General features: G+C 44.8%; 1 protein-coding gene and 2 pseudogenes across 2 annotated transcripts; all 3 read right to left on the reverse strand.

The window, feature by feature from the left end:
• Nucleotides 1–353: 353 nt before the first annotated feature.
• On the reverse strand, nucleotides 354–1,615 carry LOC118903650 (annotated as a pseudogene).
• Nucleotides 1,616–4,278: 2,663 nt separating this feature from the next.
• On the reverse strand, nucleotides 4,279–27,266 carry TRIM26 (tripartite motif containing 26). 2 transcript variants are annotated; one of them, XM_036868894.1, is made up of 8 exons: nucleotides 26,749–27,263; nucleotides 13,907–14,394; nucleotides 13,647–13,742; nucleotides 12,107–12,337; nucleotides 7,870–7,892; nucleotides 7,263–7,378; nucleotides 6,988–7,020; nucleotides 4,279–6,470 (listed from the first exon to the last, which is right to left on the reverse strand). In XM_036868894.1, exons 2-8 carry the CDS (start codon nucleotides 14,342–14,344, stop codon nucleotides 5,785–5,787), a joined length of 1,623 nt encoding a protein of 540 aa, XP_036724789.1. In that variant the 5' UTR covers nucleotides 14,345–14,394; nucleotides 26,749–27,263; the 3' UTR covers nucleotides 4,279–5,784. The 2 variants fall into 2 exon arrangements, with proteins under 2 accessions (XP_036724789.1, XP_036724790.1); XM_036868895.1 differs by lacking the exon at nucleotides 13,647–13,742 and having other exon boundaries at nucleotides 26,749–27,266.
• Nucleotides 27,267–62,299: 35,033 nt separating this feature from the next.
• Nucleotides 62,300–64,402, reverse strand: LOC118903549 (annotated as a pseudogene).
• Between the last annotated feature and the right edge of the window lie 7,468 nt (nucleotides 64,403–71,870).

Raw genomic sequence — 71,870 nt, forward strand, 5'->3', positions numbered from 1 at the left:
TCAAGAAACACAGGCACTGAACAGGATAAATAATGACAAACCTACCCCTAGACACAGAAACTGAACAAAAGAAAGACAGAAAAATCTGAAAAGTAGCAAGAAGGAGAAGACGTCCCAAGGAGCATGTCAACCGTCAGCAGACTTCTCAACAGCAACAACGGAGGCCATGGAATAGACCCTCGACCTTCTTCTTTTTTTTTTACAGTGCAAATGCATTGGATTTTAATCTTTAATATCTAACATTGCTTTAGGACATGTTTTCTATGAACCAGAAACAGAATGCTAATTGCATAAAAATATACACATAGAAAAAGTAGTTCTCCATTTTCCCGGGGAAAAAACAGTAACTTCTAGAATACTCAAGTGTTTTGTTTTAATTATAAAGCCTTGGTCATCTCATTTATTAGCTCTGTAACATGCATATTTAAACATTATTAGACAAGCGTTAACAATTTATAAATGTAAGGTGCCATTACTGAGTAAGTAGATTCTCCTGTGAATGGATGTGTCCCTTCTCCCACCAACAAGGCAGCAATATGGTTAGTTTAATTTCATGAGTACATGATCCATTGCTGCAAACGTTAATTCTCTTCTCCACCCTGGGCTTATCTGTGCATGTATGTGAGCTGGTTAGATCGCATGGGCAACCTCTCTAACTTCAATAGTAAGAGGAGCTGGGCTTGGGCTTTCGATGCAGACTGACCGTGTCTGTCTGCATCAAGTGATCTGACCTATCCTTGGTAGCAAGCACTCTTTGAACTGCTTCCACAAAGGCCGCTGCGACATTCATGGCATCTTTTGCACTTGTTTCAAAGTAAGGAGAGTCGCCGTTGTCCCTGCACCAGGCTTGTGCTTCTTCTGCAGACACCTGCCGCTCTCTGATGTCAACCTTGTTACCCAAAATCACAAAAGGAAAGCTTTCGGGCTCTTTCACATCCGCATATGAATTCTTTTTTCCAGTTACTCAAGTTCTGGAAGCTTTGAGAATCATCGACGCAGGCAACAGTCAGAACCTCTGTAAAATGGCGTCCTTAGGCTTCTGAATCGCTCTTGACCGGACGTGTCCCAAATCTGCATGGTAACAAAATGTCCATCCACCTCCAAATCTTTACTTAAAAATTCCACACCTACTGTATGGAAGAGCTGGGTATCAAACTTATTAGTCACATATCTGTTCATTAGAGAACTCTTCCAACTCCATCATCTCCAAGGAGAATTACTTTAAAAAGCGATGATGTTCCTGCCATTATTAATCTCAAGATCTCTGATTTCAGAACCCTTAATTGTTCAGTTCAAACATCATCATTATCTCTAGGACTGTCTGGAAGATTCACCTGGACACGGACAACAGGGAAAGCGGTTCACCACTGTGCCGGGCTCATTATAGGAGTGCAGGGAGTTTCTCGCGGCCACAAGGAGGAAGCCTGGGAGGTCCGGTCCGGTCAAGCACCCGGCAGGCAGGACGCGTCGGTGGCACTGCTGACCCTCGAACTTCTGAAAGAATTGCCATTAAACTAAATTTCCGTTCTCAGTTAAATTCTAGCTCCAGAATGAGGAGGAAATGAAATTCACAGAGGAAAAAAAAAGGTAGTTTACCACAAGCCTTTGCTGAGAGATCTCCTTACATTTCCCTCTCAGAAACAGAGAAGTTAAACCCAGGAGGAAGGGGGGGGGCGGTGGGGGGACACAAGAGGCAGCCATAAGAAGGGACACTGATGAACATGTGAGAAGCAGAAGGAAGCATTAACTCCGTAGAACAACGATAATAGTGACTAACTGGAGGCATATTAAGACAAGGCGTGTACAAGATTGTTTTCCGACATCAAATTTTTATTTCAGACATCAAAATATGAAGGAAGGGACTTCCCTGGTGGCCCAGTGGTTAAGGATCCGCCTGCCAATGCAGGGCACACGGGTTCGAGCCCCGGTCCGGGAAGATCCCACATGCCGCGGAGCAACTAAGCCCGTGCGCCACAACTACCGAGCCTGCGCTCTAGAGCCCGTGAGCCACAACTACTGAAGCCCGCGCGCCTAGAGCCCGTGCTCTGCAGCAAGAGAAGCCACCGCAATGAGAAGGCCATGAGCCGCAACCAAAGAGTAGCCCCCGCTCGCCGCAACTAGAGAAAGCACGCGCAGCAACAAAGACCCAACACAGTCAAAAATAAATTAAAAAAAAAAAAGGAAAAAAATTTTTTAAATATGAAGGAAAACCTGTATGAGACGTAAAAGTAATCATGGTTTACCTCATGGTGTAAATCGCTTGGACATACACATGGTAATGAACATATTCAAGTACTGGGTTGGCCAAAAAGTTCGTTCAGTTAATGAATACGTTGTTCAAGAAAGTTCTTGGTGAAAATGAAAAATGTGTCTTATTTTTACTTAAAACTGAACGAACTTTTTGACCAACCCTATACTTACCCGATGTTAGGTCTACATTGAAGGGATGGGAATGCGTGGGGAGTGTGTGTGTGTGTGTGTGTGTGTGTGTGTGTGTGTGTGTGTGTGGTGAGAAACAGGGAGAACAGAGCTAAATCTTCCTTCTCCACAGTGTAAAATTAGAGGATAATGCCCCAAACTCATGTTATTTACAAAAAGTGAAGGTGAACACCAAAATAGTCTGCTAAAAAGGATGAACTAGGTGACTGGGGAGAGGAATAGGGCAGGGCACACTGTTCTTTTTTCCTCTGTAATAAGCACTGTAGATATATTTGACCATATGTGCAGGTGTAGCTCATAAAAAACAACTTAAAAATATGAATATAAAAATTTTTTAAATCTGTTGACTAAATGTTGCTGGCAACTTTCTGTACTAGGATGGCATCATATATTTTTATTATTACACATTTTTATTATTTTGCAAGGGTCTTCTATGCTGACACTTTATCTTCTACAGTTTATTTTAGAAGTATGACACTCATAAAACTCATTAAAGCAGCAATGACCTGAATGCATTAATACTTTGTTCAAATGGCAATGTTCCCATTTTAATAACTATTAGCTTTTAATTATATAATAATCACCTAAAAGTTTCAAAAATCTCTCACTGTTGTATAAAAGCTCTTTCCAAGAAAGGGTAAAAAGCAATTTGAGAATATGAAATTATTTCATAAATAAAGGTTAGTAGTGTATAATTTTAGGGGACAGTTCACATCAACCAACAAAATAAATTTAAATTTTCAAGAATATGCTAGTAATCAGATGCAGAAAGACAAACATCATATGACACCACTTATGTGTGGAATAAGATGATACAAATGAACTTATTTACAAAACGGAAACAGACTCACAGACTTCAAAAACAACCTTATGGTTATCGAAGGGGAAAGGGGCAGGGAGGGATAAATTAGGAGTTTGGGATTAATATATACACTACTATATGTAAAATAGATAAGCAACAAGGACCTACTGTATAGCACAGGAAACCTTACTCAATATTCTGTAATAACCTATACAGGAAAAGAATCTGAAAAAGAATGGATATATGTCTATGTATAACTGAATCACTTTGCTGTACACCTGAGACTAACACAACACTGTGAATCAACTATACTCCAAAATAAAACAAAAAATTTAAAAGAGATTATGCTAAGAAATATTGTCTCCCAAGATTCAAACGTGAATTAAGACATTATAATTAATTATGCATGTCTTATTTCTAATAATCGACACATTTTACATATATGTATTTAGAAAGAAAAAATAAATTTAAGAGGGAAAACATTCGTGAGTCCACAAATGAGAGCACAGGGAAGAAATATGCTCTTTGCCATCAGTATAATCTTAGAGGTACTTTCTGTAATCTTCCCTCTTCTACCTTTCAGATGGCAATTTTTAAAAACTCAAAAAGAACAGACAAAAAATGGTGAGATAGTTGAATGTTAGGAGGCAGAATTGAATCTCTGTAGGTTGTATTTCCTTTGCGGCACCGCTTATTTCCCAGGGGAGGACTGTGGGTGTGCCGTGCTGGACATTACCCTGCTCGCAGGAGCCCCATGCTCCACAGGTGCTGGATCTCAGCGCAGGGCCACCACTGCAGGAGGGGAAGAGCAAGGTGGAACCTTGGCGTTGGCTGATCTGTGTCCCATGGGGAGCTCTTCTCTGGGGAGTTCCACAAATGACAGCATGTGTGCAAGCAGAGTTGCAGAGTTCTAAAGGACCCAGAAGGGGCACAGTAGAAAAACCCTGGGCTACTGCTATCGACAGAACCTCTCTGTAGCCATAGACTGTGAAGGTCGGTAATATTTGATTTACAATAAAATATATACGAATCCGGGCTGTTCACTCACCAAGTTTTTATTGAGCACCTACTCTGTGCCCAGCACTGCACTAGGTGCCATGGAGAATACAAGAGAAGTATAAGATACAGTGTCCGCCCTCAAGGAGCTTACAAAACTAGAGGCAGAAATCAGATGTACATGTGACTCAGGCAGCATGTGATATATACAAAGAGTACAACTACAGATAATGTAGTGGCTAAGAGACGCCCGAGATCCACAGCGGCTGGAAAGAGTCTCTTAGAGCAGGGGAGGAGTTAAAACTGGCTAAGCGGGGCACTGGCAGAGTGCCTGGAATGGGCAAGGACAAAGGCTGCGAGGTAACCTAGCTGGAGCAGGAGCTTGTGCTAAACTGTGGGCACTAGCAGAGCCTGGACAGAGGCTGGGACTTGGGTTGGGCCCGTGGGCAATGAGGATACGCTTTGGTCCCTCTCTTGACATGAAGACCTGGTGGCTTGCTGGGGACCCTGCTGCCCTCCTCTCCTCTCCCGGCACAGCCCTGTCTTGCCCTCCCCAGCCCCTCTCCTAGGAAAATGGAAGCTGGATGTTGAGTAGAGCCAGTGACAGAAGTTTAATACATACCCTGCTGCAAAAACTGATCAGGGCTTCCAAGGCAGGGGAGTTTTTGCTTGACTGGATATTTGCCCTGGTGCTTTCATATGAACTGCCCAAGAGGAGGGTATTTTGGATTCTTTTAAAAACTCTCCTCAAGAGGACCAACCCAGAGATAATTCATTGATCACCAATCACAACTGTTACCCCAAAGCCACATATATCTAGATCCTTCCCCTCAGACCACAGATGGCTTCAGGGAGTCCCACCTCCTGGTAATGGAAACCTCACATGCTCAGCCCTGGTCTCAGAGAAGCATGGACTCCGCTCTGGACCTTATGAGGAGATGCTTTCCACTCGCACTCCAGGCGGCTTAAACGGCCTGGGAAGCCTCAGGGGATTTTCATTCAGTTCATTTCCAACATTTTCATCTATGTTTAACTCTGAGTTGGGGTGGCAGTAGGCGTGTTTAAAGTGCCAGGGGAGGTAGGCAGCAGAGTGGATTTGGGCAAAGGAGAAGCCATGGGATTGGAGGGCAGTAAAATGGCCTTGGGTGTAATAGTCAACTGGTCTCTCCCAAGAACAGCTGGCATGGGATGCCATACAGGGCAAGAAAGTGCTGCCTCGCCTCTTACTCAACAAGGAGAGGGCAGAGCTGGGTCAAAGGCAGTGGGCAGGAGGGAGGGAGAAGCCCTGTGGACTTCAGGGTCAGAAGTCAGCACGGGAACCCCAGGAGGCGGGAGAGGAGCCCGAGAGCAGGATGGATGGAACAGCACTGAGTGAGGTCCCAAGGGGGCCACAGCCACAAGGAGGGAGCGGCAGGGGACACGGGGTCCCCCCCCCCCTTGCCTGCAACAGGTGCTCCAGCCAGGCACCTCCTCTCCCGTCACAGAGCCCAGGAATTCCAGAGAAGTGAAGCATCGGTGGGTGTGGGGCCGGGAGCGAGAGTCGGGGCTCAGGGTCTCAGCAGGAGGCGTGTTCCCGGCCACTTGAGCCACAGGAAGGGGAGCAGGCGCCGGGTGAAGGTGGCAGTGAAGGTGTAGATGAGTTCTTGCGACTCTGCGTTGGTGAAAGTCACGGTGCCCCCTTCATAATCCAGGGCGATGCCCACTCTCCGGGGCCGCAGGGCCGGGAAGAGCTCGGCCTCGGGGCTGGTGTTGGCCCAGATGCCCGCGGAGGAGAGGCGCAGCGCCCACACGCCGTCCTCCGGCCGCAGGGAGAGGTCGCCCTTCCTCTTCACCGAGTCTCTGGCCACCCCCACCATGCAGCTTTCCAGAACTTCCTCCTCCTCCTCCTCCTCCTCTTCTTCCTCTTCATCCCCCAACGATTCCTCGTCCTCATCCGTTTCCCAATCATCATATCCGTCCCCATAGCCGGCCTCCTCTTCCTCCTCCTCCTCTTCCCCCTCTTCCTCCTCGTCCCCCTCCTCTTCATCCTCGGACCAGCCCTCCCTCTCCACCTCCACCTCCCAGTAGACCTTGCCCCAGGTGAAGCCCTTACTGCCCAGCACCCCCGGCTCACAGTCAAACTGCTGGGGGTGCAGGTACGCGCTCTGGTACAGGCCGCTGTAGGTCACGCACTTCCAGTCCTCCGACAGCTGCAGGTACCCACTGGCCGACTGTGGGTCTAGGGTGACACTCACTGTGGGGACAAAGGAAGAAGTAGCGGTGTCGCCAGCGGACCAGGAGGGGACCCCCCAGTCTCCACAGCAGGCTGCCACGCTGCACGATCCAAGGGGTGCGCTCACACCTGTGGCAGCGTGCACAGGCCCCTCAGGGGTATGTGGTGCGCGGCCTGACAGCAGGGCCAGAGGCAGCACAGCAGCGGGGCCTGGGGCAGACAGTTCGCTCCGAATACAGGAGCCACATGACAGGGCAGATGAGAAGGAACTCGGTCACAGGGAAAAGGACTGGCGGCAGGACCTCTGAGGACAGAATAACCAAACATGGGCAGGAAGGGTCAGAGGCTCCAGTGGAGGGCTCTACTGCAGACGAAGGGTAGCAGAATAGTCAGAAAATGCAAGGTGGGGACTTCAGAAGTGCAGCTGGGAAACGCTCCCTGCTGTACAAGAGAACGGGCTACCTGGGGGCAGAAGGATTCTGTGGGGAGAGTATTCTTTATTTGAGGCAAATCTAGGAACAGCCCTTTGGATACTCACCTGTCTTATATTCTAAGTCTCTCAGCAGCTTCCCTGGGGAGAAAAAAAGGACAGCAATGACCCTCAAGCCCAGCAAACCTATGAACCTGTTTCTCACTTGGACAGTATTAATTTCGTGACAAGGCTCCATCCCTGAGATCCCAAGAAGGGAAAAACAACCAGGAGACCTCAGAGGAATGAGGTCAGAGAATCCGACACGAAGGAGCCAGGTACCCTCTTCTCAAAGCGGCACCCCAGCTCCTGACTCCCACCCCAAGGCCCTCCCCAACCCCTACCTTGGAACTCTCTCAGGCCCCGCTGCAGAGACAGAAGTCTATCTGAGAATTCTCCTGTCCTTTTTTTAACCACACGAGCAATGGGTTTCCCAATCCAGAACTTCTTCCGTGGATACCTGAGAAGATGACAGACAAACCTGCTACTTAACTCTTCCTACATTTCTCTCAATCCTCATGACAATTTGTGAAGGGGGAGGGAAAGGTATGATTATCCCCAGGTAATGGAAAACCAGGGCCTCAGAGGTACTAAGTGAACTGCCCAAGGCTGAGCCAAGACTTACAACCACCAGCAGACTCAACATTCAGAGCCCTTTTGTCTACCAGCATGTGTTCTCACACCATCCTGTCCCGTCTCAGACAAGGATAGTGGACACGGGAGTGGGGATTATACAGAGAACTTGCTCCGGTGCAGAGCAAGTCTCCACCAGTTCTCAAGGATGTGTTCTTGCCTCCCAGGAGAGAAGGTTATCAGGATGAACCATGCGATGTGGGAACCTCTGGCCTCATTTCACACAGCCATTAATTCAGATGGATCATGGTCAAGGAACAGGGGAGGGGACACAGGCACAGGGGAATGAGGTGCACCATGGAAAGGAAACTCTTTTACCTGTTTAAGAAGTCTCTGGTGTCCTGGAAGGGAAGAAAGCACAAGAGTCAATGTGAATCAAAGAAGACTTCATTCATATATACCAACACTATTAGAGACCGGGACACATCAGTGAACAAAACAAATGCGGTTCTTCCTTATGGAGCTGACATTCTAGTGGCAGCAATGGATAAAACAAAAAGAAAACAAACAAAATAATCACAATGACAGAGCAAATGGCTGGGGGTGGGGGGCGGTGGGTAGGAGAAGGGGATGACAGGCCAGCTTCTCTGAGAGGATGACACTTGTGCTGAGATTTGAAGAACTCAGTACTGGCCAGGTGAAGAATGGGAGGAAAGCAAGGTGGGAAAGGGCTTGGCAAAGGGGGCAGGGGCCACATCATGCAGGGCGGGACAGCCATAGCAAGGAGTTCAAATTTTGTTCTATGTTCAGTAGAAAGCCATCAAAGTGTTTCAAGTAGGGGAGTGATGTACGTGATCTGCTTTTCAAGTGGCTGAGACTGCTAAGTATCCTCCAGGATCTATTCTCCCCTTCTTCCTTTTAGTAATAGAACCTGTGGAGTAATAGCTGGGCAGAGGGCCATCCAACAGAAAACTACATTTCCCAGATTCCCTTGTAACCAGGTTTGGTCATGTGACTAAGCTCCAGCCAATGGGATGCAAAAGGAAGCAATGACTATAACGTTGGGGTCACATCCTTTAAAAAAAAAAAAAAAAGAAATTCCATTCTACTTCCTCTTTTTCCTTGGCTCAATTTTGGATATGATGGTGAGCTCAACTTTGACAAAACAGCTGAGGACAATGTCCCTTGAGGTTAGTGAAACAACCAGATGGAAGTAACCAGCTTTCTGGATGACCTCATGGACAGCTGCCCTAACAGCTCTAGACCCCTCGTGTCTGAACTGTTTCTGGGAGGGAAATAACTTGTTTGATATAGTCGCTAGCCAAAATCCCAAATGATCAATCACTTGGCCATCCTGTACAGAATGGATTAAAGAGAGGCAATGCCAACATCAGGGGGCAGTCTGGAGGCTGTTTATGGACCTGGCAGGAGATAATGATGCCCTGACTAGGGCAGTACAGTGAAGCCAGGGAAGCAGCACATTCTAGGTATGTTTGAGACAGACTGGGCATACTGGTGAAAGATAATCAAGGACAGGCCACAGCTTGCACAGGAGGGAGGATGGTGCTGAGTGACAGGAGAGGGTAGCATGGGAGGAGGTTCTTGCGAGATGCTGGTTATTTCCCTTTTATAAGTCTAAATCCTCCATAATACTCTATAGTAATTTTTGCCTTCCTTTTACTCATCCCACAAATTTTAAGTGCTTCTTACGTGTCAGACACCACTCTAGAAGCCTTAGAGCAGGGAAAAAAAAAAAAAAAAAGAGAGAGACACACACACAAATCCCTAGCAGCGGGAAGCAGAGAGCAAAGAATCAACATAACAAATATACGATGCTATTAAGTGCTAGGTGCTATAGGAAGAAGACAGTAGTGTGGAGGGGGACTGGGTAAGGGTTGGGGCAGAGTGACCTCTTTGAGAGAGTGGGATTTGGGAAGCAAATGGGATCGCCAAACTGTGGCTGCTGCGGACTGTTTCAGCAAGTCTCAGGAACAACTTGGGGTTTTGCTCAAGGGGAGGCCATCCAAGAGGTCAGAGCTACACCTCGCCCCCAACCGTGAAGCAACTGACCAGAGACTGGTTGTGAGTTGCTGGCAAATCCTTCTACTCTGGCCCTCAAAACAAGTAAGTCCAAGCCAGCTTCAGAGGACGGGGGGACAAATCTTGAGACAGTGTATGCCAACAACTCTGCTGGGATACGTGACATAAAAAGGCAAATAAATGGGCAGTAGGTGGGTGGGGTTAGGGAGCCAAGAGGGCATATTTTGTGACACAGGAGCTGCTAGAACAGAGAGAGAATGAGGCCCATCTAAGGGCTGAAGGTTGTGAGTGGCCCAGAGAGGGTGGGACCCGGAGCACCAGTGCAGGAACCCTTCTCCCAAAGGACGCAGAAGGGGGGACTGGGGCGTCCCGAGGTGACCTGCAGCCTCACACACTGGGCCTCCAGAGGGACGCAACCCGCCCAAGGCTCCTGGAGGGCCTCTCACCCCCCAGACTCCTGGGTATGTGGAGAAAGAGGCAGTCAGAGCAGAGGCTGGGGCAGGAATCACAGCAATGCTGGGTATGAAGAACCCTAAGGTTCTTCATGGGTGTGGATGGCGACCGACAGTGGAACAGGCAGAGGTATGACCTGCCACCAGACCCTGCAAGGCCTGCCCAGGGTTGAACCAGGGGGGCTTCACAATTCCCTCCAGAGGGGCTCTCCTATCCCCTAGTTCCCTTTATTGTCTTCCTGATAGTCCCAGTCCAGAGATCTTTCCTTTTCTATCGCCTTTGTCAAAAGGCCTCTGTTTCTGTCTTTTTTTTTTTTTGCCGCACCGCATGTCTTGTGGGATTTTTAGTTCCCCAACCAGGGATCGAACCCAGGCCCTAGGCAGTGAGAGCGCCAAGTCCCAACCACTGGACCACCAGGGAATTCCCTGTTTTTATCTCTCGTCCTGTTGCTTCTCTCTCTCACCTGTATTTCTCTACCAGACTTTTGGATCAGGGCCCCTATCTTAGTAGGGCCTCATCTTTACTCTCCATTGACAATCAACTAATCTCTGGTAAAATACTAATGACAGTTCAGGAGTGAGCGGTCCAGTTCCCTTGCAGCAAAAGCAAACCCAAACAAAACACACAGACAAAACCCACCGGCACCAACATTTCCTTTACTGACTTTCAGCAGACACCCACCTTCTCTCCTTTCCCTCCTCCCACCTGGCCCCAGGGATGTCTTCAATCTGAGTGGTCTCAGAGGCACCGAAGGCTGGGCCTCTGCTGGCCCACAAAGCTCTTCTGGGCGGACTGCGGAGAGGCTCCCCTCCAGGCAGACACGGCTGGATCTCAGCGCCCCCCAGTACCTCAGCTATGTCCCCCTCTGTTCCACAACAAGTACACATCCACATGGTGGCAGCGGCTGTGAGGAAAGGAAGGATGCGCACCCCTGAAGAGGGGGGAGGGGGTGGAGAAGTGACCCAGTCAGAGTCTGAGAGAAATTCTAGGGAACAGAATGACTTCTGGAGGAAAGGAAGGAACCAGAGAGACATTCTGGACAAAGTGAGAGAAAAGAAGAGCAAGAGGCCGGAGGCCTGTGAGTCAGGACACCCGAGCTGGAGCTCTGACGTGATTCCTGACCTGCCCCACGGCCTGGGACAAACTCTTCCTCTCTCTGGTCGTCAGGGACTTCATCAGTGGGGGCTCGACCGGAAGAGTTCTACGTCCCCGCCAGTCCCGAGGCATGAGTCGGAATCCGCAATGATGGAGAGGCAGGCAGAGGCTACCTGTGCCGGCCCGTGTACCCGGCGGACTCGTCCTGTCTCCCCAGCATCCCGCCTCTGACTCGCCCTGCCACTGGCCAGGGACAGCACTTCCCTAGAGGAGGTCCTGGGCGGTTCCGCTGCGGCCAGCAGCCCCACCATGCAAGTGGAGGAGCTCATCACACAGGCCTTCTCCTGGCCTGCAAGGGCAGAAAGATCGAGCATGCTCGATCTGGTGTCATTTCAACGTGGCAGCCTTTTCTCCAATCCATGACCCTCCCTTTCTCGGCGCCAAAGCTGCCTCTCCCGGGAGGCAGAGGCCCCCTGCCTGCTCTCCACCTTATTCTCTGAGGCTGATTCCACAGTCCCAGAGAAAACCTCTGCCTTCGAGAAGTCTCCCTTCCCCAGCTGCCCATCTCCTCCAGACCCTCTGGGTTCTTGACAGAAGCCGCCGTTCAGCCCTCCCTCAGCGACCCCTGACCCCACAGGCTTCTTCATCTCCAGAACCATAAACAGCTTCCCCTGGACCAGTGTCTGCCAATGACTTGTTAGAAGACAGGCTCGTGACGGTAGTGATGAGCATGGAGGATAGTAACGAAAATACTAATAACCTTCTCTTCCATTTCTACAACACTTTTCAAAATTTTAAACTCTTTCAGGTAGAAAAGTTACTTTTTGAAGTGACAACATGCCAGTTATTTTATGCTCATGCAATCATTGCAATAAGTGGTGGGGATAAAGATTATCATCTCCATGCTTCAGATGAGAAAACGGAGGCCCCGAGAAGAAGTGACTCTCCAAAGGTCCTGTAAGTGAGTGGCAGGGCCAAGACCTGCTGTCCTTGTCTCCCGGCTCCCTGCCCCAGGGAGGTCTCTCACCTGCATAAGCTCTGCAGCCGGCTGCTGTGCCTTGCCCTCCAGCTCAGAGATGACCAGCGCCAGCCGGGCAAGCTCCCCGACGCCCCTGGTCTTGTACTTCTCCCTGCCCTCTGTGAGCTCCTGCTCCAGCTTCGCCAGCTGGTCCAGCAGGCGCTGTTCCCGCTCCCTCAGGAACTGGTGGCCCTGCTCAAACTCAGCCACGATGCACTGCCTCTGGTCCTGGAGCTTCTTCTGCAGGGATGGGAAGGGGGAGAAGGGGGTGACACCTCCGCCCCGGGGTAGAAGATCCCTCCAGGATCTGGTGTAGGGGTGCACAGGCTGGCTCTTTGCCTCTCGTGCCCCTCGCTGACCCCATTCATGAATTCTACAGTGTTTGGGCTGGAAGGGGCTTTAGAGCTCTCCTGTGGCAACCTCCTTTCTTCAAAGAAGACACAGTAAGTCAGTCAGGTCAGTTCCCTCAGACACCATGGGATTGGAACCCTGACTGCCTGCCATTATCTGTTCTAGGTAAACCAGTATGTTCTGGGGGCCCTTTGAGGAACATTATGAGCAAACACATTTTCCCCTCCTGGACACCAATCGCCGTGTGCTGCCAGGAAGTTTTCCTTGATTAATTTTATTCAAGCCTGACCAATCCTCTCTTCAGCATCCTCCCCATTGTGTGTAAGATATCTGTGTGTACCCCATCCCTGCCATGTAGGACTATATCCTCTTCCCTCAGTGAAACTGTGGAATGTCTATGCTCAGGGACCATGTCCTTTCTTGCCCCCAAGTCTCCCTGCCCAGTCCAGGCTGGGATCTGGTCAGCATCCTCGCACACTGAGCACCTGGAGGCACTCCTTGGATTGGGCCGTCTCCTGCTTCACTCTGTCCCTCTCCCAGGGCCTAACTGCTCACCGCCGGGACTGGCCCCAGCATCCCTCCACCCTCCAATGCCCACTTCCCCAACAGACTTTCCCCCAGAAAACTGGAACCTCTTATCAGTTCTTTCCCTCTGATCCCATCTCTCATCAAGCACACCATGCGCTGCCTGTTTCCTAACTCCTGGCAACCACAGGCGCAGGACTCACTAGACAGAACGTCTTCAGAGCTGGTCGGGCCTTGCCTAGCCCACCCCTCTCAGTTCTCGTCCTGGAGCCAGCTCCCTCCTTCCAAACCCCCTGCGCCCCTCACTCTCAAGAACCATGTCTTTCTCCCTCTCTTTGAAAGGAAGAACAAAGCCAGGCCTTCCTCAGTTCCCTACACTCTGGCTCTGCTGAGCAGACACGCCCTGCAGCTGAGGTGAGTCACGGAAGGAGAAGGACCTTAGCTGACATCCAGGCAACCCAGTCACTTGTGAGACAAGGAAGCAGGCCAAGGCCACAGAGCTCAGACCGGCAGGGCTTGGGCTAAAACCCAGGCTTCCCGGCCGTCAGTCCAGTCGGGGCTCCCTCTCCCAGGGAGCCGGCTGCCTGCCGGCTGTGTCTCTACAAGCTCTAGAGCTCCTGCTCCGCATGGCCAATTGCCTGCCTCAGAGCTTTCCCTCAACAGCCTCACTTACCAGCACAGCCAGGATATCAGCTTCTCCCTTGGCCTGAAAGCCCTGAATTTTGTCTCTGTCTCTCCTTAGGGTACTCAGGTGGTTCAGGATTTTTTCCTGTAGAAAGACAAGCAGTGGGGATGCTCTGGGCTGAGGCAGGAGGGTGGACTCGGGCTGAGTCCTCGGCCAGCGAGAAGCCTTCTGAGGGGTCTGCGCCGGGCCTCGCCTCCGGGTGGGTGCCAAGCAGAGCATCCCTCCCTGCGGGGGTGAGGAGGGCTTACCCTGTGGGGCTGGGCCGCCTTCTCCACGAGGACGGCCGAGTGGGGCCTGTGCTCCCGGGACTCCCGGCACATGACACACAGCAGCTTGCCATCGTCCTCGCAGTAGTAGTGCAGCTTCTCCTGGTGCCGCTCGCACAGCCTCGTGTCCTGCTGCTCCCGGGCCGCTTCCCCCGGCTGCCGGCCCTTGTCCACCTTCAGCCGCTCGATGTTCTCCACCAGGCTGGCCAGCTGCCACACTGGCCTGATATTCTCCTTCTTAAAAGGCTTCTTACACAGGGGGCAGACAGGGCGGCCCCCTGATGCGGGGCGGACGTCGGTGGTACAGCTGCGGCAGAAGACGTGGCCACAGTCAATGGTCACCGGGTCCCGCAGGTAATCGAGGCAGATGGAGCAGGTCACCTCCTCTTCCAGGCTCCGCAGTGGTGCCAACGCAGCCATGGTGTCCTGAGCTCAGAGGGGTCCCTGTTCACTGGTGGGGACTTCTCCTCCTTGGAGACCAGACACGGAGTCAAGAGCAGGCACAGCAGAGGGGCAGAAATGGCAGCCTTGCACAAAGCCGCCAGCCCCAGCGACCGATCAGTCAATCAATAGATACTTAGCAGCTCCTACGAGGCTCACACAGAACCAGAGCGAAAGGACCTTACTGATCCTCAAGTCCAACGCCCTCATTTTACAGATGAGGAAACTGAGGCCCAGAGAGGGTAGCTTGGTAGAAGGGAGAGCAGAGCTGCCACCAGCCCATGCCACGCTGTTGGGAAAGCACTCCTACCTCAAGACCCTTTCCTTCCATCTGTTGGGAAATTGCTCTAATATACCAATTATGATAGAACAAGGCACGAGATAACTACCTGCTGAAAAACTGTCACAATATACAAATCTACAATGTCTATTATGCGCACAGTGCTGCCTCACTTCTGCAGTGCATGGGCTGCACAACTGTTCATGGGGGGCCCTGACAGAGTCAAAAGACTCCTTTGTCTTCCCTGTAGATCTCAGGTGTCAAGGACTAAGTGCACTGAGGTTCTTTACCGAGACTCAAGAAGCGTCAAGAATCTGAGTTCTGGTGTCCTCCTTTATAGATGTTTCCTTGGGCTGTGCTGGAGTTTTGGCTTGGTTCACTTCCCCCAGAAAGCAGGTCTCTACCCAGACTCAGCCTGCTGGCAGAGCACAGCCTAACCACACCGGACTCGTTCTCAGCTGTGCCCCCTGTGCAGCTGGCCTGGCTGCTCTACTGCTAACAAGGGCGACTGAGACCAACGTGGGAGGAAGCCTCAGGTGGCTTGTGACCGTGATGTGCTGATGAGGGCTTGGCCGTAAGAGGGAGCACAGAAGCTGAGCACAGAGAGGACTTTAGTCCTGTTTACCTCTGCAGCCCTGGCCCACTTCCTTTCTGAGGTTAGGAGCCTCAACACACCTAACCCAACAGCTTCCTCCTGCCCCTGACACTGTGTGACAAGAGAGAACTCATTTAAGTACTCTGAGCCTCAGTTTATCCATCCGTAAAATGGGGAGAGTGATACTTACCTTCAGGGGTTTCTAAGTGGGTTGAGTAAAAGAATTATGTTGAAAATACTAAGCATAAGCGCGGTATAGAGGGGGAATCTAGGAGAGAACCCAGAACCCGTGGTTCCCAAATCCAGTGAGTGTTCAAAGCACAAGTAGAGCAAGAGTGGAAATTTAAAGTGAGGATGAACCGCCATAGTGACACACGAGCTCCAGAGTTAAAGCAAACGAGAGACTCGTGGGGCAAACTGGGGAATCTGCTCTGCCGCAGACCCACAGAAGGACCCACGGGAGGCAATAAGCAGTCGCTGGGAAGACAGCCAGCAGACGGGGCGCGCAGGTAACTGCGAGGCTGGAATGAAGCCCGTGGAACCACAGGCAAATCAATCCGATTACTGACTATGTATGTCAAAGTCCATTACAGCAGAGTTCAGTGGCCTTCAAGGTCTTTCACTGTAGTGACATGAATGAGCTAGAAATAAAGCCCCAAAGAGAAAACAACACAGGAATACAAAGTCTACTTCTTGAGGATCTAACGCAGCAATATATAAAAAGTGCTTTATAAAGTGAAAGTACTGTACAAATGTAAGAGATTATTTTACTGCTGACAATGAACTCCAACTGGAAGCTCCAATGGATTTAGAGATGTGTGACTTTAAGAGTGTGGAAAAGACCTGTACCTACCAAGCTCAAATGAAAGAATGAAGGAATTTAACTGGTAAATGAAGGTCATGAAGTTTTTAGAATGTTAATAAGGGTAGTAAAACTCCTAGGAATTGCCTGGTCAACTCCCTGGTTTGTCTGTTGAGGAAGCGAGCCTGACCCAGCAACTTGGAGGTGTAACACAGGAAAGGGTCCTGGTGCTGGTGATTCCTGTGGGTGCTGGAGCCCTTCACCAACTCACTTTGCTGAGGGGCTTGGAAGTTCAAAGGCTAAGGTTATTTGTTTCTTTTATTGTTGTAGGGGGATGGCATGTGTTTATCTTCGGGGCTGGGAATTTAATTCTGTTGCAAATGACCAGATAAATAAAAGGACTATGAAGAGCTCAGCTACAGCTCCCCGTCCACACAAAACCTGACACCATCAGTTGCCCTCATCACTTGGAGCAGGAGTTCTTAACCCAGGCTCCATGCTGGACTTTCACAGATCTTTAAACCCCCAACACTGTATGAAAATGGTCACTAATGTACTAGATGAAAAACCTGTCCAGGGATTACAGAAGAATGCTGGTAAGTAAGTGTAGGAGGGATGATAGAACTAGAAAAACACCATCTTGCAAGCTCCATTGCATAAGACAAGGATCATCATCAGATACTAAAACCATGAGGTACTAGGGGACAGGACAGTCCCATGGTGCTAAGTACCGCCCAGTGGGTTACTCCCTAATGTACCTTGATAAGGGAGAGATCTGGTGATGGCCTTAGTCAGTGACCAAATCCAGCATCGCTAATAGAGGGACAGGTGTTTCTGGCATATGGTTCCCAATGTGGCGCCATATGAATTGCACAATGTCACCTTTGAAGTAGTTGTGCCAAAAATGTTTGAGGTGGGACTTCCCAGTGGCTCAGTGGTTAAGAATCTGCCTGCCAGTGCAGGGGACACAGGTTCAATCCCTGGTCCGGGAAGATCCCACATGCCGCGGAGCAACTAAGCCCATGCGCCACAACTACTGAGCCCGTGCGCCACAACTACTGAAGCCTGTGCACCCCAGAGCCCGCACACTGCAACTACTGAGTCCACGTGCCACAACTACTGAAGCCTAGAGCTCGTGCTCTGCAACGAGAAGCCACCACAATCAGAAGCCCGCACACCGCAACGAAGAGTAGCCCCCGCTCACTGCAACTACAGAAAGCCCACGTGTAGCAACGAAGACCCAACGCAGCCAAAAATAAAAAATAAAAAAAGTTTGATGTGAATGAATCCAATCAAGTCTTTCAACCTACCTTCCAGTTTATAGAAAATATGAGGGTTAGAAGAATGAGTTAAAGCCCATCATCAGGAGACAGATAAATCCAGAATAGGAGACATTCCACAAGACAACTGGCCTGGACTTCTAAAAAGTCAGTCATGAAAAATAAAACAGGATTGTTCTTGATTTAAAAAGACTAAAGAGAAATAACAATCAAACGCAAATACTTTGATTGGATCCTGGTTTTTTAAAAAAGCTATTAAAAACAGTTTGGGGACAATTAGAGGAAATTTGACAAAAGACTAGGTATTGGATCATATTAAGAACTTATTATTGATTTTTTAATAGCATTTATTGAAGTTATGTATGAGAATGTACATATTTTCAGGCAACACATGCTGCAGTATTTAGGACTGTATGACTACAACTTACTTTTAAATGGTTCAACAAAACAAAGTAAAAAGTCTGAAAAATTTTCTGAGGAGAGGGGCTAGAGTTTTCCATCCTTCTTAAAAAAATCTGTACAAGAGTCTGTAACTACCAAAGATGTTGAAAATCTCTAATAGAGAGATGATCGTGCCCAACACTTGTAGAAGCTCAATACATAGGTGCTGAACAAATGAATGGATTCAGAGGAACGAAGGCAATGTTAATTACATATGCATTTGTTTGAGAGTCTGCTGAAACTAACAAATGAAACACAGTACAGTTCTATGTTCAATCCCATTGCTTGGTTATATAGGCTCCATCCTGAATATATAACAAATATTGAAGATGGCTTACCCTGGCATTGCTGACTATGTGTAAGACTCGAGGTGTAAATCTGTGGGTTGAAACCAGGTTCAAGTTTGGGCTCTAAACCAATAGCCCAGTGACTAACAACTTCTTGGTGACAGCATTTCTGTAGGACCCACCTTACCGGCCATTTACACATCTTATGTTATTTAATGCTCAGGATACTCTTCTGAGGACACTGAGGCTCAGGGAGGGAAGCAATTTGCCCAAGAGCACGTGGCTAGGAAGCAGTGTCTGGTGCTGATGCCTCAGCCCAATCCATTACACTCTCTTCTCTGCCCAGGCGAACTGTAAAACGGGGCCTAATACCAGCTCCTTTGTCAGGAAGCTCGGGTGAGGTCATCGCAATGGAAGGGCTTTGTAAACTGGAGAGCGCTGACAAAAGTAAAGGGTCATGTATTACTGCTGACGCTGAGCGAAAGCACCCTTGCCTTAGATTCGACAGGCAGCGGGGCTCCTATATGAGACGCGGGCGGACCTGGGCTCACACTGCACAGCCAACCCTTTCGAGCCGAGGCAAAATTGACCCTCTCCAAAACCCCTCCCCAACTTACCACGCTCCCCTGTGATTCTGCCTTTTCTATCATTTGTGCCTTTAGCATATGCTGATGATCTCGACAGGTTTTCACAATAAGGGGTAAAACTATCACACTCCTCTCCATTCCTGGCTCTCGGGTGGACAGAAACCACAGAAAGCCAGAGCCAGAAAAAGTCTTCACAACGACACGGTCCACCCTACCGACACGGTCCACCCTACCGACATGGTCCACCCTACTTGCTTTACCCAAATGAGAATTCTGAAACCTGAGAAGTCGTTTCATGGATTACCTTCTACCAGAGGCCACTCACCCCTGCTCTGGGGTGGACAGGTCTTCTGTCCTTTCAATAAACCAGAAGCTGGTTTCAATTCAGAACCAGGCAGAACTGGAGACACTCCCAACCTTTTTGAGTTCCCCTTGCCCCACAATCCACCGGTCCCCTACAGCTCTCCGCATCTCGTAAATACCTACTCTACATGTCAACAGACTGGCTGAGGTGACACCACGTAATTTCTGGCACACATTTCAGGATGTGGATGCCATGCACAAGTTTTGGCTGCGAGAACCACTGTGAGTTGTAAAAACTAGCTGAGGTTTCTCTTTTCATGGTTAGAATTCTGGTAGATAGACTTTATCAAGTTATGAAAAGAAACTTCCATTCCTACTATTTAGAGAATTATATATACATATTATACATACATGTATATATACATATAACTTGATACATGATTTTTTCTTCTTTATATAGTCACGTGTTTTTCTTTAATTCATTGATGTGATGAATTGTGTTAAAATATTTTCTTATAAGCCATCTTTATTTAGGAATAAACCCTACTTGATTATGATGTATTATGTGCAATTTTAATAAACAGTTTGATTCAGGTTAAAAAAACAAAAAAAACTAGCTGAGGGAAGCATCGCCGCGAATGCCCACACCTTGTAAGGGACAGGTCCTTACACTACTCACCCACCCCTGCCCTGGTCCAGTTCCAGAGGGAAAGGATCTAACTCTAGACCCCTGTTTCTTAACAGTTGCCAACTTCTACCCTAGCAGGTTCTAAACCTTCCCTCAACTTCCCATGGCTTTTGATGCCCCACACCTTCGTCCCTCCTTCCTGCTGCCTTGGGCTTCTACATGCCACAGCAAGGGACCCTAGAAGACATCAAATCCCAGGTGTGGACTCCAAGGCCCAGGGAGGTGAATGGAGGGGGCTGGATTTGCACCCTGGTCTCCAGGCTGCTTCTCAAGTCCACGCATGGGGCTCCAAACAAGAGCCCCTTCTTCCTTGTGATCCTAAAGTGCTTAGCCTAGGGCTCCGTGCCCTGTGGGAAGGCCAATTAAGGGCTCTTGGGGCTCCAGATTAAGCCTCATTTCTTAATCTGAAATAACCAAATTCTCCTAGAAGTAAACTTCTGTGAGACACCTCTAACAAAGCAGGAAAGGACAAAATTCAGGGCAAAAAGCAAGTGATCTGGATCTGGATACTAGAAGGAGTGGCCGTGCCCCTGCTGCCGACACCTGGACTCCCCAGATCTTTACAGGCCTGGCTGTGGGCTGGGCACCAGGCAGGCTCAGGGGATGCCAGTTTGGGGGGCGGTGCATTGCTGAGGTCACACGTGGGTTACTTTTCCCCCACAGGTCAAGCATCACTGGTGCTCTGAGGCACAGTGCAGGCCACGCAAACCCCCGGGCCAGGCCGAGACATGCTCTGAACAGTGGAAATCCCCACAGGGCCCAGGGCGGGGCATGGAAGCAGCAGCCACTGGGAGTTGGATGGGACAAGGCTTTGAAGTGCTGCTGAGGCTTTTAAGTAGGAGGGTGTCAAAATTCATTCAACAGTTAATAGGTATTTACTAAGCGCCAGGCACTGAGGATACAACAGAGAACAAAAATGGGAAAGTCCTTGCCCTCCCAGAGCTTACATCTAGTGACATAATTGAGTGATCCTTTGGAAGCTGCAATCAGAGCTAACTGTGGGGATTATACAATCCTCAAGGCTTTCCTGATTTACTTTAACCTCCTCTCTCCATTGCCTAGTGTTCCAGGCACCGCAGCCTTCCTTTCGTCCCTCAAACATACCCTGCCACGTGTAACACAGGTTCGCTCATGTAACCACCCTGGTTAACTCCCAGGCTCCAGGGATAAAGTGAAAACTCCTTCCCATGCTCTGTGAGGCCGCCGATAATCTAGGCCCAGGCCTTGCCTCCAGGCTCATTTCCTGCCATTGCCCACCTCAAACTCGACCCCACAGCCAAACCAAACCCCTCTCTAAGCCTCCAAAAGTGCCATGCTCTTTCCTGTCTGAACCTTTTGAAAATGTTGTTCCCTCTGAATAGAACACCATTCCTTTCCTTCTTAGTAGACTCCTTTTCCAGCTTGAAGTCTCAGCTGAAAGCCACCTCCTCTTTCCTGACCTGTCACAGAGTCCACATGCTCTCTCCCTTATACAGCCCCCCAGCACTCCACACTGCACTGGATACTTCCATGCAATTGTGAGTCCCTACTTATTATTATAATTACTTATTTAACAGCAGCTTTTCCCACTGCGTTGGACAGAGACTGTGTCCGCCTTATCCCCAGAATCTAGCACAGTGCCTGACATAGACGAAACATGAAAAATTGGCTGAAGAAGTGAATAAAGCACAGGCACAGAGCGTCTGATGCCCACAAAATGCTTCCTAAGTATCTGCTGAATGAGTGCAAGAAATCTCAGCCACTTGTCCTTTCCCTCCAGCAAGATGAGAAAGTACTAGAGAGAAGTGATTTCTTCAGAGTCCCTGCAGAACAGTGGGCTGCAATCACCAGCACACCCCCAGTCATGGTATCCAAGGTTTGGCTCCAGGAACGTACAGGAACCAGGAGAGAAGAAAAAGCTGTGTCCCGGGAAATGGTTGTGATTATAATGGTGATAATCGCTCCTTCCCTTTTCTTTCGTTTTACACTAGGTATGCATCCATGAACAAAACAGTTTATTTTTCCTGGTTTTGAGCATTTCAAATGAATGGAATCATATTGCACTGGGGGGGGCGGGGGGGGAGGGACTATCTACGTCAAGTCTGTGAGGTTCACTCACATGATTGTGAGCCGATTTTGTTCATTTTCATTGCTTTATGACTGTATAATTCTACTTCTGATGTAGCCTGTTTTTGTTTTTCGGCCACGCCATGCGGCTTGCAGGATCTTAGTTCCCCAACCAGGGATCGAACTCCGGCCCTCGGCAGTGGAAGTGCTGAGTCCTCACCACTGGACCGCCAGGGAACTCCCTGATGTAGTCTACTTCTTACGGCCCCTGAGTTGTTTCCAGTTTGGGACAATTACAAACACTGCTCTGTGAACATTTCTGCTCACATGCCCTAGACACCCGGGCAAGCAGGATGCATCCCCAACTTAACTAGATCAGGCCAGACTGTTTCCAAAGTGGCTGTACCACCGCGTGTCCCCACCAGCAGGCTCCGAGCGCCCATGCTGCTCCACGGCCTCACCAATACCTGATATTTTCATCTTTTAAATTTCTGCCATGGTGACTATAGGTAATAATACTGAATTGCATATTTGAAAGTAGCTAGGAGAGTAGATCTTAAAAGCCCTTAACACTAGAAGAAAAAACTTTGTAACTATACATGGTGACAGATGTTAACAGGCCTATTGTGATCATTTTGCAATATATACAAATATCAAATCATTATGTTGTACACCTGAAACTAACGTAATGTTATATGTCGATTATACCTCAATTTAAAAAAAACAAAACAATTAAATACGTAATAGATGCTTCACACTCTAAAAAAGAAAAATTGCCAATCTGGTGAACGGGAAATAGAATCCCATTGTGTGTATGTATGTGTATGTATGTTTAATGCTTTAAAAAAATAAGAAAAAGAAACAGCATGAAGAGAGGCCCAGTAACAGGCCAGGGAATCAGCCCTAAAGCAGCAGATCAGATTGTCCCTTGATCCAACTAGTAAATGCTGTAAATGTTTATCTTTTGCAGGAAGGGGTCCACCAGCTTCCATTCTTCCTTCCTCTGCTAACTTTACCCAGTTCCTTTCTGGGGATCACGTGCTTGGGGTAGAGCTCTCCCCCAGCTCAAAGGTGGAACAAGAGAAAGAGTCGTAAGCCCCCCTGGCCACGGTGCTTGCTTCAGGGTTGAGAACATGACTCAGTTGCAGCCAGTCACAAGGAGACCTAGTTGAGTCACCGGGGAAAAAAGATTCTTGAGAACTTTTTCTCTAGAACTTGCAAGAAGTGAGGTCAAACGGTTTGGAGCTGCTAGAGCAGCTAGCCAGAGGGTTAGCCTGTTTGAGAATGAAGCCAACCCAGGGATGAAGTGAAAGAAACCAGGTCCTGATGGCATCTGGTGAAATCTGTATCGAGCTGTGCCTGAAGCTAGCCTAACCTTGAACTTTTCTGTCACCGGAGCCAATAAATGCCAATAAATGCCCTTTCTGCCCAGCCAGCTTGGACTTGTCTATCATCTGACCTTCCCCATCCCCACCCCAAATTCCTGCCAGATACAGCAGAGGAAGTTATTGATGGTTACTAGGCTGAAATATACAAAGAGCTTATGCAGAAAAATCAGCCTCTTCATCTAGACAAAGCATTGGGCAAAGGTAGATACTAAGTGGCAATTCTGTTCTCTCTGGGCCCCACAGGTAGAATACAACCTGCCAGGACATAACAGATCTCCAACCTGCTCCATTGTGAGTGAGGAGCAGGCAGAATCTTCTTCCACCCCAGCTGTCATTCTAACCAAAGCCTAAAGTGAAGAGTCCTGGGTTAGGATGAAAACCCAGATTATCACCCAGCCTCAGCTACTCTGCTGTGCAGCCCGGGGCTAGATTCTTGACCTTTCTGGGTCTCAATATCACCATGAAGTGATAGGGGTAGGAGGTAACATCCAGGCAATTCACAGGACAAATTGAAATAAAGGTTTGGCAAGCATACCAGAATATTTACTGCGCAACATAAAGTCACTGCTGTGATCAAGAGCCACCAAAGCAGAATAAACATAGATGATATCTTTGGACCAGGTACCCCAGTTTTATTGTTTTTTTGTTTGTTTGTTTTGACAATTGGTTATCAGGCAGGAAAAAGCCAGTTTATCAAATTTAGTTTCTTCAAGATCATAAATGGAGTCACTGAACTCAAAATCTATGGGTTAGTGAAATGGAGATAGTCTAACCATTCATTCCCCAGAGGAAGGAGGGCCCTAAGCCACCAGCTAGGAAGTTACTACTTTAATCAAATTTGAGACACCCATGTCATTACATGTTTGCATCTCTGAAATGTGATAAATGGCATGCCATAATTTAACTGGCAAAATATTTTTTCTATGTGGAAATAAAATAATTGATGACATCTTAGATGTGGTGAAATGTAGCATATCTCGTACAAAGTGCTGCCAGGGTCCTCTAACACATGGAACTCATCCTGTCACCCTCCTGCTTCAAAACTCCTGAGATCAAAGCTGCACAGCAGGGCACACAGGCCCCCTATAATCTGCCCCCCACTTACCCATCCAGCCTTGAATCCTAACGCTAGAGACACTGAACTGGAAAGACAGCCCCTTCTTCACCGCCCCCTCTCCCCACCCCTTGCTCTTGTACATGAGCTTCTCAGTCCCAGATCATCCTTGAAAGCCTGAATCAGAAATGCCCCCTTATCTGTGAGGTCCTTCCCACCTCTGAGCTGAATGAATTCCCTCCCTCGGGAGGCTCCTGCAGATACTACATTTCTATTATAGCACTATCATACCACTTCCTAATTGATATTTTTACCCATCTTTCTTCCAACCAGGATGTGAAACCAAGGGTCATGTCTCACCGATCTTTTCATATCTCCAGTATCGGGCACAAAGTCTGTAAATGTTTGTGAGGCTAAATGTTATCCCATGATTCCAGAGCCCCATATCTTCTTCATTCTCCCCCTCACCACACTCCCCTTCCCACTTTGCAATCTCACTTCAGCAGGAGGCTCCAAGGGCTCCCCTCAGATTAGACATTCTTGGCCACAAACATTACCCAGATCTCCTCCCTCTGCATATAGTTTGGGGGGAAAGGTCACTGCATTTCTACCAAGTTGGCAAGTTTTAATTCACCCTGGATGCCAGCCAAATTAAGCCTTTGTTTTCCAAAACCAATTTCTTCCCATTCTCCATGTCGTTTCCTATTCTGATCCTGGGGGGTATAAGTCTGAAGTCACCCCAAGAAGCCTCAATTCCAACTACGGGCTCTCCTCTGCAGCTCGCAGTGTCTTTTGCAGCGGTCACCCCAGTCTGAGCCCAGCCTATCACTCCCTTTGGGGAAAGTGACATCTAAGAAGTCACCTACTGCCCCTGGGCCTCAGTTTCCTTACTGCCTAACAAGGTAAGAATAACGTCTTGTCAAGTTTGCCAGGCTGTTTGAACTTCAATCGAGGTCACATAAGTGAAAGTGTTTTCAACAGCAAAAAACTCTATAAAAATACATGCTAGAAAAGAGCACAGGAGCCAACTTAAAAGAACTCGCAATGGCTAAAGTTGTAACAAAACAAAGTAGTATTGAATTATAACCCAAAGTATAAAATAAATATCCATGAGTCCATACTGATAGAAATAAATGATTGAATAAGTGAATAAATAAGGCAAAAGAGACAAATCTCCCACGCTGAAGAATTCCAAATAATATATGTATGGAGTTGCCCTTAGGAGGCAGGAGATAATCTCACTCCTTAGGTCAGGGCTGCACATAGTTTGACTACTTTCCAAAGAGTACAGTATGGAAGGGGGTGGGGAGGCACGGGGGGGGGGGGGAGGGGAGGAAGAGTTACTTTACAGTGGAGAAGCCTGACTTCTCAGCCAGGTAATCAAGATCAGCATCAAGTTATAAAGCATGTTCCCTTGATGTGAAGTGATGAAAACGGCAATCTACCTCTGTGGTCTTCCTCCCAATAACCCATAAGCCCAGACTCAGGAGAAAAACAACAGACAAATTCCAATAGAGGCGCAGCCTATAATATACATGGGGGATATTCCTCAAAACTCTCAAGATCATCAAAAACAAAGTCTGAGAAACTGCCACAGCCACGGGGAGCATAATGGGAACTAACTGGAATATGGTAACCTGGGTGGGATCATGAAACAGAAAAAGTACTTAGGTAAAAACTAAGGAAATCTGAATACATTACGGATGCAGGCCAATAATAATGTATCGATACAGGTTCATTAACTGTAACAAATGTTCCATATTAATGTAAGGTGTTAATAAATGAATAGGGAAAAGGTTTGGGGTATATGGAACTCTGTACTAGCTTCACGATTTTTCTATAAATCTAAAACTGTTCTAAAAAATAGTCTTTTTTCAAAAATATGGAATTGCAGTTTGAGGAATATACGAAATAAAGTCTATTTTTTAAAAAGCTGATTCTTTTAAACTTGGGGGGTGAGTAACTCTAGGGACTGATTTTTAGCTCAGGCACGGTCCCTGACACTGATATTTGTTGCATGCACGAACGAATATCATTCTCTGGAAGTGCACACAAACCGGCGTGGTGTCAAAATCTGGAATGTACTGGGAATTTGGAAGTGTTTGCCTCTCATAAGCTCCACAAAGGCAAATTTACACACTTTTCTAAGGCCATACCGGGTGAAAAGCAGCAGGGAAAATGCTGATGTGCTAATGGTCTGGAGGAGGAAGTGAATGCACAGCTCCAAGTATACGTGGCTAAACCGGTTTATTCTGACCAATTAAAAAACAAACAACAACAACAAAACACCATGGCTTTGGTCCTGGAGCCTGACTGGCACATCTACTCGGCTCCAAGCAACGAGACCGTCATCTGGGCCACGCTTACTTCTGGCTCTGGAGACAAGAATGGATGGGTGCCTGAGCTGGACACGGGAAAGCGAGGAAGACCCAAGAGGAGGGAGCGAATGGAGGCCCAAGCAAGCAGGAGGATTAGGCCGGGAGGGAGAACGCCGCGAACTTCACCCTTCTCCCGAGCCCGCCCGGCGGCCCGGCCTCTTTCCGCTCGCGCGGCCGCGTTCGGTTGCCCGGACCCCAGGGCGCGTGTGTGACTGCTGCTTTGCTGCATTTCTCACCGGGCACCCCCTACTCACCGGTCCCCAGCTCCGGGCCGCGAATCCCGGGCTGGTGTCGCTTCTTTCCCGCGGCGGTCAGTTCCGGGTCGCGCTCCTCCGCCAGCACCCAGCGCGAAGGCGCGTCCCCGCCCAGTAATCTCCGGGTTCTTTGGAGCCCTCCACCGAGATTTCCCCCGGACCAGCGCCCGGATTGGCCCCTGCCGAACGCCGCCTCCCAATGGGAGCCTTAGTCCCCTCTTCGTCACTGATCACTGGGCGAATCCCCGGGCCGCAGCGGTGGGTGGGGCAGCAGGGGCTGAGAAAGGGAAACTGAAATGTTGCGGAGCTGAGGCTTAGCGGCTGCCGCAGCCGGAGTTTGGCGCGCGGTGCGCGCTCCCGCGCTACAGGGTGGAAGGGAGTCGAATTTTGAGGCCTAATGAGACACCTCCGCAGGACTCTGGGACGCCAGAATCCCTCCCCTCCCAATTCCCGCCCCGGTCTGGACGAGGGTCGGAGGGCACTAGGCGGCGAAGCGAGTTTGCCAGGTGCTCAACATTAACTATGACTCTGCCCGCAACGTGGCCTAAATTTGCTTCCTGGACCGGGCAGAATCTTACCAAGCAGATAGTCTCAGGGGGCTATTTGCAGAAATTAACTACCATTTCCGAGGCGCTTACGATGAGGCGCTTTACATAAAATATCTTTAAACCAGTCAGACATTTTTGTCCCCATTCGACAGAGATCCCAAGAGCTTAGGGGCCTGGGCTGTTTCCCTCTTTGGCGTTGGATTCAGAAACCACACAGCCCGAAAAGTGGACGGACACTCGGGTTCCCAGGATCCTCCGTGGGGAGATTTCCTTGAGGCTCCCGAGCGTCCACGCCACCCGGGGCCCGGGAAGCTGACGACGCCAAGAGTCCCTGGCCGCTCGCTCGACTCCTGTGTAGTCGTTGCCGTGTCTCAGGCACCGCCGCATGCAAATCGCCCTGGGCCAGCGGGACAGTCACCGCGTTCAGCCCATAGGCCCTCCAGCTACCTACTCTTTTAGTTGGTGTTTTGGAGGAAATGTTTAAAATGCTCCTTAAATGATTTCGTGCTACTAATTTGTCCTCTCCTTGTCTCTAGGAGGTACTTGCCCCACCCACAGGCCATTCGTGCATCCTCCAGCCACAGAGGTCCTTTCCCCTGCTTGAAATTCTCTGATAACTTCCCAGCCCACTTAGAGAGACAGGAAGGCCTCTGCAGAGCCCGCGGGGCTGACATAACCGCCCTGATTATCTCTCTGACTTCCCTCTTGCCACTTCTCCCTAAGTCCCTGTGCTTCAACCCCTCTGGTCTTGAAACTCCCTGCCCTAGCCCCTGGCATGGCTGCCCCCTTCTTGTCAGTCATGTCTCTGCTCCCTTGACATCTCAGAAAGGCCTTCCTCCACCGTCCAGTCTGTTTCACTTTTGTCATACATTTTTCATCACTCGAAAGCATCTTGTTCATTTCTTTGTCAATGTGTTTATACTCCCCACTCGCCACCCACCCCTGAGCAATGTAAGCCCCATGAGGGTGGAGACATCACCTGCCTCCCCTGCACATGACTGTCATTCAGTAAATGTGTATTGAATGAATGGGCTCTGCTTGGGCATTTCTAGAAGCTTTCTAAAGCCCTATGGCGCTGCTTGGCTGCAGTGTCAGTTATGCACTCCCCTCTCCCACCACACTACACCTTGGTTGATGCGGCTTCTCAAGCCCAAGTAAGGGCAATGGTGACTCCAAGGCTTGCTTTATACAGTCAAAGGCAGTTTTGTAGTCGCACACATTGGTATCCGCCCCTATAGCTACTGGGTGGTCAGACTCACTGCCCCCGAGTTTCTGAGGGTAGAGCCAAAATTCCTTCCTCCAGCCCTCCAGCCCAGTGTTCATACCAGCTGGAGACCAGAGCATCATATGGGGCTGGTTAGGAGTTTAGCTGTCGAGTCACATCTCTGCTTGGCTCTGCATGGGCTGGGATCATCCTCTCTGCCACTTTCTTCGTGATTCTGGGGAGTTGCTGAGCCTCTATGTGCCACAGGTTCTTTCTCTGAAAAATAGAGATAATAATTATATCTACTTCATAGAATCATTGTGAGGATTAAATGAGATAATACATGTAAAACCTTTGAAACTGTCTATAATTATTGACTAGCCCAAAGGATATAATTACTTGCATTTGAAATGAGAATCTTAAATCAAGCAAGAAAATTTAGTAGGTATGTTCCTACTATTTACCATATTTATTGAGTTAAAATATGGTTTTCAGAAATCTCAAGGTCTGAAGAATGTTAGAGTGCTTGGAAAGAGGCCTCTAAACAAAAATACTTAAAAATATGAAGCTCCCACTGGTAAAGAGGCAAAGAATTTGTTTGAAGCTTTCATATGAAGGATACCTTGTTATCAGGGCCAGAATAAATGACTATCTCTAAAGGAAAAGCTAAAAGTTACATGAACTAAACTGGGTTTTAAGCCTATATGTCTGTTTTCTAGCAAAGGTTTAACAAATAAAGAAACAAATGTATGCTACTAAGAACTGACTGCTTTTGTGCTAAGACCTGGCTATGGGCTAAAAAAATAACAGGCTTCACTGTCCCTTTCAAAAGGAAAAAGAAAGGCATTTTGAATGCTAACAGCATTAACTGCCGGGTTTTAAACAGAAAGCAGGCATAGGCTGAGCCAATCTCTTATAAGACTTGAGTTGTTCTTTAAAATACTTTATATTCCAACTTTAGGGACATTTATATAAACGTCTTTTTGTTCAAAAGTTAGTGAAAATATGCTGTATAGTAAACAATGAGAAATTCAACTTTTAACTTTAAAATTAAGAATTCTAAACCTTATGTGGTGAAGGTGCAGTTACCCCAGAGTGTGAAGCAGAATACTATCATTACATTTTTTAAAATTATTATGGAATTTTTCAAACCTACACAAAAGTAGAGAAAATATCATGAACCACTTGGCCTCAACAATTATCAACATGTTGTTTTGTTTCACCTATTCCCTCCCCCCACTTTCTTTTTTAACTGGAGCAAATCACAGACATGTTTTACTTTACTTGTAAATACTTCCACATGCTTTTCTAACAGATAGGGACTTTGCTTACATAACCAAAAAGCCATTATTGCACCAAGCAAAATTATTCATTTAATTATTCAATATTTTCATAATATCATTTAGTACCCAGACCATATTCAAATTCCTTGATTTTCTTAAAGATGTCTTTTTGCATTTGAGTTGTATGAATCCAGATGCAAAGTCCATACTATTAAGAAAAAGAAAATCCCAAACTTGGACATAGACAAAATGATGACTGTGTGTCCTTTCTATGTAACACTGGAGCATTTTCCAACAGGCCCATGAAAGAATTATCTCATTCTCTAGGGCGGTTTTACTTTGACTTATTATTTTAGGGTATTTAGCATATTCTTTAAGGGTAGATGTGAATTTGTAGAAAAATAATATAGATACAAATGATTCTTGGTCAATAACAATGTACATGAATATCAGTCAGTAGAGATATAAAAGATGTATATCCAGTGCCCATGTATATTAAGTTTTTAAAAATCTTTTTGAAATAGTTCTTTTTTACTGGTCCCCTTGTTAATACTTCCTTGATAAATGCTCTTATATTTGTCTAAGACCACTGTTTTTAAGTTTTTGAAAATTATACTTTGACAATACATTGCATTTTATTATTATGTCTTTTAATCCTTTTCTTATCTATAGCAATCCACCCTCCCTTTAGTTTTATACTATTAATATGTTGGAGAAAACAGTTCATTTATCCTGTAAATGTTCTACATTTTAGATTTGCCTGGTTTCCTCATAGTGTCAATTAACTTGTTTCTCTATCCCCTGTATTTCTTGTAACTGGTAGTTAGATCTAGAGGCTTTATCAGATTTGGGTCCCATATTTATTTATTTATTTATTTGGCTGCGTTCCGTCTTAGTTGCGGCACGTGGGATCTTTCGTTGCGGCGCGCGGTCTTCTCTCTAGTTGTGGCTCACGGGCTCCAGAGCACCTGGGCTCAGTAATTGCGGCACCCAGGCTTAGTTGCCCTGAAGCATGTGGGATCTTAGTTCCACAACCAGGGATCGAACCCGCGTCCCTTCCATTGGAAAACAGATTCTTAACCACTGGACCACCAGTGAAGTCCCTTGGGTCCCATTTTTTAAGGCAAGAAATATTCCAAATGTGCTGCTGTGTACCTATTGCATCACACGAAGAAATATATGATCTCCACCCCACTTTGAGTGATGGCAAGTTTGATGGAAGGTTCAGATATTGTCATCCTGATTACTCCTTCCCCACGGGATTGGTTAGGTATTTATTGTTTCTCAGCCCCGAAATGCACCTGAGCCACTTAAATATTTTTCCTTTGCCAGCAGGCACTGAGCATTGTCACTAGAGGGCAATAGAGAGTCATTGCAGGGAAAACGATTTTTGCTTCCTGGTTCTGGTATGCTCCTTGCCAGGCTCCTAAAGCTAGCGCCTGGCTTTTCCAGCACCAGCTCCTGAAGCACAGGAAATCTCCCTACCATCCAGCTTCTGCCGTGCATGGTGGTCATCAACAAACAGCGCCAGCAGCAACCCCTCAGGAGATTTTATATTGTTCACCCTGGTGTGAACAGCTTTCTCCTGCACCCAAGAGGGTGGATTTCTGGGAAGTTCCAGAGGGCAGATTTCCAGTAAGCTCTAGATATCATATTTCCAGCAAGTTCTGCTGTGGCAGAACCACCTTGACTTCCCTCCTGTCTAGTGAGCCTCGTTGGCACCTTCACTAACAAGGCCAGATCCCATCCCTTCTGTTTTCTCGAAGACTATGCCTCTGTGATGTCCCACCTCCTGTATCATCATTTTTTACCTTTTCACTGACTTAGTCTCATAAGCATACACACATATTATAATATCCCTCTTTAAAAAAAAAAAAACAACTCCTTGATACCATAAGTTTTTCAAGGATTTTTGCTTAGCCAACCCCTCCCTCCATTTCTCTGCTCCTATGAATGGAAATCTTTTTTTTTTTTTAATTTTATTTATTTATTTATTTATGGCTGTGTTGGGTCTTCGTTTCTGTGCGAGTGCTTTCTCTAGTTGCGGCAAGTGGGGGCCACTCTTCATCGCGGTGCGCGGGCCTCTCACTATCACGGCTTCTCCCGTTGCGGGGCACAGGCTCCAGACGCGCAGGCTCAGCAATTGTGGCTCACGGGCCTAGTCGCTCCGCGGCATGTGGGATCTTCCCAGACCAGGGCCCGAACCCGTGTCCCCCTGCACTGGGAGGCAGATTCTCAACCACTGCGCCACCAGGGAAGCCCTGACTGGAAATCTTGTTTGTACTTGATTGCTTCATTTCTTTTCCTTCCTCTCAAAGACTGTGAAATATATCAAAATATATCATCTGTTGGAAAGAGTACATATAATGCATGTATATGTTTTAAAATAAGAAGATAATAAAGTAGACATTTGCACTCATCTCTCATTCTAGGAAATCAGATATTTCCATCATCTTTCACTGTGTGCCCCTAACGGATGTATCACTCCCTCTCTCCTCTAGAGGTAAGCATCAATGTGCTTTTCTGTGATAGTCATTAGCTTTTCTTTGTAATTGTTTTACACATGTAGATATCCCTAAACAGTGCATTATCTAGTTTTGCCAGTTTTTGAATGTTATATACATGGAATCACACTGTATGTGTTCTGTGACTCGTTGTCTTTGTTTTTGAGATCCACCATCTTGATGCATTTAGCTTTGGCTCATTCATTTTCACTGCTGTGTAGTATTTCAAATATGAACAGTCTACATTTTTTTCTTCTCCACTCTACTGTTCCTGGAATTTGGTTTGTCTCCATCTTTTTGCTATTATGGGTAATGCTGCTATAAACATTCTCATACATGTATCCTGGCACACACCTGCAAGACCTTTTAGGGTATGTGACCAAGAGTGGAATTTCTGAGTCTTAGAATGTGCATACATGTCGTGTTACTAAGTGAGGCAAGACTATCTCCCAGGGGTTGTATTTCTTACTCTTCCTCCACTGGCAGATGAAGTTGCAATTGAACCACATCCTCAGCATCACTTGGTATTGTCAGACTTTCAACTCTTTGCCAATCTGATGTGTGTGAAATGTTATCTCATTTTAGTTTTAGTTTCCATTTGCCTAATTATTAATGAGGATGAGAAATTTTCATTTTTCCTTCTTTTTTTTTGCCATTTGTATGTCTCCTTCTGTATAATGTCTCTTATGTCTTTTATCCATTTTTCTATTGGGCTGTTTTTAAATTTATCTTGTGGATTTATGGGAGATATTTGTTTTTTCATATATTCTGGGAACTAATTCTTTGTTGGTTGTATGTGTTACACATACCTTCTCAGAGTTTCTGGCTTGTCTTGATGGTGTCTTTTGATGAAGAGAAGTTCTTCATTCTAAAGTAGCCGAATTTATCATTCTTTATGTTGTGGACTCTGGGTCTAGTTTAATAAATTCTGCCCTGTCCCGAGATCACATAGATAATCTCCAGTATTATTTTATAAACATTTAAAAGTCTTGTGTTTCAAATTTAAGCCTTTAGTATACCTGGATTAATTCATTTTTACGTTTGGAGCCAGATATGGATTTGTTTCTCTTTTCTTGATGGTTATCTGATTATCCCAGGACCATCTATTGCATATGCTCTTTATCCATTTATTCATCCTCCAATACTTATTGAGCACCTACTTTGTGCTAAGTACTTTTATAGATGCTGGGGCTCCAGCAGAACAAGAGAGACAAAAATTTCAGGGGGGCTTACATTCTACTGAGGGAAGACAAATAATGGACAAAATAAATAAATTAAATATTTGTTATGTTACATGTTGATAAAGGATCCCTATGGACAGTTCACACAGAAAGGGAAACAAAATAGCCTTCAACATGAAAAAATGCTCAACCTCACTCATAATAAAGAAGGAGCAAATAACTACACAGAGATTTTATTTTGCACCTGTCAGAATAGCAAAAATCAAAAAGTTTGGCATACACTTGATTGGCAAGACTGTGAAGAAACAAGCCCTTTCATTTATTGCTTGTAGAATCCAACTTAGGACAAACCTTTTGAAAAACAATTGGCAATGCGTGTCAAAATTGTAGGTGTATATACTCTTAAACCCTGCAATTCCACAATTCCATTTATTGGAATTCATCCTACAGATATGCTTATACACATGCAAAAAAATTGTACAATTTTGTTCATTGCAGTTTGTCTTAACAAAAGATTGGGAATAATCCACGCATCCATCAATTTTGGACTGGCTAAAATTTTATATACACACACACACACACATACACAGGAATACTATGCAATGAAAAACGAATCACAATGCAGGAGTTCTCTGTGTACTTTTGGTAAGATCTCCAAGATATATTGCAAGTGGAAAGAGCAAGGTGAAAAACATTGTGTATAATAGGCTAGTTTTGTGTTAAAAAAAAAAAAAAAGAGGAGGGAACCAAGAATCTCTTGATATTTTCATAAACTGGAAGGTACACAAGAAACTAAAGAAGGTGGTTCCCTGTTTGGGGATGAGGCTTGAACTAGACAGATGGTGGGCGGGATTGGGAGCAAGAGCCTTCACTGTCTCTACTGTGGCAATGAGCACTTCTTCAGACAAATGCGGAAGCTGCATTGTGTCGCATGCAACCATCCCAGTATTTGAATGTTTTGCTCTGAGTAGCAGCAGCTGAATGCAAAGTACCAAACGTAATTGAGCAGAGCAAGCTGCGGGAATATGATGCTATAGACAAGGCCATTCACCCCACCTCCTTCCTCTCCACTCAGTATGGACACATTCTCTATCTTGAAGTACTTATTAAATAATTACCCTGATCTTCATGAATTTTTTAAAAAATATTTCCTTATTTATTTGGCTGTGCCAGGTCTTAGCTGCAGCATACAGGATCTTCATTGCGGCATGTGGGATCTTCATTGCTGCATGTGAGATCCAGTTCCCTGACCAGGATCGAACCCAGGCCCCCTGCATTGATATCATGGAGTCTTAACCACTGGACCACCAAGGAAGTCCCTTCATGAATTTTTTGAGGACGAGACTAGTAAATGCTGCTGCAGTACGATTCTACATAGGAATGGCAACAAATTTTTTTGCTGATGCACCCCTCAAAAGTGTGGAAGAAAAATGTCATTAGGCTGCCCTACAAGAGCTTTCCTAGGTGTCTTCTGCTTTAAGTAGAAATGAGACCCATTTGCAGTGATAGAAAATGATGATTTTGGTGCACTCTGTGTTCCGTGGCACAAGGTTGTATTTGGAGCTCTGTAAGCTGCTTCTCAATAAAAGAAAGAAGGTAGTGAGACAACCAAAAAAAGCCAGTGCAAAAGAAACAAACACGAAACGATGAGCCAAAGCCACCCATCATCAGCACCTACTTTTTGTGCAAAGTCTCAACTGCTTATCCTGCAACTTCTGTTGGTGACGCCCCCCTGCCTTGTTTCCATAAACCACCAGCTTCCATCTTTCCTTACCCTCTCAACGTATCTTTACCTTTTTTTTTCAATAACAGTAAAGTCCTTTACCTCATAGTATAATCTTTATCTATTAGCTATTTAACAAGTCTTTTAAAAACAATGCTAGTGTTTTTATTTGGATTGTTATTGATTGTTTTGTTAGTGTTAAGGTTATAAAGAAGTATAGATTCTGAGTTGTCTGCCAAAACCCTATTTTCCCCATAAACCCTGTTATTTTTGTGGTTATATATTTATACTCTTTGATTACGTGAATCATGTGAGTCCCTTACTATTCAAAAAGTTTTAAACAAAGAAAATTAATAAACCACAGGAAGATTAAAAAACACAAAAATTATCTATACTCCCACCACAGTAGACCCCATAGCAGGATGAGGATGCCTAGTTGGAGAGTGACAACTTTCCCTTCGACCAGAGGATCAGCCTTCCTTCTGGACCAGGAACAGCTGGCAGCTGCTGTGCAAAGGGCTGTCCTGCTCCGCAGGGAGAAAGTTCATAAGGTCCAAAGCCCAGGGGCTGGCAGGTGCTGGAAGAATCTTGCTGCCAGAGACTCTGGGGAGCTTGGTCACAGACGCCCATTGTTCTGTGAGGCCTGAAGAAGGCAGGGAGACCAACGGCAGGACTTCTTTACAGTTGCTTGGATGCTTTTGTGACTTCCTGTTACTAGAGTCCCCTTCAAATTTTGTTTCTTGTCTGGGAATTTGGTACAAAGTCAGGGAAAGTGCTGCCCTCAATATCCAAAGGTTAATCATACTGGCAGGAGGGTGAGGGCACATTTTCTTTGCAGTTGGAGGCTGTAAGGCTAACAGTCTATCTTTTCTGGGTTGTGGAGGGTCTCTTTGGGCTCTGTCTGAATGGCTCCCAAGGAAGATACAGAGCCCTGGATTTTATCCTCACTCGAGGCCCACCCAGCCTTAACCAGGTATGCAGTGTGAGCTGAACAGTTTCTTCACTGGGGACTGCTATCCATATAATATCAGTGGCTTACCTTGTGCTGAGCTTTATTCAACCCATTGATGGCGTATTGAACAATACTTTAAAGCCCCTGTGGAAGTATAGCAAAAGTATATTGCATGACTTGCTAAAGAAAGAAAAACTGATCCTGTTTGGAGGACTATAGAAAAGTAGGTGTTAGCAATGTCCAAGGCTTCATCCCAAAGGCCAGGAGCGGTTGCAGTTTGTCCACCCTCAGTAGTAATACCAGCATCTGCAGGAGTAAGTGGCCACCTCCTTGTATGAGCCTCCACAGTCCACAGTGGGAGGCCAAGCACCAGAGACCTTTTCCCAAGCAAGAAACAGGCTGCAAAAACTACTCAGTTGCATATATGTGCTACCCTTGCAGAAAAAGGAAGGATGACTCTGAGGGCAGAGCCTTAGGCCCAGAGGATGGAGCTGCCAGCCACAGAATTATTTCTGGGCCTTGAAACCAAATGGAATTTTCCCTGATGCTATTAACATTGCTTCAGACCAGTGACTCCTTTCTTCCTTCCACTTTCTCCCTTTTGGAATAGGAAACATAGCTGTTTCATATACCTGTCCCAGCACTGAATTTTGAGAGAAGGATAACTTGTTTTCTAGATTCACAGGTCCATGGTTGAAGTAGAATTTTGCCCCAGGATGAATCATACCCAGAGATCACTGATACCTGGTTTAATGATTTAGATGATGAGATTTGGGTCTTCTGAGTTGATGATATATAGATGAGATTTTGAACTTGAGTTCATGCTGTAATGGGTTGAGACTTTCAGGATGGCTGAGATGGGGTGAATATATCTTGCACTGGGGATAGACATGAATTTTGGGGGGGCAGAGGGTGGAGTGTGGGTAGGCTGAATAATGGGCTTCAAAGATATTCATGCCCTAATCCCGAGAACCTGTGAATGTTTTCTTATATGACAAATGGAATTTTGTAGATGTGATTAAGTTAAGAATCTTGAGATGATGAGATTATCCTGGATTATCCAGGTGGGCCTTAAATGTGCTCACAAGTGATCTTATAAGAGGGAGGCAGAATGAAATTAGACTACAGAAAAGAAGAAATAAAAAACTGGAATGATGTACTTTGAAGACAGGGGAAGGAACCACAAGCCAAGGAATCTGGCCATCCGAATCTGAAAAAGGCGAGGACATGGATCCTCCCCTCAGAGCCTCCAAAAGAAACCAGCCCTACTGACATCTTGATTTTAGTCCCATAAGACTCATCGTTATGACTGTTAAATTAACATTTGTTAAGTAGAGCACAGAGTGCTAGATGGTGAGCATGGCTCAACAACAGACCACAAGAGAAATGGAAATAGGGAAGTTTATTATTCACAGGTGCTTGAGGAGGTACGTAGCATGCCTCAAGGGGCCACAGACGAAGTTTAAGAGAGAGTGCAGACAGAGAGAGAAGCAGGACCTGGGGCACCTGCCTTATCTAAGGTGTGTACGGGGAATGGTTCTGGAAGTCAACGGAGACTGTTAGGGAAGTAATATCAGGAACTTACATTTGCTTGTGATTCTGTGGGCTGTTTTCTAGGGCATGTGGTTGTGTGGAATGGGGGTAGGGTTAGTTTAAGGCCCCTGCAGGCTGCTTTGTGGTAATTTGTTACAGCACCAGTAGGAAATGAATACAGTTGGCCACCGGTTTAATGCACATATTGCTTCCTTTGGGATAGCACCCTAACCTCCTAGGGGGTCGTCTTCCAGTTGGTGCTGTAAGTGAGCCTCAGAGTAAGTCATGGCGCAATTTTATGAAGCCAGCTTCTTCTAGGTGATGGGACATGTGTTAAGATCAGTGAAGTCCATGGGCATAAGTCCATTTCCACATTTCCTTTGCTGCAAAATATGTCACTTGTCAGATGCAATGCTGTATAGAATACCATGGTGATGGAGAAGGCATTCTGCAAGGTTACAGTTGTAAAGCTGGGAGAAGTGAACCAGTCACAAAAGGCAAATCCATATTGGAGTAAGTATCTGTGATGGAAAGGTTAACTCAGCAGGCCTGGGTTGCTCAAACCCTGCACATTCCCAAGAAGGGCCTGTTTTCATGACTGACCTTTGGCCAACTCCTGGGAATTGAGCTCTTAGAATGTTCTGACTGATAAAAATGTTTTGCATGATGTGGTGTAAGGCTTAAAATTATGTAATTAATATTATAAAATTATAATGAGCTTAATATTATATGCTGCCTTGACATTGGGTAAAATTCGGGGAGCCCTGAATGGCCTAACTGCAAGTTCCCCTCCCCACGCTGTTCTTGTGGATAAGGGCCCTAGCCAAACAACCCTCCTTATCAAAGGGACCAGGCACAGTTCCTGCTTAACCCTGAGTGGTGAGTGGTGTCAGGTTCCTGACAGCCTGAAGAATTATTCAAACAAGCCGATCACATCCTCCTCCAAGAACCAGGGGTCACTCAGCTTCTTGACACTACAAAGCTGGCCTCCCACGGAACCTAGCTGCTGAAAGTGTTACCAGGTGCAACCCCATTGTGCCCCTGCGTGGTGTACCATGGGGTACTTTGCCTTTGCACACAATCTTTGAAAGCAAGACTTTAACTGCATCTACCCTTCTCCAGAACAGGTATGATATTACATTGATGACACCCTCCTCTGAGAAGATTCATTTGACACACTCATTCAGGACATAGAAACAAAGGAGCTCACAAAAAAGGGATGGCCCCACACGTAGTACAGGACCCTGCCAACCACCTCCGTTCAATTCCTAAAAATTATTCAGCAGGTCAAGGGCTACTCCGTCCCCTACACACTGTTAAGAAACCTTTGACCCTCTTGCCATCCACAATGCTAATAAAAGCTCAACCTTTTGATCTTTTGGGGGGATTCTGTAGACAACTTATTCCTCATTTACAAATTTTACTTAATCTCACTTTTGCTGTTACCTGCAAATCAACCCACCGTGAATTTGCCCGTCTCCAACCAAAGGCTACAAGAGGCACTCTTATTGGTTTCCCCAGAGACTCCTTCACTGTAGAGGATTTAGCAACCTCCTCTCATACCTCCTGGAGTCTCTGGACACTCCGTGTTTGCCATAAGTTGTTCATTGGTTTCTTAAGCAAAAACTTGCCTTCCTTGGTTCTGTGCTATGTATCATTAGAAGAGCAGCTGCTAGCTGCTTATTGTGTGCTTCTGGAAACAGAAACTTTCACAGGCCCTGTATCTGTGACCCTTTGTACCCAGCTGCCCATTATGCCTTAGATCATGAAAGCACCCCACAGCCCAGCATAGCTACCCAGGCCTCCTTGCTATAGGATGGAGCCAAACCTGGACCCTTTGGCATACTTACCTGCAGGAGGGGATGGCCTCCCCTGTCCCCAGTCCCTTGCCAGATTTCTTGGTGCTAGAGGAATTCCTCTCTCCCAGACCTCTTGGCTACCTGGGATGCCCCTTGGGATCAACCAAGTGAACGGCAATGGGAGTTTATACAATTTGCAGATGGTATCATCACCATAATACATAAAGGAGCTCAGTGGAACATTTTTGATTTTCATCCCTTAACCAGGATGTCCCTAATAAAGGAGAGGACCCAAGGGTCAGAACAATTGGCCACACTTCCGGCAGTCATCTTAGCACTGAATGCCTGGCCAGCAAATGGTCACATCTGTACTTTTTTACAAACTCTTGGGCCATTGCCTAAGAGTTGCCCCCTTTGGGGTAAAGAATTCTGGGAATCTCTTGCCTCACAGATACCCAAAATATAAACTGAGGTAACAGATGTCTCTACATATACTAAGGCCCCAATACAAGTTTCCCTCCCAACTCTGCTCCTGCAAATAAAGTCCTCTAGTCAAACAGACTTTCTTATCAAAAGAGTCTGGGCATAGTTCCTGCTTATCCCTGAACAGTGTGTTTCAGTTCCTTGCCAGCCTGCAGAATTATTCAAACAAGCCAATCACATTCTCCCACAAAAACCAAGGGGCACCTCACCCTCTTGATACTACATAGTCTGCCTCCCGCAGCCACTGGTTGGTCCCTGTTCCCAAATGCACCCTCCGTATGTGGCTCTGCGTGGTGTGCAGTGTTCTCTTCCCTGGGGTGTGAGTAAATGTGACTATTAAACTGCTGTTGAACTCATTTGACTCTTGTTGGTACACCTTGGCCGGGTCCTTCAGCTCTTTGAGGATAAATATCTTTCCTCCCTTAGCAGGTCCACAATTCTCCAACTCAGTATTTTTGACAGCCATAGTTATTGATCTAATGGTCAGGAGGAGAGGTTAGCCTTTGGTCCTGAGAGGAGTACGTATTATGTCGCAAGGCAGAGGTCACTGTGTCATCTTTTAGTTAGGGGGCATGTATTAGTTTCTGAGGGCTGCGGTAACAAATCACCACAAACTAGGTAGCTTAAAACAACAAATGTCTTCTCTCATAGTTCTGAAGGCCAAAATCAGAGCAAAATCAATGTACCGGCAGAGGTCACTCTCCCCAGAGGCTCTAGGAGAGATTCTGTTCCTTGTCTATTCCAGTTTCTATTGACTCTAGGCATTCCTTGAATTGTGACTGTATTACTTTAAGTTCTGCCTCTGTTTTCACATTGCCTCTTCCTTTTCTCCGTGTGTCTCTTATAAGGACATTTGGATTGAATCTAGGGTCCACCCTGGTAGTCCAGGATGGTCTCATCTCAAGATACTTAGTTACAACTGCAAAGACCCTTTTTCCAAATAAGTTAACCTTCACAGGTTCTGGGGATTCAAACATACACATATCTTTTGGGGGGGCCACCATTCAACCCACCACTGGGGAGGACAGCCCATAACAGGAAGGAGTGGGCCACTTCTCCAGGCCAAGAAAATGCAGAGGAATCTGAGTAGTCAAGTCTTTATCTGGCTTTGATGTCAGGGTAATGCTGGCCTCATAGACCTAATAACCTGTCTGGCCTAGAAGCAGTTAAGATGTAAATTCCAAGCAAAAATGTTTTTTCACAACTACTATGATCTTTTTCATCTTTTGTGCTATTTGGTTTTGGGATTCAGATTTGTTCCCACTGATTGGTTAGTTACGTGTGACATTGCACTTTGCCAACATACATGCCTAGTCTGAGGTAAAAAATAATGGGTGCCTGGCATCACACAAAGAGTTGGTAAGGCCTTACACATCCGCCTAGGGAAAATATAGAAGAATTCTGGGATACCAGTGGATATGGCTGTCCAGATCGGTGGAGCTCCGGTGGTCCACGACCTCTCCAAAAAGCTAGGGTGTGGGGTGGGGTGGAGCACTTGGGATTTTCAAAAGGGCAAAAGCAAATGAATAGTGAAAATGGCAGAAGCACCTGACTCTGGATGGGTGAACCCCCCAGTACAAAGGGTAAAACTTCCACCTGTAGGTCCGGGAAATTAGACGCCTGCCTGGGAGCATGGGTGCCCCGTGTTGCCAAGCAACCGTAGGGCTCGCCCCGGGGCCACAGGGACTTGGTCGAAGTGAGGGCAGCCATCTTGGCCAGTTGGTGTCTGCTGCGTTGCCTTCCTTGCTCTGATTTGTAAAATGGGCCTACCAGCATCTTTGTGCCCTCCCGCACAGGCTTGTTGAGGATCACAACACGGCACAAATTATTTTAAAAGCATTCGTGGCTGGTGAATCTCCCTGGTGCCGCTGGGCCTTCCTTTTCCCTGCCGACCTGGGCGCGAGGGGCCAGACGGTGGACGCGCGGGTCCCTGAGCAACGGCTACAGTCCTTGGGCCGCCTGGTGGAGGCCTTTCCTGAGGGTCCAAGACGCGGGACTGAGGGACAGTGGTCCCGGAGGCACAGGCAGGGCTGGGGTTGCCCAGAAGGGCCCGGCAGTTGTCGCAGAGGCTCCAGCAGAGCCCAGTGACTGAGGCCTTGTCTGCGATTAGGCGGCAGGTGGCCCAAGTGAGTCCGGGGCTGGGCTGGAGAGGCCACGGAAGGGTGGGCCAGGTGCTGTGATGATGGATGCACTGCAAAGGAGGCAGAAACAAGAGGGTCAAAGCGGGGGTCCCTGTGAGGCTCAGGATGGCAGCTAAAAGTGAAATATTAGCTCCCATTTCTTGGTGTGGAAATAATAACCAACATTCTATAGGGCATTTTGCTTTGCAGAGTGAGTTTCATTTATTTACCTGATCTCACTGAACCCTTTCTGCAGTCCTCTGGGATGTGGGGGTTATTATTATTATCTCCCTTTTATGGGGGTGATGGTGGTGGTGGTAGGGAGCTTCATGGCTGGGTTAAGGCCAACTGATGCCCTAAGATCAGCTCTACAGTGGTGCCTCCTTGGCCTTTCCATGGTTTAACATAACATCTTAAGAATACTGAGTCCTCCAAGCCATTAATATATTTCACCATTTATTGAGATCTTCTTTGATTTCCTCCATGTTTTTTTTTATTTTTAGCTTACAGCATAGAGATCTTACAGATATTTTGTAAGATTTATACCTAAGTACTTCACATTTTATGGTATTGTTGTAAATGATACTGTTTTTTTAAATTTCAATCTTCAGTAGTTTATTTATTTATGTGTATTAACAAACAATTTTTAAAATATTGACCTTGTATCCTGTGGCTTTGTTAAACTCATTTATTAGTTCTGCTCCTTTTTGTAGAATCTTTGGCATTTCTTTTTCTTCCCCCAAACTCTATTGAGATATAATTGATACATAATGTTGTGTAAGTTAAAAATGTACAACATGTTGATTTGAAACACATATACTACGATATGATTACCACCATTGTGTTAGCTAACACCTCCATCGCATCACACAATTACCGTTTATTTTTTGTGGTGAGAATATTTAAGATCTACTCTCTTAGCAGTTTTCAATTATACAATACAGTACTGTTAACTATAAGAACAATGCAATGCATTAGGTTCGCAGAAGTTGTTCACCTAATAACTGGAAGCTTGTACTCTTTGACCAATATCTTCCCAACTCCCCCAATCTCCTAGCCCCTGGTAACCACAATTCTACTCTCTATTTCTGTGAGTTGTTTTTCTTTTAGATTCCACGTAAGTGATATCATATAGTATTTCTCTTTGTCTGATTTATTTTTACTTAGCACTGTGCCTCAAGGTCCATCCAGGTTGTCACAAATGGCAGAATTTCCTTCTTTCTCATGGCTGAATAATATTCCATTATATAGATATAGATATATCATATCTTCCTTATCCATTCATTCATAGATGGACTTATAAGTTGTTTCCATATCTTGGCTATTGTGAATAATGCTGCGATGAACACGGGAGTGCAGATATCTTTCTGATATCCTGTTTTTATTTCCTTTGAATATATACCCAAAAATGGGATTGCTGGATCATATGGTAGTGCTATGTTTAATTGTTTGAGAAATCTAAAAAAAACCAAACTCATAGATATGAAGAACAGATTGGTGGTTGCCAGAGGTGGGGGTGGGGGTGGGCAAGATGGGTGAAGGTGGTCAAAAGGTACAAACTTCCAGTTACAAGACAAATAAGTTCTAGAGATGTATTATACAGCATGGTGACAAAAACGTGTATTCTGCTGCTGTTGGATGTCTGTTAGTTCCATTTAGACTAAAGTATGGTTCAAGTCCAACGTTTTCTTGTTGATTTTCTGTCTGGATGATCTGTCCATTGCTTGAAGTGGAGTGTTGAAGTTCCCTGCTGTTATTGTATTGCTGTCTATTTCTCCCTTCAGATCTGTTAGTATTTGCTTAATATATTTAGGTGCTCTGGTGTTGGGTGCATATATATATTTTTAAATATATTTTTATTTATTTATTTATTTTGGCTGTGCTGGGTCTTAGTTGAGGCATGCGGGATCTTTTTTAGTTGCGGCATGTGGGCTCATAGTTGGGGCATGTGGACTTCTTAGTTGCGGCATGTGGACTCTTAGTTGCAGCATGCACATGGGATCTAGTTCCCCGACCAGGGATCGAACCCGGGCCCCCTACATTGGGAGTGTGGAGTCTTACACACTGGACCACGAGGGAAGTCCCTGGTGCATATATATTTATAATTGTTATATCTTCTTGATGAGTTGACCCCTTTATTATTATATAATGACCTTCTTTGCCTATTGTTATTGTTTTTAGCTTAAAGTCTATTTTATCTGATATAAGTAAAGCTACCTTCGCTCTCCTGTTTTCCACTTGCATGGAATATCTTTCTCCATCCCTTCACTATAAGCCTATGAGTGTCCTTAAAGCTGAAAGTGAGTATCTTGTAGGCACCTTATAGTTGGATCTTTTTTTAATCCATCTAGCCACTCTGTGACTTTTGACTGAAGAATTCAATACATTTACATTTAGAGTAATCATTGATATGTAAAGACTTACTAATACCATCTTATTGATTTCTTTCTGGCTGTTTTGTAGTTCCCTTTTTTTCCTGTCTTGCTGCCTTCCTTTGTGAATTGGTGATTTTCTGTGGTGGTATGCTCTGAATTTCTTCTCTTTGTCTTTTGTGAATCTACTGTAAGTTTTTTTTGCTTTGTAGTTACCATGAGGCTTACATAAAGCCTCTTATTAGATGTATCAGCATGCAAAAATTTAATTTCACTAGCATGCAAAAACTCTGCCCTTTTACTTCTCACCCATTTATACTTCTAATGTCAAATTTTACCTCTTTTTATATTGTATATTCATTAAAAATTATAGTAGCTATAGTTATTTTTAGTACTCTTGCCCTTTAACCTTTATACTATAGTTAAGTGGTTAACACACCATCATATTACAGTAACAGAGTTTTCTGAATTTGACTGTATACTTACCTTTACCTGTGTGTTGTATATATATGTATGTTTTCATGTTACTAATTAGCATCTTTTCATTTCAGCTTGAAGAACTCCTTTTAGCATTTCTTGTAAGGCAGATCTAGTGGTGATGAACTCCCTCAGTTTTTGTTTGTCTGTTAAAGTCTTTATTTCTCCTTAATAAAGGACAACTGTGTCAGATAGAGAATTCTTGGTTGGCAATTTTTTTCTTTCAGCACTTTGAATATATCATCCCACTCTTTCCTGGCCTGTAGGATTTCTGCTAAGAAATCCACTGATAGCCTAATAGGGGTGCCTTTGTAGCTTACAATCTTCTTTTTGCTTGCTGATTTTAGGATTCTGTCTTTGTCTTATATTCTTGGCAGTTTTATTATAATGTGTCTTAGAGAAGATCATTTCAGACTGAAATAATGGAGTGATCTAATAGTTTCATGAACTTGAATATTCAAATTTCTCCGAGGTTTGGGAAAATTTTAGCCATTATTTCTTTTAAATAGTTTTTCAGTCCCTGTCTCCCTTTCTTCCCCTTCTAGAACACCAGTGATTCAGATTTTGTTTCTTTGGATGGTGTCCCATAGATCACATAGGCTTTCTTCACTCATTTGTATTTATTTCTCTTTTTTAAAATTTTAAATAGTTTTTATTTTTAAATAGTTTAAGATTTACAAAAAGTTATGAAAATAGCTCAGAGGACCTCTGTGTACCCTTTTCCCCATCATCTGCCAGTGATAACATCTTATGAAACAAAGAAATTGGCATTGATACAATACTATTCACCATGGCTTATGTAAAAGTGCATTGTTTAATCCCCAAATGTTTGGGGATTTTATAAATATTTTTCTGTTCTCTATTTCTAGTTTAATTCCATTATGGTTAAAGAACATATTTTGTATAATTTGTATAATTTCAATTCTTTTAAATTTGTTAAGGTTTGTTTTACAGCCCAGAATATGTTCCTTTATATGAATATTTCATATGCACTTGAAAAGAATGTATATTCTGCTTTTGTTGGGCAGAGTGTTTTGTCATTGCCATTAGGTCAAGTTAGTTGATATGTTGTTCAGGTTTTCTTTATCCTTACTGATTTTCTGTTTAATTTTTCTCAGTTTTGGAGAAAGGAGTGTTGAAGTCTCCAACATAATTTTGGGTTTGTCTATTTCTCATATCAGTTCCATCAGTCTTTGCTTCATGTGTTTTGCAGCTCTGTTGTTGCACACACATTTGTGATTAGCATGTTTTCTTGGAGAATTGACCCCATTATCATTAAGTAATAGCCCTATCTATCCCTTGTAACATACCTTGTTCTGAAGTCTACTTTATCTAATATTAATATAGCTACTTCAGCTTTATTTTGGTTAGTGTTTGCATGGTACATCTTTTTCAGTTCTTTTACTTTTAGTATATCTATATTATTATATTGATATTTAGTGTGAGTTTTTTTGGAGATAAAATATAGTTTGGTCTTTTTTTAAACCAATATGACAATCTCTTTTAATAGGTGTGTTTAGACTATTCACATTTAATGTAATTATTAACATTGTTGAACTTGGGTCCACCATTTTATCATCTCTGTTTTGTACCCTATGTTTTTTACTCTTCTATTTCACTTTTCCTGCCTTCTCTTCTTTTATTCTAATATTTTTAATATTCCACATTAACTTCCCTATTGGCTTTTGGCTATATCTCTTCATATTACTTTTTTGGTAGTGGTCTCTGTGTTACAATATACATACCTTAGAGTTAAAAATCTACTTCGAGTTAAAAGTTTGCAACTTCAAATAAAATGTAGAAGCCTTACAACCATATAGGTCGCTTTCCCTATAGTTGTCTTATGTATTATATCTACATACATCATCTCTCTAACAATGTTACAATTTTTGCTTCCAACAGTCCTACGTATTTTAAAGAATTTGTGAGGTATAAAATAGACTACTGTATTTATCCAAATATTTACCATTTGTGTTGCTCTTTCTTCTGCTCTGTTGCTATTGCTGAAGCTCCAACTGTCCCGTTGGAATTTCACATCAGCCTGAAGAACTTCCATTAACAATTCTTCTAGGGCAGGTTTGCTGGTGACACATTCTCTCAGTTGTCCTTCATCTAAAAATATTTATATTTTGCTTTCATTTCTGAAGGATATTTCACTGGATTGACAAGTTTTTTTCCTTCAGGACTTTACAGATGTTTCCCCCACTGTCTGTTGGCCTCTATGGTTTCTAATGAGAAATCTGTTCGGATTCAAATCTGAGCGATTTGAATCATTCTTCCCCTCATTGTGATATGTTATTTTCTTCTGATTGCTTTCAAGATTTTTTCTTCATCTTTGGTTTGCAGCAGTTAGATTATGATGTATCTGAGGTGGTTTTCCTTAAAGTCATTCTGTTTGGCATTTGCTGAGCTTCTTGAATCTATAAATCTATGTCTTTTGCCATATTTGAAAAGTTTTCAGCCATTTTTCTCTAAACATTTTTTTCCTTTACCAATTTCTTTCCCTTCTCTGGGACTCTAATGACATGAATGTTAGACCTTTTGATATTTCATAGGTCACTGAGTTTCTGCTTTTTTAAAAATAAATCTTTTTTTCTCTCTATTATCAAGACTTGATCATTTTTATTGCACTATCTTCAAGGTCACTCGCTCTTTTTTCTATCATCTGCATTCTGTTGTTAAGGCCATGGAGTGAAATTTTTATTTCAGACATTGTATTATTTAATTCAGTGACCAGATATTGGAGGTAGTAGTGAAAGAGAATGAGCTGTCTAAAATCACACCTAGCTTTTGGCTTGGGTCATGGAGTGGTTGTTGGTACCTTTTACTGAGGAGTAGGAACAATGAGGAAGATAATGCATTTGGAGATGTGAATTTGAGGTGCAAGTGGTATATTCAAGTGGTGATACAGTAGGCTTCTGTAGCTCCCTAGAGTTTGCATTTCTGGGTAGAGGTCAGGGTTAGTGATAAAGTTGTTGTGGTTTAAATCAGTGTTTTTCAAAGTGTAGACTGCAATACCTTGTATCATGGCATCAATTTTGTGGGTTATAACCGGCATTTTAAAAAATGGACTGCAGGGACTTTCCTGGTGGTCCAGTGGTAAAGAACCCGCCTTACAATGCGGGTCACGTGGGTTCGATCCCTGGTCAGGGAACTAAGATCCCGCATGCCGTGCGGCAGCTAAGCCCGCGTGCCACAACTAGAGAGAAGCCCACGTGCTGCAACGAAAGATTCCACGTACCGCAACTAAGACCCAGTGCGCCAACTAATGAGCCCATGCACTCTGGAGCCTGGGCGCCACAACTAGAGAGAAGCCCGCGCACCACAACGAAAGATCCCGCATGTGGCAATTAAGACACAACACAGCCAATAAATAAATACATAAAATATAAAAAAATAAAAATAAAAAAAAATGCTTTAAATGATTCAACAGTAGAGAATAAGAATTACAAAAATTTAGAGCTATATATTAAAACTCATTTGAGAGTATGAGAGTTAGATTATTAGAAATCACTATGTTCAATCATAGGTCTGTTATTCATACTCTGCCTGGAAAAGCTCATTATCATGGTTTAAACTAAGAGTTTTCAAACATTTTTTGAAACATCACAGTAAGGAATTAATTCACAATCCAGTCTAATATACATGCACATGAATACACACACACGCATACACACACACTAAAACACAAGTTTTGTTAAATACCATTTACTCTTTATTATATGTAATATACTGATTTTTTGAATTACAGTCCATTTTTTTTAAGATTTATTATTTATTTATTTTATTTATTTATTTTTGGCTGCGTTGGGTCTTCGCTGCGGCACGTGGGATCTTTGTTGAGGCATGTGGGCTCTTTCACTATGGTGCGCGAGCTTCTCTCTAGTTGTGGCGTGCAGGTTTTCTCTCTCTAGTTGTGGTGCGCGGGCTCCAGGGCCCGTGGGCTCTGTAGCTGTGGTGCGCGGGTTCCAGAGTGTGTGGGCTCAGTAGTTTTGCGGCACGCAGGCTCTCTATTTAGGGGCGCACGAGCTCAGTAGTTGGCCATAGACATATCCATCACCTCCCAAAGTTTCCTCCCACCCGCTTTATTATTATTATTATGTTATTGTGTGTGTGTGTGTATGTGTGTGTGTGTGAGATAAGAACACTTAGCATAAGATCTATCCTGTTAGCAAATTTTAATTATATAACACAGTATTGTTATCTATAAGCACTATGCTGTAGAGTAGATCTTCAGAACTTATTTATCTTGCATAACTGAAACCATTACCCTTTGACCATCACCTCCCCTCCAGCTGTTGGCAACCACCATTCTATGGTCTGCTTCTTTGAGTTTGACTAGTTTTAGATTTCTCATATAAGTGAGATTCTACTGTATTTGTCTTCTGTGTCTGGCTTATTTCACTTTGCATAATGTCCTCCAGGTCCATCTGTGTTGTTGCAAATGCAGGATTTCCTTCTTTTTTAAGGCCGAGTAATATTCTATTGTATGTATATACCACACTGTCTTTATCCATTCATCCATTGGACATTAGGTTGTTTCCATATCTTGGCTATTGAGGATAATGCTACAATGAACATGGGAGGGTAGATATCTCTTCGAGATCCTGATTTCAATTCCTTCGGATAAATATCTAGAAGTGGGATTGCTGGATCATATGGTAGTTCTGTTTTTAATTTTTTGAGAAACATCCATTGGGTTTTCCATGACTGTGCCAGTTTCCATTCCCATCAGTAGTGTACCAGGGTTTCCTTTTCATCACATCTTCACCAATACTTATCTTTTGTTTTTTAAATAATAGCCATTCTAACAGGTGTAGGTGAAGGTTCAAATTCTGTAGCACGGAAGGTTCTTGGCAACGTGTTATCCTTTGCATTTGGATAATAAACTGGTTTGTTTTCGTATCTTTTATAATAGCAAGTCTGTCCCATTGCCTTGATGTTTTAGTTTCTGAGGCAATCAATCAAGTCTCAACCAGCAGTATAGAATACCAGCACTCTTGATAGCCCTCTTGATACGTAGCTTCAAATTGTGTGTTTCTAGCACACTATTGTTGTAAAAATATTTTTGAGAATATTGCATCTTGTATAAGTTTTCTTTCAGAATTTAATCTCAGGGAAAATATTATTTTCCATACTAGTATTTTTTCTCCTGTCAGCTAAAGAATTAATGTGATTCATTATTTCCCTTTTCTCCTTGGTTGATGGGACTCTTAAAACCAATTTAGTCATTCTCTTAATGATTTGGAGTTAGTACATATACTTTCCTTCACTTTTTGTGTTGATTTTCTTTTTTATTTCTATGTTATCAATAAAATTTTAATATAAATTGTCTATATTTGTGGTGGAAAGAGACAGTGTAAGTATAAATAAAAACTATACTATAAGTCTTAGTAGTTGCAGTGATAATAAATCATTATTTTATCTCACTTAATTTCTTCCAGTTTTATTGAGATGTAATTGACATACGGTACAGTATAAGTTTAATATTCATTTTATCTCACTTCTGAGAAGCTGCTCTAAGTTAACATAGCACTCACTTTGTTTCTTCTTCATTAAGTAGGATGGAAACTATTCCATCCTAGTTACCTTATTATACTACATAAGGTCAAACACTATCTGATTTCACTCTGGAATCATTTTGCAGATCTCTTTTCTTATTGAGGGCATTTTCATCTTCATCTTAATATTATCCATGTTTATTTCCATAGGGTAAAATTCTAAACCGTCTGAAGATTCTGAAGGGAGACAGGGACAGGATTCGGAATTTTCAGTCTACGGGACAAGATGAGATTCAGGCCCTGCTGGTAAGAGAAGTCTCAAGTGAATGTTCTGTGTACCTGTGTTGGGTGGGAGAGTGTGTGTGTGTGTGTGTGTGTGTGTGTGTGTGTGTGTGTGTGTGTCCGGGGGAGGGGGGATATTGAAGGATGGGGAGAAGGAGGGTGTGATGAAAGGGATTTTTGTTCTGAACTCATTCCCAGATCTCACAAATGTTCTGGTGTTTCCTAGCCTCAGAAGAAATCCTCTTCCTCTTTCTGCCTTTACTGTAGGCAAAATTCCAGAACCACAAGCAAGACATAGCATCAGTGTTTGAGCAGGGCCATCAGTTCCTGAGAGAAAGGGAGCAGTACCTGTTGGAGTGGCTGGATGGGATGGAGCAAGAGCTCATTGAAGAGAGGAACAGCCATGTCACCAAGGGCTCCGAGGAGGTCATCCGGCTTGAGACCCTGATTTCTGAGTTAGAGAAGAAGGCCCAGCAGCCAGCACTTGAACTTTTGCAGGTGAGCGACCAACTAAACTGTACCTGAGTCCCCTTGCTCCAGGATGCAGTGTAGCCCTCCATTAGCATGAGATTTGGACAAGGAGTCAGGAGAGACAAGGTTTTGTTCTCATTTGTTGAGTTCTTTAATAAGTTAATCAGCAAAGCAATAGGTTTTAAGTCCCAAATTGCAGTGGGCAAGGGACTGTAATAGGCCCAGATCTTACAATGAGATAGTAAGATCTATACATTTATAATTATAAGAAATAATCGAGTGTTAAATCTTGTGGTCAGACAGGAAGCCCCAGGAATTCTGGAAAAGGCTACGTTTAGTCAGGGAAGGCTTCAAGGAAGAAGCAGCTCTTAATGGAAGCCTTGAAGAAAATGTAAAGATTTGGATTAGCAGGAAGGAGGAGTTGAACTTTCCATTTGGTGGAGGTGCATTGGTTAAAATGAAATAAATGAATGTGATAATAAACTTAATGAGTGTGATAATAAAAGGATGGGTGTAGGTGCTGAGGAAGATAGGTTGGAAGGTAGAAAGGGTACATAGAGTGAAAGGAGCTACCTTTCGGGAGGAGTCAGCTTAAGTGAGGAAGAAGTTAAAGGGAAGATGAGACAGGTAAGATGGGGTCAACTGAGTAGAGGCCTTCCAAGGCAGGCTGAGATTTCAGTCTTAACCTGGTAGACAATAGGATTCTTAACAGATCAAGGAAGGTTTCCTGGAGGGGATAGTCTAGCACTCAAATAGAGGAAAGGATGGGGAAACATATGTCCCCATAAACTGATACTACAGTGGAGAACGGAACAGGTCCAGGCTCATCAGAAAATTCTCTGTACAGTCCTGTTGTGTACCCATTCCCCAGCAAGCCCATCGTAGGGAATGGTGTCAGCTCCTGGGAACCTTATTTCCATGACAGTCTGTCTTCTCTTCCTTTCTAGGACCCAAGCAACGTAATAAGCAGGTAAGTGCTGCTTGCTTTTTTTTTTTTAACCACTTAGGTGTTCCTTTGTTTTTTCTTTCTGTCACCATAACTTATTGAAATGTGGCAAGGGCTGGAAAGGGGTTGTTTGGAGGAAGAGAGGTTCTTCTAGAAAGGGTAAGTTGAAAGGTATTCCATAGAATGGGGGAGGGAGTTCTAGAAAAGTTATTGTCATGGAACTTATGTTAGGATGGTAACGGGATAGGGAGAAATGAAATGGGAGGAGATTATGGGAGAGTATTAGAGAAAATTTAGAATACACATTTGTTTCTAAAACCCGATTTCCTTTTTTTCTTTCTGTACTTGATTCCCAGCTGCCTCTCCTGGCCACAGCTTCCCTCATATTCTGTAGAGCACATTTCATCATCAGATTGTCCTCCATGCTTGCTAGTGGTGGTTTCCTGCTCTCTGCCTGACCATAAGACGAGGAAATGTATATGAGCCATAGAGATAATGGGTTCTTGAACAGTGGGTCTGAGGGAATGTGTGTTAGGCATTTAACATTGACAGTTTTCAAAAATTATACCCACACGATACTCAGAAGCTTTGAACAGAGATAAAAGGGAGGTATTTTGATAATACACTGTTCATCCCAGAGACATTCAAGACTATTGGCATATACTGCACGTTTACTGTGGACCAGTTACTGGGTAGAAAGGGGTGTAATGAGATAGGTTACCAGATTCTGGCTGGGGAGACTAGACAGAGACAATTAGAGATGAGTAATTATTTAAGAAATGAGAGTGATACAGAATGGGTAAGACTTCTTGCCTGAAAGCATTTTGTCTGATATTAGTAGAGGTATTCTAGGTTTTTTTTGATTAGTGTTTGCATGCTATTTAACCTTTTATCCCTTAACTCTCAACCTTTCTCAGCTGTTATTTTTATGTACCTCTTATAAGCAACATAAAATTTTTTTTTTAATAAATTCATTCTGACACTTTTTAATTGGAATATTTCGTACTTATAGCTCCTGGAATATCACCATTTTCATTTATATTTTCAAAAATATTTGCATAATTTGCCAAATAATGTCCTTAAATTTAATTTTTTTATGTCTGAATATATTTGTTTGTTTTGTGTATTTCTACTTTTGACTCCTCTACTTGCCTCTCCCTTCTTTTTTCCATTTTTAATATTTTTTTATTTTTGTGTGTGTATATCTATGAGCCCTGCTTTTGTCATAGGCCAAAATTTCTAGTATTTGGTATTTTTATTGTTTTCTAGCTATTTTGAAATTTTAAATTTGATTTGCTATTAACATAAGATTTAAGAAAGAGGATATCTGTCAGTGGCGCTGGGGTTTTTTTCTAGTAGTTTCATGTTTCATAGTTTTTAAATCTTGTGATCAGACAAGTTTGTTGCCATTTCTACCATTTTGGACTTTATTAAGGCTTTCTGTATTGTATGTTGTAAATTTTTGTACAGTTCTAAACACTTAAAAAGAAGGTACATTCTCTGTGTTCTTAGAATAGGATTTGATATAGCTCCATGAGATTTTCCTTAGTCATTTTGTTATTTAGGTATTTTGTATTGATACTTATTTTTTGACTTCTTGATATGTCATGGACTAAAAGAAGTCACTCAAAGATTCCTATTAGCAATGAATTTTTGCCGATTTTTCTTGTATTCTTATAGTTTTTGCTTTTTATATTTTGATGCTTTCTTTTCTTTTAAAGAGAGTTATATCTTAATTGTGGATTATAATCTTCTTAGTAACCTAAAATACCCTCTGTTGTCTTATTTAATACTTTTTTGCCTTGAATTTAATCCTGTTTGATAAGATCAAGACCTCAGATTTCTTTCATATTGTATTTAGCTTATATATGTCTGCCCAGCTATACCTTAATTTTAAATTTAAAGCTTTTAAAAATGTATATTTAAAGCTTAATTTGGGGGCTTCCCTGGTGGTCCAGTGGTTAAGACTCCACACTTCCACTGCAGGGGGCCTGGGTTTGATCCCTGGTCAGGGAACTGAGATCCCACATGCCGCACAGGGTGACCAAAAAAAACAAACAAAAAAAGCTTTATTTTAATTTTAATTTGCCTAGTTTATATCCTCAGGTAATTTCTTTAGAGGTTATAGTATTAGTAGCATGTTTCAAAGACTTTCAAAGGCAGAAAATGGCTTTCTCTCTTTCTTAACATTGTCTGTAAATGACCTATTGGTGGGTAGAGAATCCTTGGATCATGGCCCTTTCTTCAGAACTCTATATATCTACTCTTTGACTCTGATGTTGAAACCGACCACTTGGAAAAGGAGCTTTTACTCTCTGACCCTTTGGTCCATTGCTGGTGTTTGTGCGCATGCACGTGCTGACGATGGGAAATCATGCCTTTCTCTCAGTGGTTCCCAGTGTGACTTCATTATCTCTAGATATCCCCGGAAGAAGTTCTGGATTGAAAAGCCTATCAGTCCTCCAATCAAAAAGCAGACACAAGAATTTCCAGATAAACTTCTTTCTTTAGAGAAAGGACTCAAAGAATTCCATGGTAAAAGAAGGGGTTCTGAGCCTAGAAAACCTTCTTTCTTTCTCTATAATGTTTCCTTAGGTTTTGATTGTGGCCGTGGCTTCTCAGAGTTCCTTGCTCTTGTGCACGTCACTCACACCACGCAGGGACATTGGGGAGGGAATCTAAGCAAGTCCAAACCAGAGAGCATTCCACATGATAGTCTAAGAATGTTACCTAGACTAAAGCAGAATCATAGTCAATAGGTCTCAGAATTGGTAAAAAGATATTTCACATTTAACAGTGAGGCAAAAGAAAATTGGGAGGCTATGGAAAACAGTGTGGCATTTCCTCAAACAGTTAAAAATATAATTACCATATGATCCAGCATTCCCACTTTCCAAAGAATTAAAAGCAGGATCTCAAAGAGATATTTGCACACTCATGTTCATAGCAGCATTATTCGCCATAGCCAGGAGGTAGAAGCAACCCAAATGTCCATCAGTGGATGAATGGATAAACAAAATGTGGCATATGCAGACAATGGAATATTATCCAGCCTAAAAAAGGAAGGAAATTCTGACACATGCTACAACATGGATGAACCTTGAGGACATTATGCTAAGTGAAATGAGCCAGTCACGAAGGGACAAGTACTGTATGATTCCATCTATGGGAGGTCTCTGAAGCAGTCAAATGCACAGGAACAGAAAGTAGATTAGTGGTTGGGAGGAGGGGGAAATGCGGAGCTGTTGTTCAATGGGTAGAGAGTTTCAGCTTTGAAGAATGGAAGCGTTCGGGGGGCTTCCCTGGTGGCGCAGTGGTTAAGAATCCGCCTGCCAATGCAGGGGACACGGGTTCCAGCCCTGGGCTGGGAAGATCCCACATGCCGCGGAGCAACTAAGCCCGTGCGCCACAACTACTGCGCCTGTGCTCTAGAGCCCGTGAGCCACAACTACTGAAGCCCATGCGCCTAGAGCCCGTGCTCCGCAACAAGAGAAGCCACTGCAATGAGGAGCCCGCGCACCGCAATGAAGAGTAGCCCCCGTTTGCACAAATAGAGAAAGCCGGCGCGCAGCAGTGAAGACCCAACGCAGCCAAAAATAAATAAATAAATAAATTTATTTATTTAAAGTGAGACAGTGGCATGGACCTATATACACTTCCAAATGTAAAATAGCTAGTGGGAAGCAGCCACATAGCACAGGGAGATCAGCTCAGTGCTTTGTGACCACCTAGCAGGGTGGGATAGGGAGGGTGGGAGGGAGACGCAAGAGGGAGGAGATATGGGGATATATGAATATGTATAGCTGATTCACTCTGTTATAAAGCAGAAACTAACACACCTTTGTAAAGCAATTATACTCCAATAAAGATGTTAAAAAGAAAAATGGGGCTGGGACAACTGGACATGCACATGCCAAAAAAAACAAAAACAAAAAACGAATCTAGACGTAGACCTTACACCCTTCAAAAAAATTAAATCAAAATGGACCACAGACCTAAGGGTAAAATGCAAAAGTGTAAAACACCTAGAAGTAACATAGGAGGAAACCTAGGTTACCTTGAGTATGGCAGTGACTTTTTAGATAAAACACCAAAGGCACAATCCATAAAAGAAATAAGTGATAAGCTGGACTGCATTGAAATTAAAAACATCTGCTCACAGAAAGGCAATGTCAAGAGAATGAGAAGACAAGACACAGACTGGGAGAAAAGTTTGCAAAAGACGCATCTGATAAAGAACTGTTATTCAAAATAGGCAAAGAACTCTTACAGCTCAACAATAAGAAAACAATCTCATTTAAAAATGGGCCAAAGGGACTTCCCTGGTGGCGCAGTGGTTAAGAATCCACCTGCCAATGCCGGGAACACGGGTTCAATCCCTGGGCCTGGAAGATCCTACATGCCACGGAGCAACTAAGCCTGTGCGCCACATCTGCTGAGCCTACACTCTAGAGCACGTGAGCCACAACTACTGAGCCCACGTGCTGCAACTACTGAAGCCCGTGCACCTAGAGCCTGTGCTCCACAACAAGAGAAGCCACCGCAGTGAGAAGCCCACGCACTGCAATGAAGAGTAGCCCCCACTCGCCACAATTAGAGAAAAGCTTGCACGCAACAAGGAAGACCCAAACGCAGCCAAAAAAAAAAGGACCAAAGACCTTAATAGACACCTTACCAAAGAAGATATACAGATGGCAAATAAGCATATGAAAAGATGTTCCCATTATATGTCATCATGGAAATGCATATTAAAACTACTACACACCTATTGGAATGGCCAAAATCCAGAACACTAAGAAGACCAAATGCTGGAGAGGATGTGGAATAACAAGAACTCTCATTCATTGCTGGTGGGAAGGCAAAATGGTAACGCTACTTTGGAAGACGGTGCAGCACTTTTTTACAAAACTAAAAATACTCTTACCAGACAATCCAGCAGTTGTGTTCCTCAGTATTTACCTAAAGGAGTTAAAAGCATGTCTACACAAAAATCTGCATATGAATTTTATAGCAGTTTTATTCATAATTGCCAAAACTTGGAAGCAACTCAGACATCCATCAGTAGGTGAAGGGATAAATAAACTGTGGTACGTCCAGACAATGGGATATTATGCAGTGTCAAAAAGAAATGAACTAGCAAGACTTGTGAAGACATGGAGGAACCTTAAATGCATACTACCATGTGAAAGAAGCCAATCGGAAAAGTCTACATACTGTATGATTCCAAGCATATGACATTCTGGAAAAGGCAAAACTGTGGAGACAGTAAAAAAATGTGTTGCCAGGGGTTGGGGAATGAGGGGAGGAATAAGTAGGCGGAAAATAGAGGATTTTTAGGGTAGTGAAACACTCTGTCTGATACTATAATAATAGACACATGTTCCTATACATTTGTCCAAACCCACAGAATGTAGAGTTCCAAGAGTGAATCATAATATAAACTACGGACTGTGGGTGATGATGATGTGTCGGTGTAGGTCCATCAGTTGTAACAAACGCACCACTCTGCAGGGGACATTGATAACGGGGCACGCTATGCATGTATGGGGGCAGGGAGTATACGGGAAATCTCTGTATATCCCCCTCAATCTTGCTGTGAACTTAAAACTACTCTACAAAAATAAAGTCTTAATAACAAGTGAACGAGTGTTATCTAAATACCCAGCATCACAGAAAAGTCTGCCTTCTTGTGAGAGGACTCTTTCAGTTGCAAGTTAACAAAACTCGAATGAATCTAGCTTTGGCAAAAGAGGTGTAACATGTTGATTTACCTGGGAAGGCCAGGGGTGAGGCCAATTAGAGACATGATTAGACCCGGGGACTCAAATTTGTCATCAGACCTCAATTTCTCTTCTCTTTCACTGTTCCTGGGGAAGACAGACAATATGATCTCTAACCCCCTCACATTACCCACTTTCACAACTTTAGCAGAAGGATAAACATCTTTCTCACATTGACCATACATAAAGTACTGGAGAGGAAAGACTACCCTTGGACCAATCCCTGTTGCTAGGTGGATGTGGTACAACGTGGTAACCTGACTGGTCAGGCCTGGGTCATGTCATTTCCTCATCCCTCGGTTCATTATATTTCCTAAGTTATTTAAGGTCATGCTGATTATTAAACCATGTAACTATTAAACAAAAAGACTTTTGCAACTTCTCAGAACCATAAGAAAATAAGTGAGAACATTAACTATTAGAACTGCTGGGTGTCTTTTTATTTCCTCTTCTTTATATTTCTACCTAGCCTTTTGCCTCTTGCAATCCCCAAATTACCTAGAAGACTGGGCTACCTTTCTGGGATCATAATTTTGTCCTGTATTCCTGTGGGAGGAACACAAAGTCCCTTTGACCTCAGCTCTGATCTCTGCGCTCCTGGCTACAGCCCTGTGAGATGCCACACTCTCAGGTGGTTGCCAGAGTCCCCCTTGTGGTGAGCACACTTCTAAGATGGGATTCCCGCCTCCTGGTGTTCATGCACTTGTGTAATTCCCACCTTTGGAGTATAAACTGGACCTAGTGACTCATTTGTAATAAAGAGAATACAGTGAAGTGGTAGAATTTTATGATCACCAGGGCACAGGATATGAGGGACCGGAGGTCAACTATCCAAAAGTCAGCTGTTCAAACCAGTTGGGGGAAGCACAGACTCCTTATGGAATCTGATGCAGAATGACCCTGCACTCCTTTTCTACCTGAGGGGTTAATCCTCTAGATTTCCACCTCCACAATCCCTGTCATCAGACAGGGTGATGAGGAGGAGACCAGCAGTGGTTCTGATCCTAGGTAGGATGAGCAGGAGATCTGGTCTGCAAAGAGGACGGGAAGTGAAGAAACAAGGACTCCCAAATCTAACACCCGGTGACCCAAGCACTTCCCTAGGCCAGACCCCATGGCTAGAAAGATGAGGAGGGTAACAATCTCCAATCTCCCTGTGCTGCCCCCTCTGGCCCAGTTCTTTCTTTCTCTAACTCACAGTAATGTCCCAAGAGTCCACAGAAGTGACACTAAATATATCTCTGCTCATCTCCAGAACAGACCACCATGGCCACACACTCCTGGGAAGTCCTATTCTGCCGATATGTATTAATTCAGTATGTGCTGCAGAAACCCCAATAACAGTGGTCTCACAGGATGGAAGCCTGTGTGTGTCTCCCATGACAGTGAGGCAGGCAGTTCCAGGGCTGCTAGGGTGGCTTTGCACCAGGAGGATGTCCAAGCATCCAGGTCTCCTTGACCTTTGTTTTCTGCTGTCCCTGGGATGTTGCCCTTATTAGCATGACCCAACATACCTAAGACCATGTCATTGGTCCATGAGCAACCAGGGAAAGCAGGAGAGGAGGGAAAGTCTCATTGTGTATCTCCATCAGAGCTCTTGGGTGACCAAGTGCATTGTCAATGAGCAGTAATATTTTGAAAGGAATCTTTTTCTGAGCAGTTAGTTTCAATAGTGGGCTGAAAATATTTAGTCCACCATGTTGTAAACCGATGTGCTCTCATCTAGGCTTTGTTGTTCTACTTACAGATCACAGGCAGAGTAGATTTAGCATAAACCTTAAAGGGCCTGGGATTTGAGGAATGGTAAATGAGCACTGGCTTCAAGTTAAAGTCACCAACTGCATTAGCCCCTAACAAGAGAGTCAGCCTCACCTTTGAAGTTTTGAAGCCAGGCATTGACTTCTCCTCTCTAGCTATGAAAGTCCTAGATGGCATCTTCTTCCAACAGAAGGCTGTTTCGTCTATACGGAAAATGTGTCATTTAGCGTAGCCGCCCTCAGTAATGGTCTTAGCTGGATCTTCTGGGTAACTCGCTGCAGCTTCTACATCAGCACGTGCTGCTTCACCTCGCATTTTCATGTTACAGAGACGGCTTCTTTCCTTAAACCTCAGGAACCAACCTCTGCTAGCTTCAGACTTTTCTTCTGCAGCTTCCTCACCTTCTCGGCCTTCACAGAATTGAAGAGAGTGAGGGCCTTGCTGTGGTTTAGAATTTGGCTGAAGAGAATGCTGTGGTTGGTTTGGTCTTCTATTCAGAGCACTAAAACTTTCTCCATATCAGCGATAAGGCTGTTTTGCATTCTTACCATTCGTGTGTTCACTGGAGTAGCACTATTTATTTTCTTCAAGAACTGTTCCTTTGCTTTCACAACTTGGCTAACTGTTTGGTGCAAGAGGCCTAGCGTTCAGCCTATCTAGGCTTTTGACATGCCTTCCTCACTAAGCTTAATCATTTCTAGCTTTTGATTTAAAGTGAAACATGTGCAACTCTCCTTTCACTTGAACATTTAGAAGCCATTGTAGGGTTTTTAACTGGCTTAATTTCAATGTTGTTGTGTCTCAGGGAATCGGGCAGCCTGAGGAGAGGGAGAGAGATGAGGGAACGTCTGGTCAGTGGAGCAGTCAGAACACACACAGATTTATCCATTAAGTTTTTTGTCTTCTATGGGAGTGGTTCCTGGTGCCCTCAAACAATTACAATAATAACATCAAAGATCACTGATCACAGACCAGCATAATAAATATAATAATAATGAAAAGTTTGAAATATTGTGAGAATTACCAAACTCTGATACAGTGTATGGTCAGGCCACTCAGGATGGCTGTTCTCTTGTTCTCTTGTACATCCCCTGTGTGACCCGGGCCTGCTTCACCTATACCCTACTCACATGACTGACCTTCCTCCATACTTGCCCCTGGCCCTAGCTAGTGATTGTTCTTATCAGGGAGGATGTGAGGGGTGTGCCCCACTACTGGTTTCCCTGGTAACTAATGAGCCCAGCTGATGTCAATTCCCCTATAACTGGTAATATCCCCCCTGACCCCAGCACACGGTGGGGTGTCGCTCCAGGATCTTGCTTCAGATGTGTAAGCTTCCCCATCCATTGCACCAATGACGTCTCTGTTGCTGACTCCGAGCCTTTCTTCTGTCTTGAAGCTGGGCAAGCACAGGCCTTGTAGGCCTGCCGGGTGCAGCCCAACACTCAGAGACATGAAGTGAGCAAATGCTGTTGGAAAAGTGGCGTTGATGACTTGCTCACTGCACGGTTGGCGCAAACCTTCAATTAGTAAAAAATGCAGTATCTTCAAAATGCAATAAGACGCAGTACACATGCACAGGTCGACACCAATTACTTGGTTGAACCTTTGTCTAAAACTCTAGGAAGGGAGGGGTGAAATCAAACAGTGTCTATTTCAGCTCCTTGGGGGAAGGTGTGAGATTACAGTGGGTAAAACTATTGTTTCCTTCTCTTTTCTGGAGCTCTCCCATCTCTCCCAGGCTGGCCATTCTGTGTAGCAGGAGACAGAAGATCGCAGGCAAAAACCCAGGCTTTTTCTCCCACCCTCCCATCCTTCTTTCTTTACCATTAATATTGCCATCATCAGATTCCAATATTCCCATATTTGGATTTCCCCTGCAACCCCATTCACTCAACTCTGTCTCTACCGCGGGCACCGTCAGACCCCACGGGTTAGTGCTCAGTCCTGCACGCCCGCCCGCTCCTTGAGATGCCAATCTCGAGTCCAGGTTGTCACCTGTGTTTCTGACCGACTGGCTACAGATTGGATGTTCTAATGATCCCCCACTCGGGTTTGATTAATTTGCTAGAGCGGCTCACGGAACTCAGAGAAACACTTTCCTTACTAGACTACTGGATGTAACTCTGGAACAGCCAGATGGAGGAGACACAAAGGGCAAGCGTGTGGGAAGGGCGTGGAGCTCCCGCGTCCTCTCCGATTGGGACACTCTCCCCAGCTCTCCGTGTATTCGCCAGCGCGGAAGTTCTCTGAACCTCCTCATTTGGGGCTGTTATGGAGGCTTCATTACACGGGCGCGATTGATCACATCGTGCGCCATTGCAGTTGTGAAACCTCCAGCCCCTCTCGGCTCCCAGGACATGGGGGATGCGGTGGTACCGGAAATTCCAGCTCCCTATTAACATGGTTGCTTCTCCTGGTAACCAGCCCCCATCCTTAGGTTCAGTCCAAAAGCCAATCGCTAACATAACAAAACACACCTCTGTGGCTCTCACCACTTAGGAAATTCGAAGGATTTTAAGAGTTTTGTGCCAGAAATATAAAATTAGGAAAATGAATGAATGTGTTTTCTTTTGTTTTCTTCCAAGTGTACGGGTTTATTGAGGGCATGGGGGTCTACAGGACAGCCCCAGGTGCCTGTGGAGAAGGCCTGCCATCGGCCTAGAGGGCCGCGGCCCCGCGGGCAGCCGGGGATGGGGTCTCCAAAACCTGGGTTTACTTGAAAGTGTGACTCTCCGCTCCGCCGCGCCCAAAGCCTTGGGGTCCGAACATGGCGCCGTAGCAGGGGTGGTTGCAAGAGCGCTTGCCTTCATGCTCAGTGTGTCTCCTCCCCCGGAGGTCAGCGTCTTTCCACATTTCTCGCACTTCAGGCGAGGCCGATGCCAGTCCTTCCCCCAGGAGGTCACCCGCTCAGCAAAGTACACCTCCTTGTCGCACTTGGGGCACTTGGGCACGGTGGCGCCGGCTCCGGGGCGGGTGACTGGGCGGGAGCACACCCGAGCGCGGGACTCGGAAAATGAATACGTTTCAATTCAATTTATCATAGCATCAGGATAAAATATTTAGGTATCAATTTAAAGAAAGTGCGCCACATAAGTACACTGAAATTATATAGTTTTGCTTAGAGTTTCCATCTCTTTGGTAAAGTATTCCTTCTGTCCATTCATAGTACTCCTGAGCTCGTTATACTGCCTTTCTGAATTTTCTTGTAGCTTGTTGCGTCTCCTCATGAGCTGTTTTGAATTCTCTCTCAGTATGCCACAGTATTCCATGACCTTAAGTTTGGTTTCTGGAGAACTGTCCTTTACTGTTTGTGATGCAGTGTTACCGTGGTTCTTCATGTGCTTGCTGGGCTGTTCCTCTGCCAGCGCTGGTGAAGTGGGGAGCACTTTTCTGCTTGATTCTCACCATTCAACAAATTAGAGAGCAGAGGCTTTTCTCTTCTCTTCCAGGAGGTGGCGCTAGAGCACAGGTTTGGGGTTCTCCTACCTGTGTTACCTGCTTGGGAGAGTTGGCACTTTCCACCCCCCATCAGGAGTGTGGTCCCGTGCCCTCTTATTGCTTCTTGTGCCTCCAGGGTTTTTGGTGCCTTGTTGCTGCCTGTGCCACTGGCATCGCTGCCTGGTGACCTGGGATAGTGGGTTCTTCCCTCGTGTCCGGGATCCCCTGAACCACGGGGGACGAGGGGGATGTGGGTAGCTGGGCTGGTGCAGGCACCTCTGCCATGTCCTGTGCTGTAAGGTTCTCCGGCTCTGCTGCTGTGAGTGGGTGGTTGGAGGGGCCAAAGTCATGGGCGTCTCAGGGGCTGGTGGCTGGGGTCCCAGGACCCACTTCTGCTGCTGCCTAGTTACCTGGGGCCCTGGGCACTGCTGAGGCTGGAAGGCTGGATTCCTGTGTCGTGTTGCGGCTGCTGCTGGGTGTTCCGGGGCTTCCAGCTCAGTGGCCGCAGGTGGAGAACAGGATCGCAGGCTCCGCCTCTGCTCTTCCCTCGGTTCAGCCTCGTCTCTGTGTCCCAGTCCACCCACCTTTCCATGCACACTGTGTGGGATTCTCCGGAGTCCTGGTGTGTTGGGCAGAGTCACCTGTGGTGTGTCGTGGAAGTTTACTGGTTGTGGATGGAAGGGGGGAGACAAAGGCAGCTTTTCCCTCCTCCGTGTGGCTGATGTGGCTGATGTGTCTCCTCCAGGTCCCAGTTTTATGTCCAGAATCAGCCGATTCTGTTCAGCTGGAGGCCTGCCTCAGCTGCAGCCTGTGGGGCCCTGGGGAGCCTCCCTGACCCCTGACCCCGAAGTCCTGGGTCAACATCAGGGCCAGAAATTAGATCTGAGCCCAGGACCACAGGGCCTTTAATTTCAGGTTTGGAAGTGGCTGGAGAGAGGCCTGAGGGATCCAGACAGCAGGTCCCTGTCTATTATTAGGTCCACGAAGGGGAAGAAGAGGCAGGACACTGGGGTGTCCTGGGCTCTCGGGACTGGGGAGGAGGGGAGAGGACACTTGAGGCTTCAAACGGTGGCGGATTTGATGCCTGGACAGGAGGGGCCATGCTTGGTGTCCTTGGGTACGGTGTTGGGACGCCTGGGTCCTGTAGGTCTGGGGAGGGGGGAGGTCATTTTCGTGTCTCAGGGAAATGTTAGGGGGACCCCCGGGCCCAGACTCATGGCTGATCTCCTTGTCGCCACTGTGGTCTCCAGGCTCCAGTCCACGTCCTGTCCTCTGTTCTCCAGGAACCACCTCCATGGCCACCAGCTGGGCAGGTCTTTTCCAAAGGTCTTTAGCCAGTCTTTTTGGCACAGTGGTCCCCGCTGTCTTAGCTCATAGGGAGAAGATGTCCAAGTAGCCCCGGGCTGTGAGCTGGGATGGACTCTCCCTTCCCTGAGTCTCCCTGCTGCCCCCCAGCATCATGTGTGTGTGGGGTGGAGTGAGGACTGGGGGTGAGGTTATTTCTCTGGAAGAGAGGAATTCCTTTAACCACCTCCCCTCTCTCCTTTTCTCTTTTTTCTTTCTTCCAGGTGTATTTGAGTTATACCATACCTGTAAGGACAGGAAAATACCTAAAAGTTAAGTATAATTTACCAGCAAAATATAGAGCTGACACCTGTGTAATTATCATCCAGGTGAAAAACAGAGCCTCTACCAGCGCCCAGGCCAGAAGCCCCTGGGCCTCTTCCCACACAGACCCCACTCTCCCTGCACATGTGTCCACTAAGTGACCTGCTCTGCCCCTCTCCTCTATTGTTCCTTCCCCTCCACTCCTGTTGGCCTCCATCCCTTAATGTCACTGTTTCCTTCCTCTCCTCACTTCTCCAGGAGCCTCCCCATCTTCATAGGCAGATACCTTAGGGGATCTCCTCCCCCTCCCCCTCCCCCTCTTCCCCCTCTTCTACCCCATTCTAGGGATGGAGGTTCCAGAGTTAAGTCCCTGGAGGAAGAGTCTATAACCCGGTCAGCAGCTGGAAGAAGTGACAAGGACTTGGGGTTCAAGGTCCCACCCGTGGAGACTGAGGACACCCAGTATGTTTGTGGGGTCCACCCTGGACCTGGGAACCAGCTGTTAATGGCCTTGAAATCTGATCCTCCCTGAGGCCAAAGTCCTTGGTGGTTTGATGGGGAGAAAAAGGTCCGCGTCAGCATGTATTCTGGGTAACAATTCAGACTTTGAAATTGACACTGGATGAACTCCAACTTCTGTGCCCAGCACTGACCCACTGCTAGGAGCCCAAGGAAACCCTGGGCAGGTCTTTTGTAAGGGGGTCAAAGGGGAGCTCAGGTCTCCTGTCATCAGCAACTGTGGCCACACGGGGGCGCCACCACTCCGCCCTCTCCTATTCAGCACAGGGAAGGGAGAGGATGGGCTGTGGTCTGAGTCAGACAGAGATGGCTGCCCTGGAGGCTGGTCAGCAATGGGGGATGAAGATGCTGTCTGAGCAGCTCTGGGGTCGGGCTCGGGGATAGGGCGGGGATTCGAAGGGAGGAGAGCCCTGGAGCCCTGCCTTGTGTCTGAGGTTTCCATCTTTTCTCTCCACAACCCATCTCTCCAGCTCATTGATGAAAACACTCTGGAAAATTCAAAGTCGATAACTATTTCACTCCCTGTTCGTTTCTGGCAGATATTAATTTTTTTTTCATTTTAGTGTAGTTTGAGATTCACAAAAAAAGTAGCGAAGTTAGTAGAGAGTTCCTGTAAATCCCACGCTCAGTCTCTCTGTGGTAATACCTTATATCACCATCATACATTTGTCACAGCTACTGAAGCAATATTGATACATTATTACTAAACTCCAGAATTTATTTGGACTTCATTAGTTTTTCCTTTTCCTGATCTACGCTCCTATCAAAGACACATTGTGTTAAGTCCCAATCATGTCTCCTTCAGGCTCCTGTGGCTGTGACAGTCTCTCAGAGGCCCCTTGTGTTTGATGACCTTGATGTTTTTGAGTACTGCTCAGGGATATTGTACAATGTCCCTCTATTCAAGTTGGTTGACTGGGGCAAAGTATTTTGGGGAAGAAGACCACAGAGATGAAGTGACATTCTCCACACAACAAGGGTGTATACTCTCCACTTGATTATCAGTAATAAGTTCACCTTATCACCCAGCTAAGGTACATTTCCCAGGTTTCTCCTTGTGAACTTTTATTTTTACTTCCCTACTTTCCATACTGTAGTCTTTAGCAGGAAGTCACTATGTGCAGCCCACACTTGAGGGGCGCTCTGCTATAGACATTGCTGTGCAGGGGTTTGTGCATATATAAGTTTTCAGATGAGTTGCATGAGGACTAGAGTGCTCGATAGACTGGATGGAGGGTCTATGTGTAGCTTTATAAGAAACTGCTGACCATCATTTCTAGTGGCTGTGCTCCTTCTATTCCTGCAGCAGTGAGTGAGGGCTTCTGTTGCTCCACCTCCTGGACAGCACTTGGTATCACCAGTTCTTGGATTCTAGCTATTCTAATAGGTGTGATGATACATCATTTTTTTTTTTTTTTAAGGAAACAACTTAGTACTTTTCTTTTTTTTTTTTAATTTATTAATTTATTTTTGGCTGTGTTGGGTCTTCGTTTCTGTGCGAGGGCTTTCTCTAGTTGTGGCAAGCGGGGACCACTCTTCATCGCGGTGCGCGGGCCTCTCACGATCGCGGCCCCTCCTGTTGCGGGGCACAGGCTCCAGACGCGCAGGCTCAGTAATTGTGGCTCACGGGCCCAGTTGCTCCGCAGCATGTGGGATCCTCCCAGACCAGGGCTCGAACCCGTGTCCCCTGCATTAGCAGGCAGATTCTCAACCACTGCGCCACCAGGGAAGCCCCATCATTTTTTTATATTTACATTTCCTAATAATATATGATGTTGAGCATCTTTTCATATGCAGTTCCACTGATAGATCTTCTTGAAGAGGTGTCTGTTCAGACTTTCCTTCATTTTTAAATTGTTTTCATATTATTGAGTTTAAGCGTTCTATGTATATTCTAAAACAAGTCCTTCATCAGATATGTGAATTTGCAAATAATTTCTCCCAGTCTGTGGCCTGAGCTCTTCTACTGACATAACAGTATTCATTAATGCATAGATATATTTGGGGAGAAGAAAAATGAGAAATTGCCAACTGCAGCGGTTTCCAAGTAGAGGACTTAGGCAAATGGGGGATGAGAGGGAGAACATGAATTATTTATTTTGTATACCCTTGAGTACCTTTTCAATTCCCTTCTGTGTAGGTAAATATGCTTTCAAAAATTACATTAAAATCCCTTGCACTTGGAAAACACCTGACAGATCCTCTTCAGATCATGCACTAGGACACACATTCTCTACTTTGGCACCCAAAGTCTTTTAACTGAGCTATTCTGCCACAGAAATTCCATTACTGGAAAAGATGGGCTGGATTGTAGGGAGAATTCTGCTCACTGAAAATAGCTGAAAATGCCATGTAAAATATAAAAGCCATCTTAAAAGCATCAAAGAGGTGACAAGGTCCTAATAAGTGACCACACTGAAAAAAGCAGGGAAAAATCCTGCTTGGCCTCCAAAGAAAACACGGTCCTGAGAAAAGGAGAAAAGGCTGTGTGAGTTCACTGCCCAGAGCTCAGGCACGGAGCCCAGCACGTCCAGCTCTGTGCCCACAGCTCTTCACTTTTTCTGCCCACTTGCCTTCCTTTGAAAAATTTAAACAAAGCTTTTTAATTCTTATTATGATGTAAATGTGTAATGTATAATATAGGATATAATGTATGTTCGCTGTAAAACAAGTAATAAAGTGTTGAAAGTGATAAATGACAAAGTGAAAAGAATGTAATCCTCACATTTGGAGATATTTTGTTGCATTTTTCTTTAGTTTCTTATACATCCTCCTGTTGTTGGCCAAGAGCTGGAAATTTCTCTAAGCTGGTCAGCCCAGACCTCAGTGGCCCCCACCCTGCACTCTCCAGATGCCATTTCCCAGTCAGCTCACTCTCACACCCCTGAGAGGGCTATTTCTCATTTCCTCCTTTCCCCTCAGACCCCTCCACTCACCCCCCACTCCCTGTTCTTAATGATGAGCTTTTTTTTTCACTCAGAAAAAAAAAAGGACTCAGGTGAGAATTACATCCTCCTCCTCCCCTATTCCCACATCTGCACCTGTATCCTCACCTTCCCACCAGTGATGATGGATGGTCCCCTCCTGTCTAAGGCTGCCCCTCAGCGTGGGTACAGGATCCGACTCCATCCTCCCCTGTGTCATCAGTTTCCCACTCTCTACTGCTCCTTCATCCCTGCCTACAAACATGCTGCAATTCCTCCCATGAAAATTAATCAAACAAAACTAAATAAATCAAACCAAAATTCTCCCATAAACATCCACCACTCTGTGTACAGTTTCCTTACAACTACTGCTCCATTTCTATGACTCTTCTTAATAGAACAATTCCTAAGGCCAAAGGCCATTCTCTCATCTACTAGGTTGTCTTTTTATTTTTAGCTAATAGATATATGCACATAGTTTTAAAAAGTAAAATACTTCTACAAGACTTGATATCTAGACTGATGTCCCCAATCTTCCATGTCCCCCGTCTCCTGAATCTCAGAGAGAAGCTGTTTTAGTTCTTAAGCTGATTCTCTAATTGTTTCTTCTATGTCTCTAAGAAGCATGCCTTTAATACTCCTTTGTCTTTCACTTTTATGTATCATCTTTAGTTAGTTGGTTTTTCTTTCACACACCCGTCTTCCCAAAATAGTTATAATTTATAATTATAAATCTATCAGTTTTGTAATTTTGATTAGCTCGGTGTGCAATATTTGCATTATTATGATGATGGAAATGCTAGTCACAAGTGAGCATTTAGTAGACTATGATAACTTTTCTTGAATGGATATTTAAGATTTTGCTGGAATAAATAATATCTTACTTTTGTTGTACTCATTTTTTTGTTTTAGTTTATTTGCCTGCTTTGGGTCTTCATTGCTGCATGCGGGCTTCCTCTATTGCAGCGAGTGGGGCTACTCTTTCTTGTGGTGTGGGCTTCTCTTGTTGCGGAGCATGGGCTCTAGGTGCGTGGGCTTCAGTAGTTGCAGCAGGCGGGCTCAGTAGTTGTGGCTCACGTGCTCTAGAGCGTAGGCTCAGTAGTTCTGGCACACGGGCTTAGTTGCCAACCACAGCACGTGGGATCTTCCCAGGCCAGGGCTCGAACCCTTGTTTCCTGCACTGGCAGGCGGATTCTTAACCACTTTGCCACCAGGGAAGCCCCATATTGTACTCAGTTTAAATCATTCTAAAACTCTGTGCAGAATCTAAGTCTTTCTGAATACATTCAAGCACATCGGATAGTCCACCAACTTCACCTCTTTGCACACACTCTCCCACAGCCCTCAGTGCTGCCACACGGAGACTGGTTCCCTGCACACCTGGGGCAGGGTTGACGTCCAGGATCTCCTTCGCCTCATTCTGGGCAGCCCTCTGCCTCTATCTCCTACTGTATAATTTTACAAGGCTTCTCTGTTGCCTGGATCCCATGTTTCCCTGTTGTCGGTTTTCTCCACCATTTCCCCCACACTTTGTCTAACAGTATCCTGAAGAAGGGAACATGGAAAGGAAAACATTGTAACTCTGAAATGTCTTAGGCTACCCTAGGACTTCCTCTCATCTTGACTCAATATAGAACTCTGTGTTGGAAATACTGATTTTTTTCCTTAGAATTCGGAAGGCATTGCTTCACTGTCTTCTAGCCTCCAGGCCCATGTTTTTTGCCTCTTGAAGTTTTCAAGGTCTCTTCTTTTCCATCCTTTCTGCAATTTCACTGTGATGCTTCTTAGTGTCGGTCTGTTTTCATCTACTGCAGTAAGAGTTTGCTTAGGCCATTCCAGATGTCAATTTTTGTCTGTAAACTCCGAGAGCTTTTCTTGAATAAAAATTTTTATTATTTCCTACTCGCCCTTATTTTTGAAACTTGTATTGCTTACTCTCTGGAATCTCTTGATTGATAGAGGAATATTCTTATAGGTCTTCTCTCCTCCTTGCCATTACTTTTCTATTCCTACTACTTACTGTGTGTATGACTGTAATTTTTCAATTCATCTACTGAATTATACACTTCTATGACATTACTTTTAATTTCAAAGAGCCCTTTTTGGTTCTATGATGTTATATAATTGTATAGAATTCTGTTTTTGTTTCATATACCATATGTCTTTTACATCTTTCAAATATTATTGATAATAGTGGTAGGGGAGCTGTCAGGTCTCTTGGTTATCTACTTTCATGATATCATGAACTTCTTCCTCACAGCACTTAGCTCAGTAGTGATTTACATTTATCTTTGTCATTTCTGTCCATCTCCCTCACCACAGTGCCTGTCGCACATCACCAAGGTCCTAACTGTTGTTCTTCATTTTTTCTCCAGTGTCTCCAGATCCTGATTCAAGGTGGCCTTGAAATATACGCTCCTTAACCTTTCTGAGTCTCCCCTTCTGTGTCTCCCCTCTCTGAGTCTCTCTCTCTGTGTCTGTACAAAGGGATCACATGTTGGGTGCCTCATGGGTTTGCTTTTTTTTTAAATTAATTAATTTATTTCTTTATTGGCTGCGCCAGGTCTTCATCGCGGCATGCGGGATCTAGTTCCCTGACCAGAGATCGAACCCGGGCCCCCTGCATTGGGAGCTCGGAGTCTTAGCCTCTGGACCACCAGGGAAGTCCCCTCGTGGGTTTGCTTTGAGAAATAAATTTGACCCTCTATGTAAATCACATGGCATTATTGCTTTAATTCTTATTAAGTGTTCCCCTATTCATAGTTACCATCATTACAATGACTATAGCATTTAGACTGTTTCCATTCTTTGCTTTTATAAACCACAATTCAAGAAACATCCTTGAATATATATTTTTGAGAACATGTGTGATTATCTTCACAGGATAAATTTCTGAAAGAGAAATTTCTATGTCAAAATGTAAACATATTGAAGGCAACCCTCCTACACTGTTGGTGGGAATGTAAATCGGTACATCCACTAGGGAGAACAGTATGGAGGTTCATTAAAAAAGTAAACATAGAAGTACCATGTGACCCAGCAAACCCAATCCTGGGCCTAGATCTGGAGAAAACCGTAGTTTTAAAAGATACGTGCACCCCAACGATCATGGCAGCACTATGTACAATAGCCAAGACATGGAAGCAACCTAAGTGTATAAGGACAGATGAATGCATAATGAAGATAGGATACATATACACAGTGGAATATTACTCAGCCATAAAAAGGATGAAATAATGCCATTTCCAGCCACAAGGAAGGAAGTGAAACAGGAAAAGACAAGTATCCTATGATATCACTTACAGGTGGAATCTAAAAATGGATACAAATGAACTTCTTTACAAAAGAGAAACAGCCTCACAGACTTAGAAAAGAAACTTAACGTTTACCAAAAGGGAAAGGTGGTGGGCAGGGAAAAATGAGCAGGTTGAGATGAACATATACACACTACTATTTATAAAATAATCAACAAGGACCCACTGTATAGCACAAGGAACCCTACTCCACACTCTACAATAATCTATATGGGAAGAGAACCCAAAAAAGGACATATATACATCTATGCATAAGTGAGTCAAGTTGCTGTACACCTAAAAAAACAAAACACCCCGCAACACTGTAAATTACCTATACACCAATACAAAATAAAAAAATTTTTTAAATATAAATATAGTGAAATTGAGATGTTTTGCATAGTGACCTTTAAAATTTTT

Source organism: Balaenoptera musculus, chromosome 11, assembly GCF_009873245.2.
Source record: "Balaenoptera musculus isolate JJ_BM4_2016_0621 chromosome 11, mBalMus1.pri.v3, whole genome shotgun sequence".
NCBI classification, from domain to species: Eukaryota; Metazoa; Chordata; class Mammalia; order Artiodactyla; family Balaenopteridae; genus Balaenoptera; species Balaenoptera musculus.

Coding starts and splice junctions, on each gene's coding strand:
- TRIM26 (XM_036868894.1), bottom strand. CDS start 14,344: ATGGCTGCGTTGGCACCACTGCGGAGCCTGGAAGAGGAGGTGACCTGC. Junction 13,743..13,906: donor AGGCGGCCCAGCCCCACAGG/GTAAGCCCTCCT, acceptor GTCTTTCTACAG/GAAAAAATCCTGAACCACCT. Junction 7,379..7,869: donor ACCAGAGACTTCTTAAACAG/GTAAAAGAGTTT, acceptor TCATCTTCTCAG/GTATCCACGGAAGAAGTTCT.